Genomic DNA, 66,422 nt, shown 5'->3' with positions numbered 1-66,422 from the left:
TGGCTCTCCTAGCTGGACAGACACTTGACAAGTTCTCCCAAACCCCTCCCTGGCCTTCACCCAGCCAAGGTTCTGGGGCTGCTGCCAGCTCTCCGACAGGCACCAAGACTAGTGTGAGGTCGGGGGCACTTGGGCACCGTGAGGGGTGGGGGAGACTTGCCTTCATCCTGGGGCTTCTGGAACTTCAGCGAAGGCAATACGAGACCCACCCTGTCCACACACTCTCCCTCCACACCAGGGCCCCCCCATCTCTCCTGGTGTCCCGTAGGTGTCCCAGCTCAGCCTGTACAGCCCCCAGCTTGTCACCTGTCCAGAACTGCTCCTCACCTGGGCCCTCACCCGGGCCCCTCCCCCAGGCCAGGAGCCGTCCCTGCTGTCAGCTGTCACTCTTCCCGCCACTCAGCCTCCCGCCTCAGTGTTCCGAAGCCCTGTCACTTGCCCCGCCCCCCCACCTCCATGTGGTGACCCTCTGGCCCTTCAGAGAACCTGGACAGGAGCCCACGACCCCAGCGCCCGGCCAGCTCGCTGCTGCACGCCGGCAGGACTTGAGAAGTGTCCGGGCCGGCCTGCTTCCCTGAAATCTGAGCTCCTCAACCTCGAACTTTCTCAGTCACTGTCCACCTGTCCCCTAACAGGCAGAAAGACCCTCCTGTCAACCCCTCTCGCAGGTCCAGGCCAGCAACACGTGGTCTCCCCAGTAGGAACCGGTCCTCTTGCCCACGTGCTGAGGGCCATGGCCTGCACAACCTCGCCTGGTCTGCCCAGGCTTTCTTAGTGCCAGCTCAGGGGTGAGTCAGGGTACGCCCACACCCTTGACTGAGGCCAATCCCACCCCCACTCAGGGAATTTCGGTGTCGGCGGCACAGACCCAGGCATCGACCACTGACCAAGAGAAAGAGGAGAGGCTGACTCCTAACCAGTGTGGCAGCACCACCCCCAGTGCAACGCCCAGTCAAAGACCAGAGCACTCTGTTGTCTCTGCAGGGACTGGGACAGGCTCAGCCCCTAAGGCTGGTGAGACGGCCAGACCCGCCAAGGGGACAGGCCACGGACCCTGGGGCTCAGCAAGACCCGCGCAGAAGCCTGGGGCAGAGCCTGAGAACATCCCTAGAAAGGGGGGACGGGGAGACCCCCGCACTGCCCTGTCCCTGCGCAAAGACGCCCAGGATGCACAGGGGCTCCGGCAGGCGGCGGCGGGCACGGGGACGGGAGACACTCCTCCCCTCCCTGACGGGCACGCACGTAGGCCCTACTCAAAACCTGAAGCTAAAAGAAAACGGAGGAGCCTCTCAGCCACTCCACAGGACGGGGCCCCTGCTCCCCTGCCCCAGCAGCACTCTCCAGGGCAGGTAAGGAAGCCTCATTGCCCCGAGGCCCCGGAGGAAGGTCTGGCCCTCCCGCTACCCTCTGCAGGGGTGCGACCCGGGCCGTCACAACTGTGTGCCCACTGTTCTGTCCCTGCGACCGAGAGCCTGGCACTTGGCTCCCCAAAAGTGGAAAATGAACCCATGAGCCCCTAAAACCATGAGCTCGCTCTTCCCAGGTGTCCCAGTGGGCACCCTCTGCTGGCCGGGCTGCAGGTAGGGCAGACTCTGGAGCCAAACCCGGGCACTCTGCTGGGAGGTGGGTGTAGGGCTCCACCTGTGCCTTCAAGGCCTCGTTGGCTGAGGTCTCCTTGCCACCGGGGACCTTGCGGGAAGGACCAACTTCTTCACCTGCCACAGGGGAAGGTCTACTTTCCCGAAAAACTCAAGGACTTTTGGGTCTCCGGTGGGCAGGTGCTGGGTAGAAGCGGGAGATACCCACAGACAACATCTCAGGTAAACGTCCCTCCCGTAGAACGTGAAGCAGGGTGCCTGGGGGCTTGTCCGGCTTGGGCCCCCCAACAAGCGCTGTGTGCAGGACAAGGTGCCAGTGGTGCCCTGGGACCCCGGGAGGAGACGGAAGCAGCAGGCGGTGGGGGATAGGGTGCAGCCGGGAGGCCAGGGGCTGGTGGCATGGAGACTTGAGATACGGACTCGCTCAGACAAGGCTGAGGCATCCGCGGCGGGGTGGGGGCACAGGAGGGGGGCAGGGTGGGAGAAAGAGCACCAGGGAAGGCCCCCCAGGACGAGTAGTGCTTCAGAGGAGGCCACAAGTTGGGGGGTGGGGGGTTGTCAGAATGGGGGAGGGGTCAAGGCAAGCCTCGGGCCCCAAGAAAGGAGGGGTGCCCGCTTTCCCGCCCCTCCTCCCCCACTGCCATCTGCCCCACCAGCTGGAACAGGGTTCCTCTGCCTGCGCCCTCCCCCCGGTGCCCCGAGAACTGGGCGTACCCCCACCTCACAGACAGAAGTGCGGCTCAGAGGGGACGGAGAGCTTGGTCAAGATCAAATAGCAAAACCCAAGTCCGAGCGTGTCCTGTACACACGGTGAGGATTTCGGGGTCTCGGGGTCTTACCTCTTCCAGGTCTGTTTCCTCGGTGTCAAGTGGGCAGAATAAGACCTCCAGCCGGGCTGAGGTCCCCAGTCCCCCGGGCCTGCAGCTTCCCTGGGCCCACACTAGAGGCCTCCAGAGCCAGACCGCTCCAGATGGGGCACCCATCTCCTTCGTGAGGCTGCCAAATCCCTAGTTCACCTCCAATGAGGACACCCGAGGACTAGAGACCCGTCTCGGCCCTGGACCCGAAACACAGGGGACCTTAATGCGGCAGGGCGATGGGAGTCTGGCGGTGGAGACGAACGTGGTGCCGGGACCCCCCGGGCTCACCTGTCGCGAACGCCCAGGCGCCTCCTCTCCAGGACACCGAGCAATGGAGCCCACGTAGTAGCTACTGGTTTCGCAAACGGACACGTCCTCGTATCAGCAAAGGGCGAAAGGCTGTTTCTCTTAAACTCATCACCGTTCCTCCTAAAAAATCGAATTGAATTATGAATAAAGAGCACGAGCCAAACAGAGTCCGATTTCAAGTCCCAAGGCAAAGGCCAACCCAAGGCGCCACAGGGAGGAGGGACGGTGAACCCCGACTGCCCTGGCCTCACTCACACGCCGCGGGCCCCGCCCCCGCGTGGAAGCACGAAGGGCGTGAGCACCAAGTGCTGGGAAAGCAGAGTCGTCTGTCCGTTTGCTCACAGCCTGCTGCACGCCTTGAAAATCCAGGGTCAGGGACCACGCAGAGCTCAGGGGAGAACAAGTATCTTTTCCCTGCGCGGGTTCAGCGCCGACGGTGGCCGCCTCGTCACCCCCACTCCCTCTGCACCTCGCGGCCGCCCCTGCCCCTGCGTTTCTGGAATTCACGCCCACACTCAGCAGCCTCCCAGCCCCTAAGGCGTCCCTCCGTAACCTTGGCTTTGCTGGGAGATGCGTCCAGACCACACCATGCAAGAGGGCTGTGGGGGGCGGGCAAGGAGCGCCTGCCCGCCAGGAGCAGCCCCCCCCCACCAGCAGAGCCCCCCCGCCACTGGAAGCCCTCCACGTATGAGCACAGCCCCCAAGCCCGGGCGAGAAGAACAGAACTTGAACCTTTCTGTCCCCATCCACTCCAGACCCGTCTCTCCAGGCGGCAGAAGCCTGATGTCTTGGTCTTTTCCCTCCCAGGGCTGCGTGCAGTGAGGGACAGCTGGCGGACCCACAGCCTCACCCCGGCCCATCTGGTCGTCGCCCAGTGCCAGGACCCACGGCTGTGCCCTCGCTCGGGTCACGGGGGCCTGGCCCTGACCCTGCTCCCAGGCCCACCGCAGCACGGAGGCCCGCGGCTGTCTGCAGCCCCCAGCCCAGACCTCCGCCAGCGGGTATCGCTCAAAGGTCCTGCCACTCGGGAGCCTCTCTCTGGGACCCACCCTCGGCTCCTGCCAGCCCGCGGCCTTCTCAGCCCCGGCATCTCCGCCTAGTCGGAGGCAGCGCCTCTCTCCCCTCCACGTGTTGAAGTGGTGCGACGGGCCTGTCTGCAGACTCACTCCCGCCGACTCGGAGAGGCCCGTGGCGGGGGCTCCGGGAAACACGAAGGCCAGTGACCCATGGGCTCCCTCGGTTGTCCGCCGTCCTGAGCCGCAGACCCCCCAGCCATCCTGCTTCAGTGGAGGCCAGCTGGGGATGGGGGGGGGACTTCTGGAAAGAATGGCATGAAGAAAATGGAAAACAGGGGCACCTGGGTGGCTCCGTGGGTTAAAGCCTCTGCCTTCGGCTCAGGTCATGATCTCAGGGTCCTGGGATCGAGCCCCGCATCGGGCTCTCTGCTCAGCGGGAAGCCTGCTTCCTCCTCTCTCTCTCTGCCTGCCTCTCTGCCTGCTTGTGATCTCTGTCTGTCAAATAAATAAATAAAATCTTAAAAAAAAAAAAAAAAAGAAAAGAAAATGGAAAACATCAGCTCGCCACATGGAAAATGGCCACTTTGGTTTAAAGAAAAGGAAGAAGTCTCGATTACAAGCACCAAAACTGCACGTTACCTAGCTTCGACGCGGGGGAGTACAAGGCCCACGGGGGAAACGAGCTGGAACGGGGCGCAATCCGGGCCCGTGGGACGGGAGGAGCGTCGCGCTGGTGCCGGGGACCCCCTCACACAGGCGGGGCAGCTCAGCCCCAGCGGCAGGCCCAGACGGTGACCGTCGCTGCCAAGCAGCCTTCCGGAACCGGACAAACGGACCCCAGCATTCACCTGTAAGAACAAGTCGCAAGAAGCGAGGAGGGGACTCGCCCCACCAGAGGAGCAAGGCGCCCGGTGGGCCCACGCACCGCGGCCAGAACATCCCGGCTCGTGCTATGACCCAGGCGGCACCTGGAGTCACGGGGGACAGGCGGGCGCGTTCGAGATCGGCGCTGAGAAACACCGGCCGCGTATTTCGGAGAAGTCCTGACTCCTGCCACGTGGTAAGCACACTCCGGGACCTTCGGGATCGGAGGGAAGGAGCCCAATCCGGAACAAAGAGCGGAATAGGAAGACCGTTTTCCTAAGATAAGCGCCCAGGAGCCTGTCCTCAGATCTGAAAGCCAGAAGCAATAAAGATCGATTAGACTCAGCCACACGGAACCCGAGGGCATACCTGGGTGTGCAGGAAAATGCCCCAAAATGAAGGTCCTTGGAAAACACAGACCACAGGCAGATGCTACCCCACTCACAAAAGGGTCTCACACTTCAGTAAGAAAAGACAAAAGCCACAGTGGAAAAGCGGACCAAGGCAATTACGAGGAAACACTCACAAGTCAGGACAAACGTTCCGTCTCACTAACAAGCTCTCCAGGGGAATCAGGATGAGAGTCTAGTGTTCGTCTCCCAGGCGGACAGGAAGCTCCCGGGGGATCGCACGGGGCAGGGTGGGAAGAGCCTCCCTTCGAGGAGAAGGGCATCTTCCAAGGAGACCTTTTCCTGGCTCAGCCGCATGCTCCCGGAATCCCCGGCGATGGGGAGTCCCTCGACCCCATAAGGACGCGAGGCCGAGGGCACTCCCAGCCTGGCCGATCAGAGACTGAGAGCAGCCCCTCTGCCCACAGGGGAGGGGTGGTTAAGAAGGGGTCGGCTCATTCGGAGGGACACTAAGCAGACCCCAAAAACAAAAGGTCTGCGTAGATCCTGAAGGACAACCTTGGTGGAGTCTTTAGAAAAATAATCAAGGGGCACATGGGTTTACCAGCACCTGCCCTCTGGCCCCAGCATGCCACACGGACGGTGGGGTTTGACCCTGCAAGGACAGCTCACCCTGGGGGACAGGGCTCGCTCGCTCTCAAGCGTGAGAACCCAGACTTAGACGGGGCCGCCGGAAGCGGAGAGCAAAGAGGTCCGAGCGGGCTCTCTGGGCCACGCTGCCCTCAAGCCTCCATCTGCCTGGAATCGCACCGCTCTCTCAAAGAGCTGGAAGGAGCTCCCCACTTTCTGTGTTTTAAATACTTCCCTCAGATAATAAAGTCAGCACAAAGATTGACCTGGAAGTGGGTTTGAACCCAGTGCCCACGGGATGGCCCTTGTCCTCCGGGAACCTCCGGGGCCCCCACGGTGTCCTGTCCTCGCTGGCACCAGCGTTCAGCCTCTGGGTCTTCAAGGCGCTCTTTGCACTTGCCCTACGTGACAGTGCCCGGTCCCTACACACCGCAGACACCAAGCCCCCGTGGTGGGCAGCACATGGTGCGGAAGTTTGGACGCGGTGGGAACCGGGTGCATCGTAGAGCAATGTTACAACAGAGCAGGAGACACGTCCCTGGCCGGTCCCACCAGCAGGAAGTGGACATGGTCTCCAGCGACCCCTCTTCCATCTGGCTCACCCCGGACATCAGATTCCTCTCCCCCGCTCACACGCGGGAGCCCTGGGAGGAACGCCACTGCCAGCTCTTAGTGAAACCACGGTTCTTGCCACGGGGTCCCGGCCTGGGAGTGACCACGGCCTGGGTCAGCCACGAAGGACAAGGAAGAACCGACGGAAGGCCGGACCCTGCAGTGGCTGCTGACCTCACATGGCGAGCCCGGGCCCCAGGGTGACCCACGTGGCCAGAAGTGTGGGAGACTGGGCTGAACCCAGCGGTGCAGAGACCCACAGCTACGGCAGGTCCCTAAGAATTACCTGTCGGTACCCCCTGCCTCTTCCCTCCCAAAGCCCCCGTCCCTCTGCACCACTCCACAGGGGCTGCCTCAGCCCCCACTCAGGGGCTGGCCTTCACGACCCTGTCCGCAAGGTGCCCTTGGTGGAGGCAGGGGTGTCTGGCTAAGAGGCAGAGTCCGGGCACGAGCGCGATCCCGACAGCGCTCTGGGGAGCGGTGCCCGAGTCCGGTCGCCCCAAGGCTCCACGAGAGAGCAAGCGAGAAGAAGAGTGAGGTGTCCCTGTGTGTGCGAGGTGCTGAGGGCCAGGGATAGTGTGCGAGCAGACGTGAGTGTGTGGGGGCTGGAGCACACCAGTCCAGGCGCTGGGGGGGCAGCACTGTTTCGGCGTGCACACCTGTGGACGTCTGCGGGGCACGTGTGCACGCAGGTGTACACGTCTAGCGTGCCCGTCTGCACATCTGGCTGTCCACATGCACATATGAACACTGACAAGGCCTTATCCTCGCGTACCGGCCCCGAGATTCTGCCCACTCCAACCTCCCCTTCCATCTGCTGTCAGGCCCCAGGCCCCCCAGCAGCCCCCGTGCCCCGCAGACCCCCAGTCTCAATGCTCCACAATCTCCGCCCTCGGCCTGCACACCCTCGGAGCCCCTCGCTGCTCTGCCGGCCTCATCCCGACACCCAGGCTCAGACCCAGGTCTCTGGACCACAAGTGAGTTTATTTCTCCGCGGAAGATGCCCACACAGCCGGGCTGTTGGGCTGGGCCTGGCTCTGCCTGGCTTCCCCTAGGAGACCTGGGGGTCCCAGCCCCCAGACCAGCCCCCCCCACCGGGGGCCTCCTTCAGACACCGGGTTTCCTGGAGCCGTCCTGCTGGCCGGAGCTCAGAGCTGGTGGAGAGAGGGAGGCTTCCCTGTGCAGGGAGGGGTGAGGCCAGGCTCTGGGGAGGAAGCTGGGGGGCCTGCAGCGGTGGGAGCTTAGGGCCCAGCCCCCAGGACGGTGGGCCCCAGGCTGAGCAGGAGCCCCCCCGCCAGGGCCCAGGGGCTGCCCCCCACCCCCGGCCCTCCATTGCACAGGTCTCCCCCACAACAGTCCACGTCCACTTTTAAGATCCCAGAGTTAATGAAGCCCATCAGATAGTCTGAGAAGAAGTGTCGCTTCACGAAGTCACAAGACGAGGCGCACATCTTGTTGACAGAGTGGTCTTTCCGGCCTGGGGGAGAGGTAGGGCGCCTGGGACCGGAGCCACACCCCACCCTCTCCGCCTCACCACCGGCCCGGATCGCCACCCCAGCCGGCAGAGCTGAGTCCCCCACCCGCCCACACCGTCTCCACATACGGAGAGGGCCACACAGGGCCCAGGGCTGGAGAGGCACCTGCCGGGCCTCACACTGGGCAGCACCCTGCCCACAGCCCTGTGCCCTCAGCCAAGGACAGAGGGGCTCAGAGGACACCAACCGCTCCCCGCCCAAGCCCTGGGCCTGACTCACTGCTGCTGGGGTCGGTGATCCGCACGCTGGCGCACACTGTGTCTGATGGCTGACACTGCTTTGGGGTGCAGTGGCTCGAGTTGGTGGTCAGGGTGCAGTCCTGGCACCACAGGCCGTGAGCTGGGCAGGGCACAGGGACGCAAATGACCAGAGGACCTGGGGGGGCGGGGGTCAAGCCCGCTGCCCTTCTGCCCCAACCCACCCGAGGCTGGCACTGCTGAGAGAACCAGGCCGCGGTAGGAGGCCGAGCGCCCCCTGCCAGGAGCGAGAAGGCCACGCTGGCCCCTGGAGGTCAGGCCCTGGGAGAACCTCTGTGCCTTCCTGGCAGTTGGGGGGGGGGGGTCCCCGCACTGGAACTCTGGCAGCCCTGGGCACCCTCCGTGGCCCGTTCGCAGCTGTGCCCACACTCCAGCCACAAAACCCCCGCACCTCTGGGCTCTCCTGCACACTCCTACCCCATTCCCACACCTCCCCTCGGGCTTCAGTTGGGTCCAAGGAAGGAAGGACCACACGGACTAGATGCGAGGCCAGGTGGGGCTCTGCGGGGGGTTGATGGGGCGCGAGAACCCCGCCCCCTGCACCGGGCCAGGGGCGTCTGGGCGCGACTAGCTGCAGCGGGCTTCCGGGCGGGGATGGGGGGGGGGGCGAAATCGCTCGGTGTCCTCAGAAGCTGGGAGGGCCCCACGTGGCTGGGGCTGGAGCTGGGGCTGGAGCTGGAGCACCAAGAGTGAAGGCGACAGGCGCGAGGGCCCGGAGAGGGCGTGGATGTGACGGGCACCGTCGGAGGATGGCGGCCCCGCAGCCCGGCTCTCTCCGGAGCCGCCTCGGGCTCTTCCGGCGACCTGGCCCAGCCCCGCGGGCCGCCCCCAGACTCACCGGGCGCAGAGCACAGCAGGCCGGCGAGCAGCACCAGGCCGAGACTGTTCAGGGCCGCAGGCGGCATGCTCCCGGCTGGCCTCGGGAAGGCGCGGGGGTTGTGGGCTGAGGTCCTCCGGGGCGCGGGCCTGGCAAGGAGAAGCCTCGGTCAGGAGCCCCAGCCTCCTGCCGAACCCGAAGCCCCCTCCCCTTTTCCGGGACGGGAGGGCAACCTCTCCCTCCCCCCTCCCGCCTCGGAATCACCGGCCCGGGAAGGGGGGCCGGGGTAAGGGGTCGTTCGCGAGCTCGAAAAGCCCCACCCCCAGCCCATCCCCCAGAGCGTCCACCATCGCAGCATTCCCCCAGGGAGAATAGGTCCGCCGTCTCGGGCAGGGGGACCGCTCGAAACGCCCCAACCCGCTCCTGGCACCTGTGGGGTGGGGGTTGCGGGGGGGAGCGCGTCTTCTCCTCCCTGGGGAGCGGTAGGTGTGTCCGGAGAGAAAAGGGCAAGACAAGGTGCGAGCGGGCGGTACCTGCCGATGGGGGAGGGGCGCGCGCTACGTCCCCACCTCCACCCCTGGGCTGGGGGCCCGGGAACCCCGCGCCGAGTCCCCTCCCGCCGCCTCCCGCGCGCGTCCGGGTGCTCACCGCAGGTCGGGGCGTGGAGCGCGGGCCTCGGGTCGGGGGCGCACTCACATCCCTGGGGGGTCGGCGCTCCGGGGCTCTGGGAGGCACGGGGAGCGGTGCCCTTCGGTCTCCCTGCGGACCAGAACCCGGGCGCAGCCTTGTCTTTCGGGGAACGCAGCCGCAGACGCGGACCCCGCGCGAGGGGCGGAGCAGAGCCGGGGCGGGGGCGCGCGGGGGGCGGGGGCGGCGGGAGAAGCGCGGGCGGGGCGCGGGGGGCTCCGGGGGCCGCGGCGGGTCGCGCCCCTCGACAGCCAACGACGGGCCCGCGCTTCCGCCCCCTCCGTGCCGACTCCCGCCGCGGCCGCCCCGCGCAGCCCTCCCCGGCGTGGGCAAGATCGCTTCCCCGCTGCTTGGCCGAGATCCCCTCGGAATCTCTCGGAAGGACGTTTACTGCGAAAGGAAGCGAGCGAAGCGCACAAAGACGCAGAGAGGGGAGGAGGTAACAGCCACGGTGATCGCGCAGGGCCCGTCCGCGGGCTCCCGTGCTCGGAGCGTCCCCTCCCCAGCCCCGCCGTCCCGGCTCCCGGGTCCGGCGCTTTGAGGCTGCGCTCCCCCCATCCGCCGCGACCCGGAGCACCCGCGACGCCCCCGCTGGCCACCACTGCCCCCAGGCCTGCGGCTCCAACCACGCCCGCCCCCCGCCCGAGGGCGGAGGCCCGAGTGCTGGTCCCGGCGTTCAAGGCCGTGGGATGCCCGCTCGGCCCGTTTCTCAGCTTTGTCCCTCGCGTTCCGGCCCCACGAAGCTTCCGAGTGTTGTGCCTTTGCACTTGCGGTCTGTCCCCGAGCCTGGAATCATCTCTGCTGAGCACGTGCTGGGGGCCCTTCCTCTGCCCTCCTTCATTTGGCCAAAAAATAGTCACCGAGTGGCCCCTGTTGGCGGGTCGCTGCCCCGGGCCTGGCACCACAAAGGAGAAGATTCACTCAGCCTCGCGTCTGACAAAGGATCATCACTGAGACGCCCTCGTGAGATGATCCAGTCACCGTGGGCGCTGACCAGGCGCTTGCTATGAGCTCTGCTCCCGGCACCTGCGACGTTAGAGACCCCCCCCCCACCCGCGGGGAAGGACTCTCCACATCCTCACCTTATAATGAGGAAGCGCGAGCACAGAGACCTTGAGTTCCCTGCCCAAGGTCACACGGTGACAGGTGACACAGCCAGTGCTGGAACCCAAGCAGTGTGGTGGCAGGACCCTACACCTCCGTGCTCAGGTCTCCGGAGGCCTGAAGGCAAAGGAGACAGACAGGCAGACCCAGCCCCCATACTAGGGCTACCACAGAGCCATCCCACTGAATGGACTCCACAGAGTCTGTTCAAATAGGAACTCAAAGTCAAAACTCAGCAAACATCCAAAGAACACAAGCCTGCAATGACACAACAGAAACCATGAAGAGCGACCGATTTAAATCTCCACAAACTTTCTAAACTGGAAGTGGTAGCTATAGGATATAAAATTAACCTGTCTCGAGGGTTTAAGATATATTTAAAGGAAAGAAAACTGACCAGGCTTCGCTGTGAAAAACAGGAGAGCCTCTGAAAATGAAAAACTCACCACAGAAATTAAAAGGTCATCAGAAACGTTGAAATATGTTTGCCAAATACACATAAAAGTCGTTTCAAAACACGTGGCATGGTTTCACTTCTGTGAGACGCCCAGAATGGAAAAGCCGAAAAAGAGGGAACGGAGATTCATGGGTGCCTCGGCCTGGGAGGAAGAAGGAGTGCGGAGTTTCCGCCAAGGTCAAGGGGTTTCCTTGTAAGTGATGAAATGTTTTTTAAAAAGATAGTGACAGGGACACCTGGGTGGCTCAGTGGGTTAAGCCTCTGCCTTCAGCTCAGGTCATGATCTCAGGGTCTGGGATTGAGCCCCGCATCGGGCTCTCTGCTCAGCGGGGAGTCTGCTTCCTCCTCTCTCTCTGCCTGCCTCTCTGCCTACTTGCGATCTCTCTCTGTCAAATAAATAAATAAAATCTTAAAAAAGAAAACTTAGTGATGATAGTTACACAACACTGAATGTACTTGAACCCACTGGATTAGAAACTTTAAAAGGGTGAACTTCAAAGTACGGGAGTTGCATCTCGGTCAAGCTGTTGACACAACTGAAGAAGGAGTTTGTGAACTGGAATTTGAGTCTCCAGAAATGATCGAGAATGTGTGCAAGGGGTTCCGAGATAGAAGACAGGAGAGGTTGGGGCACACAATGGGCCCCGTGCTGAGCACTGAGGGAAGTCGCGTGGGTGCTGTCCTGAGCGGGGTAGGGGGAGCTGTTGGAGATGCTCTCTCTCCCACTCCCCCTCCCGCTCACACTCTCTCTTGAAAAAAAAAAAAGCTGATGAAAGATAAGCGTTTACAGGGAAACATAATGTGTACTACATGGTATCAATAAACAGAAAATCCACGCCTTGTGCAGCATCCAAAGCCGTGGACTGCCGAAGACGAAAGAAGATGCTTCAGTAGCCGGCCAGAAAGGGACCTGAGCTCCGCAGATACAGTTGCTCGCGCCGAGGCGGGGCCTGAGGACCCAGGAAACGTGCTCAGACGAAGAGGAACGGTCAGCTAAGAACTTCAAGCACAGTTTCCCCAAAATCAGTGCAAAATAAAATTTTCAGATCATTAAAACTTTAGACAAATATATTTTTTCAGATAAAATTTTGGAGACGTTGAGAGAGGTTAGGACTAGCAGGCACTTTTTTTTTTTAAGATTTTATTTATTTATTTGACAGATCACAAGTAGGCAGAGATAGAGATAGAGATAGAGGGAAAGTGTAAGGTTTTGCAGCTGAGGTAAACACAACACCAGGCAAGGTAGGCGCAAGGCAAGATTTATTAAAGGCGTCTCCGGTGAAGTTTCAGGGCTCAGGAGAAGGGGAGCCAGGAGCCCGGAGGAGGTGAGTGAGAGAGGTCACAGCAGGACGTCGGGGTGGGGGGGGGGTCTTTCATTGGACCAAGTAGGGCAGGGCTCACATCCATATTTGGTGATCGGAAGGTATGGGGTGAGAGCTCCTGATACTCCTGTTTCCTGCAAAGGTATCAGGTTACCTATGGAGATGTGACCTGGGGTACACCCTTTTGGCGGGAGAGTCTAGAGTTAAGGAAGGGGTGGTGGGGACTGGAAGATGCTGGGGTCTCGTTTCTATTGTTCCTCCTCCACTCCTAGAGCTGCGGACCCAACAGGAAGCAGGCTCCCTGCTGCACGGAGAGCCTGATGTGGGACTTGATACCAGGACCCTGGGATCGTGACCTGAGCCGAAGGCAGAGGCTTAACCCGCTGAGCCCCCCAGACACCCCATAGCAGGCACTTTCAAAAAGGTGTACTTCAGGAGGGAAGAACTAGACACGAGAAGGGACTGTGGGAAGAACCTGGCTTTCGAGGAGAGGGAGACCGCCGTTAGCATTGCCGTCCAGGATGGCGGGAACGTGGGACCCCTGAGGTCTGAGCTGCCGACGTGGAATGGGGGGGTGACTGAGTCAGAGGGTCCCCGACCCTCGCAGCGCGTGAGAGGAGCCCTGCTCACCATGAACTTGCGACTGTTCGAGCGTTAAGGGTGCAGGGAAGGTTTTGACGACACCGGCAGAAGGCAGAAGGCGCAGCACTCGTGTGGGACCCCCCCACCCCGCCCCGAGCATGTGTCCGTGTGTCCAGCCCTGCCCAGTGAAGGCAGGCATGCCTGGGCAAACAGCAAGGTGGCTCTGGAGTGATGTGAGCGGTTCTGAGAGCAATCTGGGGCGGGGACAAGGCCTCTGTGAAGGGGACATTGAGCCAAGGCCCGAAGATGAGGCTGCCTGGAGCTCCACGTCCCAGAGCTGGGGGTCGGCAGGGGCGGGAGCGTTTGGGAGAGGAGCCAAGCAAGGAGGAGGAGGGCAGAGCAGGAAGAGGGAGGGGGAGGAGGAGAAAGAGGGGAAGGGGAAGGAGGGGGGAGGGGGGAGAGATGCAGGCGGAGGGGGTGGGGAAGATGGAGGAGGAGAGGGAGGGAGAGGGAAAGGGGGAGAGAAGGGGAGGGTGTAGGAAGGCCCCAGGAAGTTTCCAGGCTGGTTGTGCCCAGACCCCATCACCCTCCTCGGAACTGACACACGCATTTCAGATTCACACTGCCTTCTCCGTGGGACTGGGGCGGGCGGCGGACGGATGTGTCTGGGTGTCTGCCGCAAGGCCAGCCTCCGTCCCCTTCTGGTCAGCTGGATTCCAGGTGCCCCGCCCAGTCATGGGGTGCTTGCAGGGGGCACTTGATGGGGTCCCTGCCAACCACAGTCAGTCCACTCCAGGAATATGATTCTCAGCCAAATCTCTGTCCAGAGATGAACAAGGTCCCTGCCAGGCCTGGGGCGGGAAGGCCAGCCCCAACATCTGGAAATGTGGCATGGTGGGTGGACTGGCAGAGCCCCTGGGCCGGTGCCCGCACTAGGCTGGGCTTCATGGAGCACTCCCCCTGGGTCTGGGCTGGACTTAGCCATCTTATTCTAGCAAAGAGAGGGGGGCAGAGGGACAGAGGGACAAGATGTCACTCTGAGACAAGGTTATAAAAAGACAGAGGCTTCTGAGGCAGGCTCCCTCCCACTCCCAGACCGTGCATACTGGGGAAGCCAGCTGCCCCGCGGCAGGAGTGAGGTCTGCCCACGACCACACAAGGGCAGGAGTGAGGTCTTCCGAGAACCACACAAGGGAGCTTCAGTGCTGACTGCCCCACCCAGCCCCCGCCCTGTCAGATGAGATCACAGCCCTGGACGACGGCGGACAGCAACCTCCTGAGGGGCCCCAGTGAGGCCATGCCTGGAATTCTGGTCCCCAGACACCGGGAGAGCATAAACCATACTGTCTGAAGCCCCTAAATTTGGGGTAATTTGTTATGCAGTAAGAGAGAGCGCAAGTGGGTCAAGTCTGACTTGGGCATGCTGTGAGGGAACAGATGTCAGGTGTTTGAAGAGTGAAGTCCGCCAAGCCCTGGGGAGGCGGCTCTGGGCCCACTCCGAGGAGACGGCACTCTCCCCTCTCCTGCTTGGTGGGCTTGGTTGCCAGGGGGATGGAGATTCCTAACCCAGTTTCCAAGCTGCTCTGCCTCATCCCAAGCACGTGGGTCAGTTTTACCCTATCGGGATTTTTGCAAACAAAGAATAACAATCAGTCATGATTAGCAGAAGAAAGGGCTTTCTGTAAAGCAGTGGGAGCAGGAGTCCCTGTGTGTCCTGGGCCCTTGCAGTCTGGACAGCTCCTGCACCGAGCTGCTGACCACTGGGCTTGCTCTCCGTCATGTCATCCCAGGCTGCCTTGGCCCAGAGACCCAGATCCTGGTGAGGGAGCACGGGGATCTCACCCTGCCCGGGCTGGGGGGTGGGCCCTCTGCACCCAGAGCAACTATATGGCAGCCCCAATCCCATGCTATGCTCAGGGCCCAGGATGATGGGCGGAGGGGGCCCTCCTCACTGCAGAGGCCAAGCTCAGGTGGTCAGAACCAGGGACAGCGTCAAAAGCCCTTGCACTTGGCCAGAGCATCTTGAGTCTCTAAGCCCACAGAAGCAGAGGACAGACCTCTCTAAGGACAGGCCAGGAGCGGGCTGAGGTTGGGGTCCTGCCTGAGACCCGCTCCCAGAGCTTCCTGCCTTGTGTTTTGGCCACACTGTCAGAGCCCCTCCAAGCCATCCCAGACTGGCTACGAGGAGTTTGTCCCCAAAGACTGCCCTGCCTCCGAGAGAGGCCAGCCTCTCCACCAGGGCGGACTGTCACTCACGTGTCAAACACTCCCTGAAGGGCTGCCGACTCAGGGAGGGAGGAAGTTTCTGATCCCCAGGATTTGCCCTCCCAGAAGAGTGGGTGCAAGGTGTGTGCTGGGCCAAAGTGTGGCCCCAACAAGATGGCCAAGTCCTGACCCCAGAAGGTGACCTTGTTTGGAGATGAGGTTAAGCATCTGGAGATGAGGTCATCCTGCATCTGGCGTGGGCCCCACACCCACCATCTGGCACCCTTAGCCAGAAGGGAGAGAGATGAGGCACAAACCTCCCGGGGGAAGGTCTCTTGGCAGCGGAGACCTACCCTGGGGGGAGGAGTGTGGCCGCAGGCCACGCCCCCCTGGAGCCACCGGACTCGGAAGGAGCCAGAAGGAGGAGGAGTCTGCGATTTGCGGCAGGAAACAAACACAGGGTGTCCCAGCACCGGGAGAGGGGACGCTGCTCCCCAGCCCTGGCCAGCTGCCGGTGTGCGAGAAGCCGGAAGGCCTCCTGGGCTCTGAGCACCCAGGGACCCCTCCTGGGCCCAGGACATACAACAGAGGGACGCTCCGCTCCGACTCACGGTCCCACTCAGGCGCGTCTGCGGAGGGGCGGGGCCGAGGGCGGAGGGGCGGGGGCCGATAGCGGGGGCGGGGCCGAGGGCGGGGGCGGGGCCGAGGGCGGAGGGGCGGGGCCGAGGGCGGAGGGGCGGGGCCGGGGGCGGAGGAGCGGACAGTGGAGCCTTGGCTAGGAGAGGAGCAGGGGGAGGCCGGGAAGAGGAAGGAGCTCCGCGCAGACCCAGTAGGACCTGGGCAGGAGGGAGGGCCCCAAGTTCGGCTACAGCTCACCCTCACCCAGGACACACCCCGAGGGCAAGACCCCATCACATCAGCACTGCTGGCTTAACTCCAGTCTTCCGCGAAACCAGCCCCCACCTCAGCATCCAAGGGAGAGGGAGGGGCGGCTCTCAGATACCCTCCGTCCTCCTCCCCCCTCGGGGGCTCAGGCTGCCCCCGCCCCGCCCCAGTTGTACCCCCCCTGACTTTCCCACTGGGCCCAACAGGCCTGACCTTTTCCTGCGGCTCCAGCGCCCCCACTCCCACCCCAGGAGCCTGGGGCTGAGCTTCCCTTCACCCTTCCCGAACCCCCAGCAGGGACGCGGCGGCCCCTCCCAGCTGGGTTGGGAGCCAAGGGGGAGTCCTGGGAAGAGAACCGTGTCCCCTCCTTTCCACTCCCCTGCGCACCCAGCACAAGGGCACAGGTTGTGAGGCCTGTGGGGTGTCTCTGGCCGTGAAGGGGGGGTGGACACCTGATGGTAGGGATTCCTGTTTCCTGAAGGCGGTGGCCCAGGGGTATCTCCTGCCTCACGTGGGGGCGTGAGATGCCTGGGTGACCCCCAGGAGACCCCTGACAAACACACCCATCTACGAATGAAAATACATGTGAGCACACGCACGTGAATGCGAAGACCCACGTGCACAGGTACACGCCCACACGCTAACACGCGAGTGTGCAAGCCCACACGCAACCACACGAGTACAAACAGGCAAACACACATATGCAGACATACACGTGCTCACACACATGCGCGCTCACACGCACAGAGTCCAACGTCTTTGGGAAGAGCCCCCTGTGTGGGAGGGCCCGAGGGTGGCCCCACCTGAGAGAGAGAGACCGGAGGGCAGGGGTCCAGGCCCAGCGAGGACACCAAGCCAGGTCCCCCCACCTGCAGGGCCAGCAGCATTCCGGGACTTCTCTGTCCGTCTGCCGTCCTCCCAGGCCCCACCTGGTCTGGGCCCAACCGCCCCTCACCTGGACCCCACCGGAGCCTCACGGGGGCTCCTCACACCCACTCCCCCCCACCCCGGCCCATTCTCCAGAAGAGGCCAGAGCGGCTTCAGCAAACATCCCTGTTTAAACGTTTCAGGGGCTCCCAATAGTTCTCAAAATGAAGTCCAGAGTCTCCTGCAGGGCCCACAGGGATGCAGGTCTCCCCCACACCCAGCCCCAATCATTCAGCTCCTTCCAGTTCCTTGTACTTGTCAAACTCCTCCTGCCTCAGGACATTTGCACCTGAGGCTGGAACCACTTTACCCCTTCTCCTGCACCTGGCCAACTCCTACTCAGCTCTGAGGTCCCATCTTAAATGTCACTTCGCCTGGGAAGTCCTCCCGCACTGCTCCTAAAGCTTCGTGTTCTCACAGCACTTACACGGGTTTGTTTTCTGTAGAACCCCTCACCACACCACCATATTAAACAGTTGCTTGGGGGGCACATGGGGGACTCAGCCATTAAGCCTCTACCTTCAGCTCAGGTCACAATCTCTGGGGTCCTGAGATTGAGCCCCGAGTCGGGCTCCCTGCTGAGCAGGAAGCCTGGTTCTCCCTCTCCCCCTCCCCTGGCCGGTGTTCCCTCTCTCGCCGTGTGTCTCCATCAAACAAATAAATAAAATCTTTAAAAAAATAAAAACAAAGAGCCGCTTGCAGACTTGCTGGCTGGGCGCGGTCCCCAACCCTCCCACCGCTGAGTGTGTCTGCCATGTGCACGCTGTGCTCCCCACACCCGGCCGTCCGGGCTCAGACCCTCATCGCCGAGTGAGGTGTGTGTGCCTCTGCCAAGAACTGCGACACAGCGGCCAGTGCTCACGAAGCACGGCTGGGAGACATGCTGGCGTCCAGAACAGAGGAGGTCTGAGATGTTTCATCCAGTAGCCTTTAGTTATCTAGACGGACTCCTCCCCAGCCTTGGTCGGCTCTGTCACGCCCAGCCCAGCCTCGCCGTCTCTCACTCACACCACCTGAGGGTCTCTCCTTGACTAAGCTCAAAAGCCACCTCCTCCAGGAAGCCCTCCCTGGTAGATCCCCACCAACTCTTCCCACCCAATGAGGAGCCCTTAACTCAGTCTTCTCCCCTTTCCTATCTCCACCTACCCCCATTTCTCGGTCCCCAGTTCCCAGCTCAAAGTCCCACACAGCAGCTTCCAGAGAACATTATGTATTTATCTGCCGCCATGCTCCCAAACCACACCTGAGCTTCTGGACAGCAAGGCCCCTTGCTCCTCATCCAGCCCTCTCCCTGGGTAACCCGTGGTTCAGTGCTCGCTGAGGGCTGTCTGCTGGGGCCAGAGCTCAGGGCTCAGGGGCATCTAGGAGACGCCTCTGCTTCCCGCACTCAGGTCCCAGGCCCCAGGGAGGGGACATGTGGATGTCTGCATTGACTCTGGGATCAGGCTCCAGCCCAGCAGCCAAGCCTGGACCGGCGCCCAGCACACCCCCTCTGGGGTTCCCACCCCGGTTTCAGCCTGGAACCCAACTCATGCCACGGAGGGTGAGCCTCTCAGCTTTTCCTATGGGCAAACACCCCAGGTCATAGGGCGGTCCGCCCCACAGGACCCTCTTGGGCTGTCCTGTGCACCCTTCCCCCCGTTAAGCGGTCTGTTCTTACATGTGTCCATGGCCAGCCCAGGAGACCCTGGACCCCTTGCTCAGTGGCCAACATGACCAAGCATCAGACCCAGGAAAATGCACTAAATCCCGGGATGGCCCCCAAATAAAGGATATACCAACCCGCCAAGCACTAGCAGCCCACATCGATAAGGACACGACCCAAACCACACCCTGACCGGGACTGACACCCTGACCAAGGCAAAAATAGAAACAAACCCAGAGTGCTCTGCTCATGTGTGCCGTGACCTGACGTCTGCTCCAAGTAAAGCCTCGCGCAAGCCAGGGCAGTCGTTTCAGCAGCAGTGAGAGAGGTGAGCACGCCGGCAGCGAGCAGGCCGTCCCCTGCCTCCTCTCCCCTCTACACCGGGGTTCCCGGGGCCGGTCTCCCTCGCAAACAACCGCAGGTAAAAATACTGGGGCCCCTCAGAGCACGGCGGGCAGGGCTCCCACCGCGGCGGGAAAGCGAAGGTCGCAGCGAGGAGAGTCCAGTGAACGTGCGGTCTCCCCGCAGCGATCCACGTCGTGTCTACACCGCGGTCTGGCCCAGGAAGCCTGCATCAGCGTCAGGTCTAAAACAGCATCCACGCGCCTCGTTACGGAAGTTCCTCCTTGCCGTGAAATGTTCCCGTCACCGGAGCTGTCAGCCAGTCCATCTTTCTGCCCGAAGCCCGCGGCGGCTAAATCATCCGCAGGGGTGGGGTGCGGGGGAGTCTGGCCAGTTCTGAAAACAGGACATCAGTGAAGTTGGCCACTGGGACTGCCCCTTCCTCTCACGGAACGGTCTCTCCGCAGCCTGTGACGCTGACGGCATCTCACCCACAGAACTGCCTCCAAAGCCGGCGTCCGTCCTCGCAAACCTGGCTGCCACCGTGCCGACTCGGGCCATGGAAGGTTCTAGATCGTCTGTTGTCTTTCCCCGTCTTCACAGCCTCTGTGTTCACGCTCCGGGAAGCACGTTCTCCGCTCCTCCCCGCGCAGCACCTCCTCAGCCGTGAGTTCGAGCCAGAGATCGCGGCAGTGCGGTCCCGCGTCCCGGCTCCGCTTGGGGCTCTGGTTCTCCTGCCGCTGGCCCCACATCTGTGGGGACACCCTCTGCGGACGTCCTGAGCCCCTCCACCATCCACAGGGGTGATCCCCTTCCTCCAAACTCCTGTCTCTGTTCACATTTTGGCCTCTTGCCATGGACCACAAATTCTTTTTTTTTTTTAATTTTATTTATTTATTTGACAGACAGAGATCACAAGTAGGCAGAGAGAGAGGAGGAAGCAGGCTCCCTGCTGAGCAGAGAGCCCGATGTGGGGCTCGATCTCAGGACCCTGAGATCATGACCTGAGCCGAAGGCAGAGGCTTTAACCCATCGAGCCACCCAGGTGCCCATGAACCACAAATTCTTCACGACATCTAGGATGATGCGTCTGTTGGGGCCGATTTAATGTTAAAGCCTGTTTAACTCTTAGGGCTGCTGAGCCAGAGCGACTCCATGTTGCCCAGGTAGCCATGTTGCTGGTTACATCCACAGACTTCATTCCGGGAATAAACACCCCCGTAGTTCCTGGTGTGGCTCCGGCTATCGATTCCAGGAGTAAACGCTTTAACAACAGAAGCCACGTACCTGGGGTCTATGGTTACGCCCTATAAAACCAGCTTGTGAGATCAGGACAGGATCGCTCTCTTCGGAGGCGGCCCTGGCTGGTCAGTCGGACTTCTAATGCCTGGCATAGAATAAGGCTTTGCATTACTTTCATTTTGTCTCAGTCTCGTTCCTTTGATAACGGACCCCATCTGCGTCCTTTCCAGAAGGTTTTCAGCTGGCTTCGCCCAGCTCCATCGGAGGACTCCCTACCCATGGCCGCTATCACCGTCTTAAATAAGACGACTTGACCGTGGACGCTACTCCTTGATCTCCTGGCCACAGATCCGCCTAAACCTCCGCGGCCGTCCCCATCAGAGCTCCTGGTGACCAGGTACACTGCCGGTGAGCGGTCCTATTTCAAAACGAATCTTTTCTTCCGGGCAGGAGGTCTCAAGAGTGCGCTTAAAACATTCAGTGAGTCCTGCTGTAAGCAGACAGCAGTCGCGCAGCCTCTCCCGCTCCGTTGATAGAGCTCAGGCAGAAAGATTCCACATGATTCCGCAGGGCCTAGGACTTCCAGAATGGCCCGTGGGCACCGGCCTCATCTTACCCTCACCAGCTGCGGGAGCCCCTAACAAGGGGTCAGCCTGTCCTTTGAGGCTTTAAAGCCAGCCACCGACTTCTCTCCAGCTGCCGATGTCCTAGATGGCGTCTCCTCCCCGTACAAGGGACACCTGTTCAGCTACACGGGACACCTGTTGCTTGGCGCAGCGCCTTCGTGAGTGACCTGAGCTCGATCTTCTGGAGAACCACGGCGGCTCTGACGTCGGCACTGCCCTTCGGTCCTGCACGGGGACGGTCTGGAGACGACCCCTTCCCTGCAGCCTCAGGGACCGCTGCCGGCTTCCGGCTGCTCTCCCGAGGCCTCCTCACCTCTCCCAGCCGACCCGGAACTGAAGAGCGCGCAGGCCTTGCTCTGGGTGAGGCTCGGGCTCCAGAGAAAGCGGTTCCCGCTGGGATCTTCTATCCAGACCAGAACCACGCTCTCCACGTCGGCAAGAAGGCCGTTTCGCTTTCTTACCAGCCGGGTATCCCGGAGAAGCTCGCGTGATTTCCTTCCAGAACTTCTCCTTGCGTTCACGATGTGGCTGTGGGTGCAGGAGGCCTCGCCTTCCGCCTGTCTGGGTCCCCATCGGCCTTCTCACGACGCTTGATCGTTTCTAGCTTTCCGATTTAAAGTGGGATGTGGGACTTTTCCTTTCACCTCAACAGAGGGGTGCCTGTGGGGTTATTAACTGCCGAATCTCCGTGTTGTTGTGTCAGGGAACAGGGCTATCCGAGGAGAGGGCGAGAGAGATGCGGGGCTGGCCGGTCGCGGAGCGGCCGCACAGAGACCGTGTTTACGAAGTTCTCCAGCTCCTGTGGGCACGGTTTGTGTTGCCCCAAAACAATCACAGTAGTGACATCAAAGATCGCTGGTCACCATAACAAATCACAAACAATTAAAATGTTTGAAATACTGCAAGAATTGTTGAAGCACGACACAGAAGCGTGAAGTGAGCCAGCGCTGTTGGAGAAGCGGTGCGGACAGACTTGCGCGTGTGGTGGCCACAAATGCTCAGTGGTACAACACGCAGTGTCCGAAAAGCCCGAGACAACGGGGGAGCCCGCAGGTGTTTCTCGTTACAAATCACGACATCTCAGTGTTCGACCACGGTGACCGCTTGGAAATGTTCATGATGAAACATCTACATGGGGGGAGGGGCCAGACCCTGTCCCCATGCGTCTCCTTGACTGTCTGACAATTAAAAAAAAAAAAAAAGTTGGGACGCCTGGGTGGCTCAGTTGGTTGAGCAGCTGCCTTCAGCCCAGGTCATGATCCCAGCGTCCTGGGATCGAGTCCCACATCGGGCTCCTTGCTTGGCAGGGAGCCTGCTTCTCCCTCTGCCTCTGCCTGCCACTCTGTCTGCCTGTGCTCACTCTCGCTCGCGCTCTCTCTGACAAATAAATAAATAAATAAAATCTTCTTTAAAAAAAAGTTACCCAAACTTCTGTCACTAATTGAATGTGTCTTCTTTTTTTATTTTATTTTATTTATTGGAGAGACAACATGGGCGGGGACAGCGCGTAAGAACTTGTACCAGGCCGGTAGATGGTGTTTGATCACGTGTCAGTCCTCGCCCTGCTGCCCACGCAGCGGACACAAGGACGTGTCTACGCCGGAACAGGTGTGAAGAATAAGCAGAGCAAGCTTCTTCATAAATGCCCAAACCGGAACCAATGCCAACGCCACCCCATGAGATGAGGCTCCGTCTCCAGGATTCCCACATCGTGTAAATCTACACGGCAGCAAAAACGCGTGTGGACAGACCTCCACTCCACGGGGCCCGGGGGACAGTTGTCGCAAGCACTGTGGCCGGATGGAAGTAGTCGGATACAAAGCAGCTGAAACTCTGGGTGCCGTTGACGCGAGGTCTCACAACAGACAAAGTGAGTGTAGTGTTAGAAGTCCGAACTGTGGTCACCTTCAGGGGATGGACACAGACTGAAAGGAACCCAAGGGAGTCTTCTGGGTTTCTAGAATGCTCTGCATCTTGAACGATACGAGTTTTTACTACATATGTATGTGTGTACATGCTTCCTCGATCTGTACACTCAGTGTGCTATTTGCACACGCAGTTGTATGTAAATTCTATCTCCGCCTTTTTCGTGAAACAAAAAGACACGTGCTAGAGTGTTCAGAGCCAAACACTGGGAACTGCCCACAGCTCGTTGGCTGGGCGATGGATAAAACAACTGTGGGGTGTGTTCCCAGGACACAATACTGCGCAGCACTGAAGGAAACCGGTGACATCTAACCTCCGCAGTGCAAATGGACCTCAGGGGCCCAGCAGGAGTCAGAGGGTCCGGACAGGAAAGAGCACCGACAGGCTGACTCTAATGACATAAACAGGTTTCAGATTAAACCTTAGTTTATCTACCAAGACCTTGCATCTTGCACAGCTTCTCCGAGCTCCCCTCCCGGTGCTGGATGGGGCGATGCCTGATAAAGTCAGCTAGATCTTCCAATTCACTCCATCAAGTTTTGTTTTTTAATGCTTAAAAATAAAACCGCCGGTTATTTTTCCAGCAAAAGTGGGTTCATTAGGGAGCAGCAGAGATGGGCACCGTGAGACAAGCAGATAGTCACCTCCGTAGAACAGAAGAGAGGCTCTTTTTTTTTTTTTAAGATTTTATTTATTTATTTGACAGAGAGAGACACAGCGAGAGAGGGAACACAAGCAGGGGGAGTAGGAGAGGGAGAAGCAGGCTTCCCACCAAGCAGGGAGCCCAATGCGGGGCTCTATCCTGGGACCGGGGTTGTAGCCAAAAGCAGACGCTTAATGACTGAGCTGTGGGGTGTCGAAGGGAGGCTCTTTTGTAGAAGGGCAGGGGTGCGAGGAAGAGCGGTTGCAAACTGAGAGCTCATTGGAGTGAAGTGGGAGCTGGAAGTCTAGGGCTTCCCATGGCTGAGCACTGGTGTCTCTCACCAGCCGGGGAGGAGGACACTGGGCTTCCTACCTAGTCTGGTGGTAGTAGCAGCCTGCAAGGTGCGGCTCTCCCTGTCGGGCCTGCAGCGGAGGAGTGGTTGGGGTGAGAGCCGCCCCTGCTGGCCTCCAGACTCCAGTTCAGCGAGGCCCCTTTTACTCATGTCCCTGTGTCTGAAGATCTGCCACCATACCCGCCAGGCATCCCCGTGGGACCTCTCCAGGACGCGGGTCCCCTGCTCTGATGCTCGAGAGGCGCCCTGCTGACAGGAGGACATCCGGCCGGTGAAGCCTGGGGCGGGGCCCAGCCCATAACCCGGCGAGGGGGGCCCGCTCACCCTTGGGCTTCCCCGCTGCCATGCTGGACTGAGGGACCCTCCCCCAAGTGTGGACCCCCATGTCGAGCTCGGCCATCGGTGTCCTTCTGTCCAGACGCCCAGGGCTTACACACGCGCACGCGCACACGCACTCCTTCCCCTGCAGTGGGGTGGACAGTGCCGGAGGCAAACTTGAGTGGAAGTTGGTACTTCGGAGACCTGCGGAAAGCAGCGCGCATGCTCGCGGCCGCTTGGACCGCGTCTTCTTCCGATTCGGGACACAAAGAGACCCTTCGTTCCTTTACACGGCTGCGGGGCACCCCTGCAAGATTCCAATGCGACCCAGTAAATGACAGCACCGTGTGCCGGCCCTGCGTGGCTTTTCCCAAGGGAGCCCCAGTGTAAGGCACCGGCGCCCCAGACTCCTGGCGGGCCGACCAAGGAACCCCTCGGCAGGGGCACGGGGTGGGGAAGGGTCTCTGGGAGGCAGCGCCCCAGGCAGAGGGTGCGGCGGGGTCTGCGGGGTGCGGGGCCGGGCGGGAGCAGCGGCCTCCGGACGCTCTGACCTGCGCGTACACGTGGGAGCCCGAGTTAGTGGCAGTTTAATGAGACACGCGGGTGCAGAACTGCAGACGGAGAGGGACCGATGCGACACAGCCGCGCCGCCCGTGCCAGCAAGCCCCCTCCTGAGTGCGCGTCCGCGGGACGGGAAGGCAGGGACTTGAAGAGACACTCGGGGTCACCGCGGCCAGAGCGCCCGGTCCCTGCACCCGTCCACCCGCCAGCGGAGAAGCAGCGCAGAAGGGAACGCCATGGAGATGTGTCACGTGGAGGAACACATGGAGATGTGTCACACGCGTGTCACACGTGCGTGCGCCCCAAGGCTTGTGTGAAGTAAGCCAGTCACAAGAGGACACGCCGGTGTTTCACTTCTGCGAGGTCCCCAGTGCTGGGTTCAGAGACAGCAGGTGGGACGGCGGTGCCAGGGACTGGGGGAGGGGAGCTAGTGTTTCAGGGCAAGATGGAAAGTTCTGGAGGTGGATGGTGGGGAAGGCGGCACAACCAAGGCGCTGACCCTGCAGGGGGGGGGGGCTTGGAGGGGCCAGAGACCAGGGACCCTGGGTCACCCTCCACTGTGGGGCTTCCGCGGAAAGGGAGGCTGAGACTTTCCAGGGTTGATGTGGATGGAACCAACGGTGCCCAAGGACTAGGGAAAATGAAGGCCACAGGTGCCCGGGGGGGCGGGGGGAGGGGGGGAGGCAGGCTGACTGACCGAAAGCACGAGGCGCGCCTCAAGCCCGGAGGGACGAATGGATGAGCTCCTGAGACCCTGAGCTTCCTCACAGGCTCCTGGTGTGATGGGGGGTGCAGGGCACGTGCCCTCCAGCACCACTCGGAGCTCCCAGCGGCCAGCCCCGCCCCACTGTCTGCTAGTTTCTCAGTGCTGGGTTGCAGGGGAGAACGGGGCTTGTGTCCCCTGGCAAACCCCGGAACAGCCTGGGCAGGAGAGCAGCGTGGAGAGAGAGAATCCGGGGAGACTCCTCAGGGCCCCCTGCCCACTGGGGTGACAGGGTCCAGACTCTGCTGTAAGAGGGAAGCCCCTTCCTCCGCTCCCAGAGACTGAGTGTCGGCTGCAGAGAGGATGGGGGAGAGCCCGACCCGGGGGACGCATGCGAGGACCAGCGCAGCTACAGCCCACCTCTGTCCCCCCAAACCCCATCCCCCTAGGCCTGTGGGCTGCAGGTGGGGACAGACACCCTTCCTGTCCCCACAGACACCAGACCTTTGCCCCTCAGTCAGAGACACCACTCACCTTTCCCCAGGTCTGGATCTGATCCGACTGGGTGGCCGCAGAAGCCCACATGGGGAGGATGAGGGGGCATAGAATAGGGACTCCGGGCTCGGGCCAGAGCAGCACGGCTCCCCAGGGAAAGCAGCGCCCTGCCCCACCCCCACCACGTCCTCCTCGGCCAGAACAACAGCAAATCTGGATGGTTGGGATGTCCTGTCCACGGCTGGCATGAGGTCTGAGCCCACGTCTGCTCCTGCCAGGAAAAACAAGGTGACCCACTAGGTTCACCCACTAGGAGGGAGGCCACGGGAACTGCAGACCAGCCATGTCCACAGGGCCACCCACTGGAGCCAGCCGGGCCCAACCGGGCAGCACAGGCAAGATCGGATCCTTGCTGTGCAGGGGGTCTGCGGGCCGGGAGTGGGTGGCCCTGGGGCTGCCTCTGGACATGGGTATGGCCAAGGGGGAAGGGCTCCAAGCCCAGGGCGCAGGCCATGTAGCATGCAAGCTCTAACGTGGCACTCAGCTGCCCGTGGGGCCGCCAGCCCTGAGCCCGGCCCTGGGTCTAAGGGAACCAAGTGGCTGTGCTGGGGTCGTAGGAGGCGCCCCTGTCCTCGAAGCCTGGGGTCAGGAAGCCGCCACTAAGGCATGTGTTTGAACCAGAACATCTGAAAAGGCCTGGGTGGGCAGAGGGGTGGGTGCACCCTCCCCCAACCCAAGGGCTGGGGGTCCTGTGGATGCCAGGGGTCTGCCATCAGGGGGTTGGGGCAGGAGGCTGAGCTCCCTCAGCCTCGACAGGCCTCTAGCACACACGTTGGCCCCCAGCCCGGGGCTGGCTGGGCAGCGGCTTCTGCAGGGGCAGGCCTGGACGTCTCCCTCCCTGGACGGGGCAGAGGGCACAGCGAGCGCCCTCCATGGAGGGGAAGGGCAGCCAGCAGGGCTGAAGCTGGGCGGTGGCTCCCAGTCAGTAAGGCAGGGCTCTAACTCCACTGCTCCCCGGGGCTGCCCAGGAGCTGCGGTGTTGCAAGCACTGAAATGAACAGGAGGTTACCATCCTCGGAGGCTTCTCACAGGCAGCTCTGGCTGGGCCTGTGGGGGTGGGGGGCACAGCTGGCAGGGGGACCCCTGCTCCCTAATAGTTCTGCGCCCCCACCCAGGGCCCTCCTGGGAGCAGCTCTGGGCCTGCTGGCAAGTAGGGTCCAGGAATGAAGAGGGTGGGCCCAGGGCCGTGTGCACCCGGCAGATGGACCCTTGCTGGAACGTGACTTTGGCCCTGGTGTGGGGAAGTCCTGGGGACAGCCTCTCCCGGAAAATGAGGGGGCTCCGGGGGAGGCAAGGGCGCATGGCTCCCTAGGAATTGAGGCGGGACAACACCTCTTGCTGGCTGAGGCTTCAGAGAAGGGTCGTGGCAGCCAGCCCTGCAGGGACCGAGGCCAGGTGCTGTCCTCAGCACTGGCAGGCATTGGCTCCCGCTGGCCAAGACGTCCTATGAGGACCCTGAGGCCCAGAGGCCCAAGTGGAGCTGGTCCCAGATGCAGAGGGGGAAAAGGAGCCAGGCCCCAGGCCCAGCTGATCTCACCCCCGAGCCACCTCTCACCTCCTCTCCAGGTGGCCCCAGAGAATGTTCGAGGCACCTGCTGACAGTCAGGGAGGTGACTCCAGGCACCAAGGCACGCACATAGCTGGCAGGCGTGCGGCCCGGGCTCCAGGTCAAATCCAACTCCCTGCCCCTGTCCCCACTTTCCCACTGCCCCCCAGGAGGGGGAAGGGGCTCTCAGTGTCCCTTCAGGTCTGCGGCCCGCAGAGGAGGAGGGGTGCCCCCAGAGAAAGAGCGGGGGGCTGCCAAGGTTGCTAGAGGGTAGGAGGAACCCAGAAGGTAGGGCCCAGAGGCTCGGTCACAGGAGGCTTCCCCAGCCTTCCGCAAGCACTGCCCCCAGCGTGGGGCCAGGTTCGCCAGCTGCATCGCTCACGCCAGCAGGCCGGGCCAGCGCGGGGCTGCGCAGGTGGACAAGACGCCCCCCACCGTGACTTCCTGTCCCCCCAGGCCCCTGAAGTCGGGGGGGAAATTGCTGTCCCTGGCCTGACGCCTGGCACCGGGGCCGGGTGAGGCCCATTGTTTGAGGCTGGAGCCGGGGCGGGGGGGGCCAGGGCTCAGGGGCCTCCAGGAAGCCCCCGAATGCCCTCTGTCCCACTTCCCACAGACTGTGAGCCTGAGCAGGAGCCCTCGAGAGCAGACCGGCAGCCCCCGGCGGGATGAAGGCGCTCTCGGCTCTCCTGCTGGCCCTCCTGCTGTGCGGGCAGCCAGGTACGGGGCCAGGGGACACCCCTGCGGCGAGAAGGGTTGGCACGGTCTGGGCCCACAGGGACCCTCAGGACACCCAGCCTGAGGGCAGGACATGGCACGGGGAGCGCGGGGGTCAGGCTGGAGTCTGAGGCTAGAGGGATGTTGACGTGGGCTGTCCTGGGCTCCCAAGGTCCCCAAACCTGTCCCTCCCTAGCTCCAGACCCCACCTCTTTGAATTGCAAGCTTCAGGGTTACCTCTGCTGTCCCGGCCTCAGTGTCCTCTTCTGTCACACAAGCGGACCGTCCTGAGGGTTTACTGGGGCGGGAGGGGCAGTGGCTGCAGGGCCCCACGGCAGCGGCTGGTGCAGGGAAGCGAGCAGGGCCAGCAGCCGGGGGCCCGCAGCAAGGACGGAGTGGGAAGGAAGAGGGCGGAGGAGTGACGGAGGACAGATGGGGGGACCCCGCCCTGGACCTTGAGCATGTGCGCTCTGTGCCTGGGAGCGGGCTCACAGGCATCCTTGTGTGGCCAGGCACGGGGCGGGCGCAGGACGAGGAGGAGGACGACCAGGACATCGGGCAGGACGGCTACGACGATGAGGAGGAGGACGAGGAGGAGGCCAGTGTGGCTGCAGGCGGCGGGGACAGAGGTGACCGTCCACCCCTCCTGAGGGCGCAGGCACTCTCACTTCCTGGGGGCTCCGCTGACCGCCAGGCTTGGTGCAGGACTGGCAGGATGTGGGTCGACAAGCAAAGCCTTCCAGGGGGCAGGGGAAGGCACGGGAAGGGCCCTGACCCTCGGCAGCCCCTTGCCTCTCACCCTGGCTGAGACCCTCGACGGCCACCTAGAGTGGGGAGCCTGAATAGGAGGTCGCTAGGCAGAGAGGGACGCAGTGGAGTCCCTGCCTGGAGAGACCAGCGAGTGTGCAGGCCCTGGGCACGGAGTCCAGCTCAGCCAGACAGGACGGTTTGGGGCTGGTGGGGAGAGGTGGGACGGGGCAGCCCTGGCCAGCTCTGAGGCGGGGTGTGGGCAGGCTGGGCAGGGGCTTTGAGAGGCATCTGCTGGGAACAAAGCACTGGCCTGCAGGGAGAGACGCAGGGCTGCAGGGGGAGGAACTGGGCCTGCAGGGGGGACTCTGGGCCTGCAGGGGAGGCTTTGGCCTGCAGGGGGAGGGGCTGCGCCTGCAAGGGGGTTGGAACTGGGCTGCAGGGTGGGCTCTGGGCTGCAGGGGGAGGCCCTTGGCTTGAGCCCGCCTTGCCTCCCAGCGCTGCTGCAGTGCTACTCCTGCCAGTCCCTGCGCAAAGGGGAAGGCTGCGAGCAAGTTCAGATCTGTGCCCACAGCCACAGCTTCTGCAAAACCCTCATCTCCCACGGAAACACGGGTAAGCGGGCCCCAGGGTGGCCAGGGCGGGGGGAGCCCCAGCTTGCATGCAGAAAGGCGCACGCCCCTGCCCCAGCCTCTCCAGCCTGACGAAGACTTTCTCCGCCACCCCTCCCCACTCCCAGAGTCAGGACCTCTGACCACTTACTCCGTATGGTGTACAGACACGTGTCACCCCTTCACCAAGACACTGGAGGGGACCCTGATGACTGTGACCTGCTGCCGGTCTGCCCTCTGCAACCTCCTGCCCTGGCAGGACCCCCCGGGCAGCGGGGCCAGCAGCGCCCGGGGCCGCCGCACGGTGGTGGCCATCGCCCTGCTGCTCGGCCTCCTCTCCGGCCTCCAGGCCATGGGGTCCTGAACAGGTCGTCCCACCTGCACCCCAGCTCCCACTCTGGATGGCCAGCACTTTGTCCAGTGCCCGACCCACCTGCCCCTCCTCCCAGCCCCGGTTTGGCGAATAAACTCGGAGCATCGTACTGGTCCAGCCAGCACTGGCGCTCCCCAGCCCCGTCTGCATTTCCTCTTTCCTGTCTGTCTGGCGTCTCTGGCCTCCTCCTCTCCCCACTGCCTGTGCCAGCATGGGGACCCCAGGTCCAGGGCTCCGCTGCTCACATGGCGGGTCCACACGGCCTGGGTAGAGAACACACGCATCCTAGGCCGGGGGAGAAGGCCGTGCCCTCTCCCCACTGTCCCATCACAGAAACGCCTCCACCCATGACTGTGACCTGGGTCCTGAGAAGAGAAGTGGGCAGTGGGAGAGGCTAGGGAAGGGAACCCCAGGGTGCCCAGCTCCTGTCCTGGCCAGGCTTACCCCCTTGGCTGCTGGGGGCTCTCAGCCTTCCTGACTGGTGGCAACACAGAGTCCTGGGAGAGAAGGGAGGAGGCCTGGGTCCAGGCCTCAGTTTCCCCATCAGAGCAGCATGGAGCAAGGCTTAGAAGACCCCTCAATCCCCAGTAGCTCAACAGCCCCTGTGTAGAGAAGCCCAGAGTCCTACCCTGCCTGCCAAGTAACTCCGGCAGGCGGAGTAGCCTCCCATTTTCTGCTTCCTTCTTTTCCTTATTAAAGAAAACCTCAAGGCCTAGCTGGGGGGCAGATCCCTGGGGTAGAGGAGACAGGTCTTTCTTCTCCTTCCTCCTCCCTGCTGGCTCGAGTGATGCCTGGCGCTCAGCAGCCACTTTGCACCATGAGGCAGCACACTGAGGCCGGCAGGGCAGCATGGATCCAGGAAGGGCGCGGAGATCACTGGCGAACAGGAGCCTCAGCCCCACACTGCCTACCTCGGGACCCCGTCTCTGGGCGGGAAATGGCTGTGGGGTTAAAGAGAGTCATTTCTCCGTCATCGCCTCATCACACACTGTCACACACACGTGCTCCTGGGGGTGCACACACTGTCATGTTACGCCCACCGGTGTACGCACTCGTGGCCGCACACGCTCACCCACACAGCCCCTCCCAGGGCAGCAGATAAAAGCAGAGCTCGGGGGTCACTCCGTCTGGGTTAAAATGTTAGCTAAGCCCACGCCCCAGCTCCATGACCCGTATGAACGCCAGGCCGCACCTGCTCCGTGACCCAGACGAACCCCTGCTCCTGCCGCCCCCGCCCCAGCTGGGTTTCCCTGTCTGCTGCGTGGCAAGGGGGGGGCCTCCTGGAAGGACCAGCCTCAGGGAAGGCCGACAGCGCTATGGGGAAGAGCCCCAGGCCTGAGCCAGTGGTTGGGAGGGGCCGGAGGAGGACCGAGTCCAGTCTGACGCACCAGGGCCGGTCAGGAGGGGACGGTCACCATCAGAAGGAACTGCCGGAATCAGGAGGTGGCCCCGGGGGACGACTCCCTCTCATCCGGCGTGGGCAGCCCCTCCCCACACAGCGGGCCCGCGGCAGCGTCGCTCTCTCCATCCAGCTCCACCGCTGCCTCCGCCGCTCAGGACGGCCTGGCACGTGGCCACACGCGGCGGCTCACACCAGCTCCAACCGGTCACCTGTGGTCCTGAGGCTCGGGCTCCGACGGGAAGGGCGACGTTCCCTCCCGAGCCTGGGACCCTGCGTTTCCCGTCAGCCTGACGGGGTCAAGGGAGGCGCGGTTTCTGGGTGTGTCTGGGAGGGGCTTTCCAGAAGACATTAGCATTGGAGCGCCAAGATGGTCCCTGCCAATGTGGGGGCCTCACCCCGTCCCTGAGCCCCAGTGGAACAAAAAGGCAGAAAGGGCAAACTGGCCCTTCTGGAACTGGACGTCCGCCCTCTCCTGCCCTCAGACCTGGGCCTCCTGGTTCTCAGTTCTCAGACTCCAGCCACTCCCCCCAGGGGCCCCCCTAGGGCTCCAGCTTGCGGGGCCGTGGGGACCTCTCGGTCTCCACAGCCACGTGAGCCAGGCCCTGTGATGGCTCTCACAGACACGACCGGGCGTCCGCCGCGCCTCTGGAACTGTCCCCTCACCCCCGTCTGCCTCAAATCTGCCTCCTCCTCCCTCTTACCAGGGTCTTTGTGGTGACATGGGGCCACCACCCAATGGAGATTCAACCCCACCACATCACCCCTTCGCCACATGAGGCCACACACTCCGAGCCGCAGGGACCCGGACGTGGACGTCAGCCGGTCCTTATGGAGCAGCGCCCACCATCCGACCTCAAAGCCCCCAGCCTTGGACCCGAGGAGGGTGAAGCCCAGGTCCAGGGCCCAGCAGAAGGGCAAACTGGCCACAGGGGCCACAGCCCAGAAGTCAGGCGTAGCTCTCAGCCCCCGCATGGCCTCTAGCAATGCTCCCGCCGTCCAGACACCGTCAGACGCCCTCGCCTTTCCCACTCCTAGATTCAGGCTCCTAGAGAGCTGGGATTTTTAAGATTGAATCTGTGATGGGCAGGTGGGGGAGGGGGAGAAAGACAAACCACCGGACGGACAGCCTCCCCCACGCTGCCCCTGCGTGCATGGCCTCCCTGTGCCTGGAGGCTGCTGTCACCCTCGGCCTGAGGCGGCAGAGTCGCCTGGGCTCATGTGCCTCAAGGCAGGCCGTACCCCAAGTCACACATAGTCTTCCCTCCACCAGATACGCCAGTGCCCACAGCACTGTGCGTGGCGCCCCATGCCCCCGCTGGTCGTCGCGGATTCCAACTCATGGGACAAATTCTAACCCCACCTCCTTCCCCCGAGCTCTGACCAGCTGGGGACAAGGCACACAGAGACATGGGGCTCTAATGCTCCCCCAAGGAACATGCAGCTGAGTATGGGGGCCCCAGGCTGGGGGGTGAGGGTGGGGAGTGTGCCGGGGGCAGGCAGACCCTAGGGGCTGCAGGAGAGACAGCGGCAGAGCTGGAGGGCTGCTAGGACCGAAAGGTACTGTCGCACGGTCCTGGAGGCCAGAAGGCTAAGGTCAAGGTGTCAGCGGTATTGGTTGCTCCCGGGGCTCTCTCGTGGGTGTGTAGGCGGCCATCCTGCCCCCGCGTCCTCATGGGGTCATCCCTCAGTGCGTGTCTACGTCCTGGTCTCTTCTTGTAAGGGCATCGGTCAGTGGGGATCAGGGCCCCCAGTGACCTCCCCTACCCTCATGACCTCCACAAAGACCCATCTCCAAGCACGGTCACCCTCTGAACTCCTGAGAAGGACCCAGCATGTGGATTCTGGGGACACGACGCAGGCCATAACCAGGGGCTGAGACAGAGCTCTGTGCAGCAGGCAGAGTGGCGTCAGCCCAGGCTGAGCTTAGGGAGGTGTTTCCAGGATGGGAGAGATGGGGCTTGGTGACAGCCTGGCCCGGGGGGACCCGCAGACACATGGGGGTGCTGAAGCACGTGCCCAAAAAACCAAGAATTCAAGGGCCCCTGCCTGTGGCCCTTCTGAGTGCATCCGGTAGCTCCTGCTGGCTTCCTCAGTCCTCTGTCCGTCGGTCCGTCCGGGTGCTCAGTGACCTGTCAGGGCTATTTGTGACGCCTGTGTCCCCCATGCGTTTGCAGCAGCACCAGCCGGCTGGCCCAGGAGCACTGGGTTCTGCCCACAGACCTCTGTAAATGGAGACGGGCTTCTCCCTCCCTGTCCCACAGAACCGGCAGTTCCTGTGGGGATTCGGCTCGGGCCGGCCTCAGGAGGTTGTAGTGGGTGACAGCAGGCACTTGGCTGAGGTCCCTTCTTCTAGACTGAAAGCCCGGGCAGGAGGCTTCCAAGATCCAGGCTCGCCCACAGACAAGGAAGGACGTGTCCATCCCAGAGGTCACTAGCATAGGACAGGGAGAGCCCGCGGCTGGGAAAGCAGCCTCTGGGGCTTGGTCAGACTTCAGCGGTCCTCACCCCAGGGCACCTGCAGGTACACAAATGCCCAGAAGGTGCTTCTCAAGAGCCCTAATGCTGGTAGCTTCTGGAGCTGGTGGCCGTGTGGCTCCCTGGCCTTTGTCAGTGTGCGTGGGAGCTGCTGAGATGACAAGGAGCCCCCGGGCTGACCTGCTGGCCAGGCCTCAAGTCTGAATGGGCCACTTCCCAGCTGCGTGACCTTGGCCAGCCACGCGGCCTCTCTGTGCACGGTCCCCTGGCCCACAGAGCCAGAGGAGAGCAGAACCCGTCTCCTAGGATCCGTGTGGAGGCTGACTCAGGTGCTGGCCACCAGGCGCTGGTGCTCCTGTGCCAGGGGTGATGCTGGTGGTCTCCGCTCTGACCCCTGGAGCTGTTCTGGGGGGGAAGGGGAGTCCAGGCTCTGTCACCCTGTATCCCCTTCCCCGTACTGGGTCCGCCCACTCACCCCTTCCCTTCTGCTCCCCCACAACTGACCCCCGACATGGAGAGGACAAACAAGCCCACTGGGCTGAGGAACCCCTTCCCAAGCTCTCTCTCCACTCACACCTTGGAACCAGCCCCTGGGGCCACCTAAAAGCCCTGTGTGCCCCCCCCCAGTCCTGGCCCTGGGAGCAAGCTCAGCAAGAAGGCTCTGCTCCCTCTTCTGGGCCCTCAGGGCTGCCGGCCCGAACAAGGGATCCGGAGAGAGGGCGCACGCAGACAGTCCCTGGGCACACCAGCCCGGCAGCCTCCATCCTCCCCACAGCACCGGGCTCCTCCCCTCTCCTGCCCACCCAAGCCCCCCCCCACCCCCGGTTCAGCTGCCATTGTCCACTCACCGCCCCCCCACCCTGGGGTGGTCTCAGGACATCCTTTCTCCCAAAACAGGAAGCAGGTGGCCACGTGCATTTCCTGTTCTTGTTCTCTCTGCGAGAACCAAGGATGATGCATTGACCCAAAAGAGAGGCTCCTGACAATGGAGCTTGCTAAACACTGGCCCTCTGGTGACTGCTGGGTTTGCAGAAGCTGATGGACCCAGGGCCCCACCTGGAACCTTCCAGATGGAGAGGAGTCATGGGCTCCCACCCGTGCTGGTGAGGGGTCCCATGTGGTTTGGCCTCAGAGGAGGCTCCAGGCAGAGGTGTGTCCTGCCTGAGGGTGCACCAGGGAGGGCACCAGGCTCCGGGGCGGGGCTGCTGGAGGTGGAGGGATGGCTGGTGCCTGGCCACAGGGTCTCAGAGAATGGGGGGCAAGGGGCAGGAACGGAGAAACAGGGGAAAGCCTCTCCATGGCTCCCCCTCCCCCGACATCCTCGTTCCTCCCCGAAAGAGCTTGAGCTGAGCTGTGGGTGTGAAAGTGTCTGTGCGGGAACTCAGCTCTCGTCCCACTACAGAGGACAGAGGACAGAGGACGCCGGCCCGGGGCCCGATCCCAGGAGCCCTGACCTGGGAGCATCCGTCGACAAGCAAGCCTTGAAGGCCGTGGCCACAGGAACGCCTTCTGCGCCCCCGCAGCGTGCCGTCCACACGGTCACACAACCCTACAGTCGCCCAGAGAAGCCACGCCGGTGCCGCGCAGCCTCTGGGCCCAGGCGGACCTGACAGAGAACTGACGCTGGAGGGGAGCAGGGGCCTGACCTAGGGCTCGGGCTCCCCAGGCCTGCTGCCACCCGCGCGACCCCCAGTCGTTCACCTCCTACAGCCGGCCTGGAGGGCGCCTGCGTGGCACTGACGCTTGGTCTCAGCTCGGGTCTTGATCTCAGGTTGTGAGTTCAGGCCCCGGGGTGGGCTTCGTGCTGGGTGTGGAGCCTCGTTAAAAAGAAACATATATAGAGACATATGAGGCCCGTCAGCAGACGAACACGGGGAAGGAGCGTACTTCCCACCCGCCTGTCACTAACCGCAGGCTCGAGGGGCCAGGGGTGTGATGCATAATCGAGGATCCGCTCACGGGCAAGGAATTGGTGCTTCTAGGAATGGGAAACCTGACACCTGACGCTTAGGTCCTCACTCAGCACCAGGCATCTGAGGCCTCACTGAGCCCCTGCGAGCGCCCCCACTCCTGTGCTCTGGAGCAGTGGTTCTGGCCCCTGGCCGCCCAGAAGAGTCATCAAGGGGCACTTTTAAATCCTACCAATGTTAGGTGTCCACTCCCCCCCACCGCTCGCCACCGGGAAACCGAACATTGATTTGACTGGCCAGGCTGTGACCTTTGCTTTACCCCTGCAGCCCGGAGCCCCGCTCTGCTCGCCCTCCGGGCCTGCCTCTGCCTGATAAACACACAAATAAGGAGATATCAGAGTATGTCAGAGCCTGGAATGTGCTAGAAAAAAAATCACAGGGCCCGGCCCAGGAGTCCGAGGTAGTGGAAGAGACCAGCTGTGGCGTCACGGAGACCACTCCCTCCCTAAATGCAGGTGGCACCTGGGACTTGCTTCGAAACCACAGTATGGCAGAAGTGACAGGACGTCAGGCCTGAGGTTACAGTATACTGGTGACGTCACTCCCACAGTAAGGCTACACTCTATGAGACTCCATCTGTGCAGACCCGGGACAGAGGCTCTCTTGCTGGCCCTAAAGAAACAAACAGCTGCGCTGGGAACTGCCCGTGGAGGGGGCAACACCACAGGGAATGGCTGAGGGCCACTAGGACCCACGGCCAGCCTCTAGCCAGCGCCCAATGAGAAGCAGGCCCTCCCTGCCACAGCCCCCAGGAAAGGCGTCCTGACAGTAAGCAGGGGAGTGTGGAAGAGGCTCCTTCCCCAGGTGAGCCTCCGGCTGAGAACGCAGCCAGCTGGCACCCAGCTGCAGCCTGCAGCACCCGCACTGGACCTCAGCCAGCTGGCACCCAGCTGCAGCCTGCAGCACCCGCACTGGACGGCGGCTTGTCGGGGCACCAGGATACGCGCCCGCAGGAACCCTACTAGCAGACAAGTGCGGCTGTAAGCGGCTAAGTTTGTGGGAAGCAGGAAAGGGGCACAGAGGGCGGCCGGGTGGGCTCCACGGAGGCTGAGCTCCCAGGACAGCCCAGGCAGAGCGAGCACCAGCGCCCCGAACACCCGCTGTGCGCGAGGAGCACCGTCTGGGGCTGGAGAGGAGGGAGGGGGGCGCAGGGGCGAGGGAGGGGGCAAGAGCGGAGGGGGGTGGGGAACCGGGAAAGAAAGAGTGCGCAGGGGTGAAGGAAGGAGGACAGGCCGAAGGAGGGGATGTAGGGGCGAGGGCGCAGGGGGTAGGGAGAGGAGGATGCAGCGAGGGAGGGGGCGCAGCGGCGAGGGAGGGGAGGACGAGGCGAGGGAGGTCGGTGCGAGGAAGGCAGGGTCCTGGAGCCCGGGCAGAGGTGAGGGGCGGGCCGGGGCGGGGCATGGGTGGGGCCGGGGCGGGGCCTTGCGGAAATGGAAAAGCGGGGACGAGCCGGGCGGGGCCGCGCGCGGTACCACTGAGAGGCCCGGGGCCCCTCCTCCTAGAGCGGCGCCGGAAGGGGCGGGTCCTTCCGGCGGGCTCGGCGGCCCCGCTGCTCGGCTCGGCGGGCGGCCGGGCGCTGGCGCGGGAGGCGGGTGCGGCGGGGCCGGCCGGGGCGGACGTCGGTCCCGGGGCCCCCGACCTGCAGCCGGGGATTCGCCGGTTCCCTCCGGCGTCGCTCGGGCCCGCCCCCCGGCCCAGGGCCGCGGCCTCTCCTCCTCCGGCTCCCGGGCGCCGCGGGGACAAGGCGAGGAGCCGCTCGGAGCGGATCGAGGTGACGCGGCGCCCCGAGGCCGTTGGCGGGGCCGCGCCGTGCTGCCCGCGGGGCCCTCTCCGCGGCCGGCCCCGCTCGCGGCTGCTGCAGGCGGACCCGGCGGGCTGGCGGGGCGCGAGCGTGTCTCGGGGTCCCGAGCCGAGCCCCGGGCTTCCGACGGCGGGGTTTGCGGGGACCCGGGCCGCGGGGGCTCCCCGCAGCCTCAGGAGGCCTGGCCGGAGGGGAGGGCGCTGCCCCGGCGGTGCCCCGCGCGCCGCACCGCAGCCCTGGGGCCGGGTGGCCGGAGCGCCGCGGCGGCTGCGAGGTGCGGGCCTGGCCCTGGGGCGACGCGGTTCGCGGCTGGTGCGGCGCCCGGTGCGCGCCGTCGTGCGGCCCCTGCCGACGAGCTGGGCGGCGGGGACGAGCCCCGAGGGCGGTTCCCGAGCGCGGCGTGCGGGCTGCGGCCTCGGAGCCGGTCCCCCAGGAGCCCGGAGCGCAGAGGAGCCCCGCGCGGGCGCTGCAGTGGGTGGGTCCGGGGTTCAGGGCGCTTTCCCGGCGGCTCCTGGTGTTGCGGTTTCGCGCCGACGCTGCTCCGCGCACTCGCCTCCCCGGGCCGCCCTCAGCCCCACGAGCTGCCCTCGCCCTCGGGTCAGGCTCCGCCCGGGTGCTGAGAGCGGCTCCTCGCAGAACCTGCCTGGCTGGCTGCGTCCGTGGAGCCTGGCACTCTCCTCCTGGGGTCTTGAGTTCAAGCCCCCACGTTGGGCATAGAGATTACTTAAAAAATTTTTATTTAAAAAGCTACAGTGTCGTCATACACACGAATTGGACAGACGCACAGATGAAAGTGTTCAGGTAGATAAATGAGATGGAAAACACGATTCAAAGAAAAATACACCACTGGGTCATTACCACCTAGGACATCACATTTTGGGGTGAGACAGCCTGTCAGGGATACGGTAGCCGCCACAGGCCACGAGATACCTTTACAGAGACAGAAGAGGGAACTCCGCAAAGGAACTAGGGGCTGTGACGCTCCTACAAACACGGGGGGGGGGGGGGGGGCTGTTGGATCCCATGTGAGTTTGTGGTGGGATTGGGTGCCGTTAGATGGAGCTAGGGATCAGGTGTTCACAGTGTACGCAAGATCTAGGTGTTTAAGGAGTGGGCTCTGGTTCAGGGCCCCAGGGAGGACTGGAGCCTGGTCAGTGAACAGGGAATGGGGGCGGCATTTGGTGGAGTCAGGGAGGCGTCTCCGAGAAGGGCCCATTCAGAGCTCCAAAGTGAGGGGCCCTCCCCATGCACACCTACCCTTGGCCTGTGTCTGGAATCAACCAAGCACGGAGGCAGGAAGGACTGGGTATGTTTGAGGAGCCTAAAGAAAGCTAGATGGTGGAGGGGGTGAGGAGGGGGCCCAGTCAGGCAGGTCTAGGGCTCGTAAGTATGAGGGAAGCCACTGGGATTTGGGACAGATGTGTAGGGGTTTTGCCGGCTGCTGTATGGAGATGGACCATGGGAGGAGGGCTGGGGTGCCCCTGGGGAGCCAGCCCCACATCTGATCCATCTCAGACTCCAGGCCCTAGGTGACCGGAGGATAGCTTCCAAAGGGGCCCTTGTGGGTCCCACACGCGGAGAGCACATTGTCTGGTCCCAAATACAGGCAGTGGAGAAGGAGGGAGACAATGGGGAAAGAAACCAACATGGGGACCACACCATTACTGGTCCCTGGTTCATGTCAGAGCCCACGGACACAGGCCTGGAGACCCCATCCGCTGGGAGAGGGTTAGAGCAAGTGTTGTGTTTGAAAGGGAAACCAGCGAGCAGAGAAAGGGCCAAGTTTCTGGGTGCCCCCATCTGTCCTTTAGCCTCTCTGCACTGCAGGGGCCCGCAGCTGTGGTCCTCGCGCACACCCGTGTGATCTAACCTTCACGGTCTGGCTTCTCCGGCAGCACAAGGATTGGTGGCGTCCTCTCTCCAGTGCAGACCCTGCCCCAGAGCCCAGAGCACTCATCACTAGCTCAGGAGGATCAAGAGCTGTGACTAAAGCAAGAGCTTTTGGAAGAAGTGGGGCGTCTGTACCCTGGCCTTTCTCCTCAGCCCATCCTGGCTTCTAGTGGCCCTTCCTCTCCCGGGAACAAAGGAAGATGGAAAAGCCCAGGGGCAAAAAGAAGGCACAGACCCCAAAAGAAGAAGGAGATTTGCTAAAGGACGCTCCCAAAGAAGAGACAGCTTCTGGGGAGAAAAGGGTCAACCAGAGGTCGGCGTCAGCCAGGAAGGCCAGCCTGAGCCCTGGAGACGAGGAGCAGGTGTTTGACGCCTTCGATGCTTCGTTTCAAGACGACTTTGAGGGGGTTCCTGTGTTCGTGCCTTTTCAGAGAAAGCAGCCCTTCAAGTGTGGCGAGTGTGGCCGCGTCTTCAAGCACAAGACAGACCACCTTCGCCACCAGAGGGTTCACACGGGAGAAAAGCCCTTCAGGTGTGAGGAGTGTGGGAAGACGTTCCGGCACAGCTCCGACGTCCCCAAGCACCAGAGAATCCACACCGGAGAAAAGCCCTTTAAATGCAGCGACTGTGGGAAGGCCTTCAACTGTGGTTCCAACCTCCTAAAACATCAGAAGACACACACCGGAGAGAAGCCGTTCGAGTGCAAGGAATGTGGGAAAACCTTTGCCTACAGCTCGTGTCTCATTCGCCATCGGAAGCGTCACCCCCGGAAGAAGCCCTGAGCGAGGGCAGCTGCGCCGTGTTGGTGCCGATGGGAGCCGTGCCTCCCGCAGCGCCTGCGCGATGCCGCGGGCTCCGGGAGCACAGCGCGCCTGTGCCTGGGCGTCCCCGTCGCCGTCTGGAAAATCAAGCCAGTGGGGGAAGCAGGTGCTTGAGTGTGCTAAAGACCTGGACCTATACACCACGACAACGTGGGAGGGGCTTGTGGCCCCAGAGACGCTGGGGACACGAGCAGCCGCCTGGGACTCTGGAGATGGCTGCTTGCGAGTGGCCCAGCACCTTCCACGGCGGCCTCTGTCCATGGCGTCCGCTGTGGCTTCAGCCCTCTCAGCTCTTTTGAAGACTTGACTGCAGATCCCCGACCTGCCGGGTCCTCCCTGTGCAGCCTGGCGGGAGAGGGGTGGCCCTGAGCTGGAGCTGTGCTCTGCGGTCGCGCCCCCAGCACCGCACCAGACGCCGGCCGGCCCCACTCAGCCGGCCGTGGGGACAGCGGTTCGTGCTCCGGCTTCCCTCCTCGGGCTGCAGCAGCCCCACCCCCACCCGACCCCTTGTGCGTCCCCCTGGCCCAGGTGAGCGGCCTCACTCACCCAGGCGGGTCCCTCAGGACCTGTGCCGCCACCGTGGGAGATTCCTGCCCCGGACACGTGGTAGACGTCCCGAGGATGTGCGGGCAGCTTCCAGCCGGCCCCATCTGCCACGGGGCTCTTCGGTTGTGAGGCCGTGCGCCCTGCCCCCCCGGAGGGCAGCTCTCCAGGTTAGTTTCACTTCTTCCTGCCTGGCCCCCAAGTTCCATCTTATCCCCGGGTGAGGCCACATGCTGTGCCCACCTTGGTTTCCCCCTGGGAGTGGCCTGGAGGAGGCTCCATGTTCTCCGAGTGGCCCGGTGTGTCCCAGAGTTTCCGACAGTGTAAGGGGAGCCAGGTGACCGCCAACCGGCAGGTAATGGGCTTTCACTAGGAAAATGTTGATGCCACACTTGCAGCTGTTGGGACCCTCAGAATGGCCTCACTCTTTGGGGTTCCATCCTGCAAGGAGGCCCTGAATGAGGGGGAGACCTGTTTCTCCATCAGGAGGTCACAGACGCCAGAGGGCAGGTGCTCCCGGCGGAGATGCTTCTCCAGGCTGGTAGGTGTTTGCTCCCCTTCTTCCTAGAAGCCGCAGTGTTTCGACGCCGGAGCTGGCACCCCGCCCGGCCCCAGCGCAGCCCTCCCAGCTGACTCCGCTCGCCCCAGGCCTGGCAGGGGATCCAGGGACACACCGTGTATGGTCCTCGATGGGCAAGACAGCCGCAGAGGCCGTCACAGGGACATTAGCAAACTTCGTGTGCACACTGTCCACTGGGGGGCAGAGCTGCATCAGTTTCCCGGGGCCTGCTTGGATCGCGGCCATCCACCTGTCCTTGCTGGGAAGGACTAAGGTTTTCCCAGGGGTATGTGGTCATGATGTCTGCGATTTACTCTCAGACGTTCAGCAGAGAATACAGGACCTGCGTTCACTCGGAGCGCGACGAGGCAGATGGCGCGCACTGGTCGTTCCCGCACCTGGAGCAGGTCGGCAGACGTCTTCTGTGAAGGGTCAGATAGCGACCGTTCCTGGCCCTGCAGCCCTAAGGCGTCTGTCCCCGCTCAACTCCACTGCGGCATGTGACCGCAGCCCCGACAGCACAAGGGAACGCGTGTGGCCGAGTTCCGCAGAAGCTGTATGTGCACAGACCGGCAGCCACCAGGCTGGGTGTTGTCGGGGAGGGGCGTGCGAGAGTCGCCCGTCCGGGCGCACGTCTTCCCAGACCCACTGCTGGGGGGAAGCCAGGGGCCCCAGGCAGAAGGAGACCCTGGGAGGCCGCGGAGGGGCCCAGAGCGGCGAGCCCTGCTGCTCGTCTTGGGGTGCCGGAGCGCAGGGTGCGATGCCCGGCAGCGGCCACCCCCACGGCACGCACGTCCAGGGCTGTCCATGTCCTCCTCAGCGTGTCGGTTTGTCTTGTCTACGGCCTAAGACACGCCAGGTCGCGTGTGTCTGTAGGATCTGTATCCCAGGTCGCCACTGGTTTCTGTTCGGAGGGCGGCGAGCGTGGTCTGTGCCGCTGCCTGGAGGTGGGGGAGGGAGGGCTGACTGTCTCCTGACGGGCACGTGGGCTGTTTCTGGCTTCGGGCATTATAAATAATACTGAGATAAATATGTTTCTGCATTTAGGGCTGACAGGATGGGTGCCCAGACACGGAATGACAGGTGGAGATGGTGGCGGCAGGCACCCTGCTCTGCGCCCTGCAGGGTGGGCGTCCCGGCGGCACAGTCGGCGGCTGGCCCGGCCTCTCCATCAGCAGCCAGGTGGGTTTTCGTCATGGCCAGGTTGTCAGAAGAGAAAGATACATGCTCTGACCCCATGGCTCCGATTTCTAGAGAGGGAGTGCGTGGGGAAGAGCCTGGGCTCTTGGACTCCAGCCAGTGCCTTGGCAACGTGAGACCAAGGGCATGTCCCTTAACCTCCTAATGCTGCCTCAGTTTCCTGTGGCGTGACGTGGGCATCCACACAGGGCTTACCCCGACCCAGCGAGTCGCGTGAAGTCGCAGGTGCAGGGCCGGCTCCCCGCAAGTGTTTCAGGAGTGTCCGCTCGGGGTGAGCCTGGCTGATGCGGTGGGTGGTGAGGTCTAGCCCCGCGTTGGATGTGGGCGTCTTGCCGTGGGGTTGTGTTCGTAGGGAGGCGGACATTTGCCCGTGTGCATGGGAGGCGGGCCATGCACACCCACAGCCCTCAGCGCCTCTCCCAGGAAGGCTGCCGGTGACTTCAACTGCACTGGCCCACAAGAGAGCCACAGAAAAATACATTTTAAAAAATAAGACTTGGAAATTTGTTTTTCCAGTACAGTTGAGTCATGAGAAAAGTCACAAAATCAATCTCAAAGCAGCAAGCGGCCTTTTCTGCCTCCTGTCTCTCTGGAAGTTTTGAGGGGCTTTCTATTGTTCTAGTGAAACTCCTCTCCTAAGAAAAAGAAAACTCTCAACAATCTGACCCAAATTAAAAAAAAAAAAAAAAAAAACGACAAAATCTATAAAACGTGCAGACCTCCCTGACACTGAAGAGAGGACTCGCCCGGCTTCTCTGGGAGCCACAGAAGCTGCATGGGGTCGTGTCACCCCAAGCACTTCCGTCCCGACAGCAGACAAGCTAGAAATCAGAAGCTGAGGCTCCGGCTTCGGAAGTTACAAAAACGAGAATGGAACAAACGCATTGTGGCACGGAGGAAATCGCAAGGAGCAGAGAGCGGCATAACCCATGGGCACGGAGGCCGTTGAGGGCAGGAGACAGTGGATGCTGGTTGTTTACCAGGACCGTTCAGGCTGGCACTGGCCAGCAGCAGCGTCCAAGAACAGAGCAGGAGCCACCAAACCGTCAGGAATGCAAAGGGGACGTGACAGCAGGGACACCAGGGATCGGGGAAGCCCAAGCTCGGGGCCAGGGAACGGGAGCACAGTCGAGGAAGGGAGACTGGTGCGGAGCAAGCGGCCAGAGACCCCGTGCCTGCCACGCGGGGTGTGTCCGGAGTCTTGAGTCTTCCTCGAAGAATGCAAGTCCAGATGGCATACAGGGGGTCAGGAACCCATTCTGGTCCTCTAGGGACTCAAAGGTTGAAAAGAGGAAACCCCTTGCCTTACTTTATGAGCTGGGACAGCCCGGATGTCTGCTCACGGCCGCAGAGGCCGGCACGGCGCGGACAGACCCGGTCCCAAAGGGCAGGAGCGCAGCTCATAGTACAGCCAGGTGAGGTCTCCTTCAGAAAAGGCAAAAGTAGCTCAAAACGGATGTGATCTCTCCCCTCAACCGATGGGGGAGGGGCCTGTTATCACAGAGTTAAGTCTCTGCCAAAACCCACCATCCGTTCGTGATTCGGATGCCTTCATAAATAAGGAGCATCGCAGCGTTGTCTAAACCCATACGGAACCTCTCCCGGCACCCGGAACGGTACTGTGGCCCGGGCTCCCGTGCGGCCCACGTCCCCTCTGAGGGCAGAACATAAGGGGGCTGCCTTCACGGCTCCCCCTGCGCCCGGAGCCAGGCCAGGAGGAAAGGACACACTAGGATTACAGTAGAAACCCCCAAGTGTGGTCGTCAGCAAGTGACCTACCGTCTACACAGAATCCACACACCGTCCCCGCGTACTGGACTGAAGGGCTGAGCAGGCTCTTGGTGAGAAGGTCAGCATTGGGACTCCCAGAGGACCCCGGTGCGAAGAAGGGGAGCAGGGTTCCTCCGGCGCCGGGGGGTGCGGTGCTGTAGCAGGCAGTAGCGGTGGCCTCTGGAGGACACAGTTCGAGTGTCCCTCACCAGACAAGCGTGGTAATGCCGCCAGACGCGGGCTCAGCTGTCAGCCGCCAGGGAAATAAGCGCAGACCCCTGGGTCGCAGGAGTGGGAGCCTCGGAAGCCCAGGGCAGAGTGCCAGAGGCCGGCGGGGACACCGCCGTGCGGCCTGCACTCACAGGAGGGGCCGAGGCCGTGCCTCCCCCACACCGCCCGGCAGGAGATGTTCCCCTTTAACAGGTGCAGGGTTCTGCTGGGAATGATGAAAAGGCTTTGAGCGTAGGGCATAAGGTCGTGATGCACACAGTTGAGTCAGTAAACACCTGCGTCTTTCCTGCCGCGAGAACAGTCCGTGGAGTCTGCGGTCCTGGTAGCAGCGGTCAGTCCACTTTAGCAACAAAACCGCATTTCATAGCAAGTTAGAGACGCGCCCTACCGTACTAGCCCAGAAGTCTCGCTCGTTAAAATCCCGTAGGGAACCTCTGTGAACGCGCAGTAACGTCGCTAGTGCGTTAGAAAATTGGAAATAACCCCAGCGTGTCCCTGCAGGGGAGTGGGGCGGCGGGCGGGCGGCAGTGCGGGGCTCCCGACCCGCCGGGACCGGGAGCGGGGCTCTGAGCTGCTCTCGAATCCCATCATACCCACGACGTTTCCGAGGTTTACGTGGGTTTGAAATGTTAGTTTCTAACTTCCTTAACTTCTTTGAGACCTGATGCTCCCCCTCGCTGCCCCGTTCTGTTGCTGTCCAGGCTGGGGGGCGTGGGTCAAGACCTGGCCACAAGCATGGGCCAGTCTGGCTCCTGCGCCAGGAGTGGAGTGGGGGTGGGGCACAGCCAGGTCATAATTGCATTTCTTTGTTTAAAAGGTAATTCGTGTCCCTTTCTGGCTGTGAGAGCAGATCACCCTGGTCAGGAAGCTCCTGATGCGTAAGAGTGACCCGTCCAGCCGGACAGGCCAGCCCTGAGCCCCGGGAGGCGGTGAGGAGGGCGCGGGGCAAGCGGAGAGGCCCTAACCCAGACGTCCTCTCCGTCTGGGGGCGCGGGGGCGGGGCTGGGCTGGAAATCTCTGGGCGGAGGGGGTGGTGCTGGTGGGCAGGTGACCCCCAGCAGGTGGGTGGGGTGGTGCGACAGGTGAGCGGCGCCTCCTGTCCCCTCGCAGAGCCCCGTGAAGGCAGCGAACACCCCGAGGGCCCTTCACCGGTTCCCCAGCCTCTCCGAAGGCCACAAAATTCACACCCGTGGCCCGCTGCACCCAGGAAGACAGTGCAGACACCACCCGCCTTCTAGGGAAGCGCTGCAGGCAGAAACCCCACAGGCAACGTCAGGAACTTCCCCAGCATCCTGGGACGGTCCCAGAGAAATGCCTTTTCCCAATGGAAAACCTTCAGGGACCCCCGGCTGAGCGTGGTTCTCAAAGCCCGATGCCCGGGACCACTTAGGGCCGCGCCCACAGAGCACCTCAGCGCCTGGCCCAGCCTGGAGGGCGCGGGACAGACACCAGGCCGGGGGCCACGGAGGACACCTGCGGATGACCCAGGGAGGTGATGTGGATCATCCTTCATGCTGGCGTCCTGTGAGCCGGGCCGGCGTGTCCCCGCGGGGCCCCTGCCAAGCCCGATCTGAGGGAAGGTGGCTGCCAGCGCTGTGGCAGAGTGGGCAGCGGTGGGGCTTTGCTTCCTCCTCTGCCTGCCAGTTGGGGGGTTGTCCTGTGACCAGGCCCACTGCGGTCCTGAGGAGGCTGTAGGCACCGGGGTGCTTCCTGGCCTTGATTTGCAGCGGCTTCTGTGTCCATCCCCAGTCTGGACACCAAGTGTGCTCGTCCTTTCCCTGCAAGTGAGCGAGGCCCCAAGACACACCGCGGACAACGCAGGTCCGGACACAGCCCGGAGACCTCGGCTTCGGGGAGCTGACCCCCAGGCTCCCGAGTCCTGGTGCTCGCAGCAGAAGCTTGTGGCACAGAGGACACTTGGACATTTGCTCTGGAGCAGGATCGGCGAGGACAGGGTTCTCAGCCACGACGGAGGGGTAAAAGGGGTGTCCCCAAGGCCCAGGGAAGCAGTGTTGGACCAGAAAGGAAATGGACTGAAGACCAGTTCAGGCTGGGACCAGCCACGTAGATGAGGGGCAGACTCCGGTCTCTCGCCCAAGGACACAGCTCTGCTCTGGGTGGGGCCCGTGCCTCCTGGGACCTCTGTGCACTGAGCATAGAGTTGGTGGTCTCCTGGTGTCCCAAACTCCAGGCTGCCCGTTCCACAAACTACAGGGTCCTCCCCCTGACCAGAGTCCTGCCAGGATCCAGACAGGGCCAGGGGGCCCTGGGGACACTGCTGCTGGGCTTGCCTGCCGTCTCCATAGGTGTGGGCTTCCCAGGCCTGCAGCCTGAGCCCCCCCCCCGGTGCCTCCTGCCTGGTGCCCACGTGGATGCCAGCACCGAGATCCACACGAGCTCTCTGTCACACTATGTGGGCCCCGAGTCCCTGCAGCCACCCTGTGGCCGTCTGGTTCTAACACGTGCGCGTGTCCTGGTGAGCTCCGGCAGCGTCCTGGGATCGGCTTCACACCGCCAGCAGAGCGCGTCCACTGGGCTCTTGGCGCGCAGCTGTGGGTCCCACGCGGCCGAAAATGGGACTTTCCCAGCAGTGCCCTCTGACGGGCTCCGGCTCCCATCCCTTCACGTCCTTCAGGCCCCAGAGCGCGAGCACGTGCGCATCTGGGGACGCTTTCCATTTCGGTTTGTCCGAGTTCTGTGGCTTACGCTCCCTGGAGCGCTGCCTCCATCCCGACCGGCATTGCACTGGTTCTGGTACCTTCCAGCCACCCTTCTCCCCAGCACACGTCCTGTCCTGCTGCTTGTGCATAATCTGTTTCCCCCGTAATAAACTCTGTTCTGACCCGTTCGCTGGGTCCCACTCATCTCCCTGCAGTTTAGGGGTGCAGTCGGGACTCCCCAGGGCCTGCAGAGCCAGAGACCCAACTGGTCACTTCTTCCAGGTCTCTTGGGGGCTGCCTCACATGAACCAGACTCGTAAGAGACTGACAACCAGAGATGGAGTCTGCTGGCTCAAGATGGGAGTGAGCCCTCGGGGGACAAAATACTATGTCCCTCCAGGGACATGGGCCTCCTGGCCCCAGATGCTGGGGAACTAGGGGTTTTTTGGCGGCTGATGCCTGTACTCATAACGCTGGAGGGGGTCTGGGAGGCCCTCTGCCTGCTTCCTCTACTGCAGAGCCTGGGTCGGCGCGCCCTGCCACACTGTTGTTCTCTTCTCCTGAGGCCACTCCTGCCCCCCAGAAGGGGACGTGGTAATGTCTGGAGATATTTTGTGTTTGTCACAACTGAAGGGAGGTGCTACCGGCGTCTGCTGGGTGGGAGCGAGGAAGCGGCTCAGTGTCCTGCAGAGCGCCGATGTCCAGTGGCTGAGGACCTGGCTAAGGATGGAACTCCAGGTCAGACCCAGAGTCAGGGACCGGTGGGGAGACACACAGGCAAGACAGAGAAGAGCAGAGCTGTTGGCTAGGGGAGGGCCAGGCAGCTCTCTACAGAACCCCACACACTTGGTAGGAGGTCTGTGGAGGCTGAGGAGCCTGGCTACTGGGCAGCTGGGGCTGTGGCCCCCTGAAAGTGGGGCAGAGGCAGGCGGGACACCTGACTGGCTGGGAGTCTCCACACCAGTAATTACCCACCCCCACCTCCCCAACCTCGTAGGAAACAGGAGGGCGCTCCACCCCACTGAAGCTAACCCAGCAGGGCCACACACAGGCCAGCAAGGAGACGGTGAGGGACAGACTGAGAAGGGGAACTGGGAGCCCCCAGCTACCTCTGTGTATCATGGGCCGCGTGTCCAAGACAGAACTCGGCTTGTGCACTGCCCTGTCTCGAAGCAGGCTTTCAAGTCAAACTCCAGCCTGAACCCCAAGTCATCATGCCCCACATCCCAGCAAGCAGCAGGTGCTGTTAGTTTGGTCCCCAACACGGGCCCTACCCAGCCCACTCTCGACCTACATCATCTGTCCCTTCCTGCCTCCCCGCTGTCCCAAACTGCTGTTAAAATGCACAGCCGAGGGGCGCCTGGGTGGCTCAGTGGGTTAAGCCACTGCCTTCAGCTCAGGTCATGATCTCAGGGCCCTGGGATCGAGTCCCGCATCAGGCTCTCTGCTCAGCAGGGAGCCTGCTTCCTCCTCTCTGCCTGCTTCTCTGCCTACTTGTGATCTCTCTCTGTCAAATGAATAAATAAAAATTAAAAAAAAAATGCACAGCCGATCTCACGCCCCAGCTCAGGACCCTCCGTGGCTCCCGGTGCACTTAAAACCCAGGCTCCTAATGGTGCCTTCAAGACTGCTTGTCCACCTTGTTTCATTCCCCCTTGGCTCACCACACTCCCAGCTTGCCTGGTTGCTGCAAAACCCTTGGCAACACTCATGCCTCAGGACCTTGGCACATGCTCTTTCTTCTGCTTTGAATACTCTTCTCTCTAGCCTTTGTGTGACTAGCTTGCCCCACACTCCTCCTCCCTTCCTCTGGTGTCACTGCCTTCGTGAGCCGTCCTTGGATCACTAGGCTCTTGGAAGCTTCCTCCAAGTTCTTACCCGGGCTGTGGTGCCGGTGTGTTTGCGGACGTGTGGTGTGCTCTCTCCCACGTGCTGGAATGGCAGTTCCATTGAGTCAGGGAGCTAGCCTGTTCCCAACATACCCCTGCTCCTTGCCCAGGGCCTGGCATGAGGTCAGGCAGAGGCGAGCAGCAGGAGGTTCTTCGAGAACCTGCAGGGCTGGGAGCCTGAGGTGCGGGCAAGGGAGGCAGCTGTGGCAGGAGGCTGCCCTGTCAGCAGGTTTTAACCCTCCAGGGGTCAGCGGCTCGGGGCTGCCGCTGCCTGTTTGCCAGCGCTCACCCCGTCTCCCCACACCGAGTCCTTCACTTGTCCCTGATGCCCCAGCTTCTCTGCCGCCTGGCACTCGCCTGGGACCTGGGACCAGATGCCGGGATTCTTGGGTTTGGGCTCGCTCCCTGCGTCCTGGGCATCCCCGCAGCCTGGAGCTCCCTGGCTGGTCCTCCCTGGCTGTCCTCGTGCTGTCCACCCGCCCGGCCGAAGGGCCAGCGTCCATCCCGCCGGGTGAGTTCGCGGAGCCCTGCCGGCTGTCCGCTTTCCTGCAAGGCCGGACGCCTGCTCCCCTCTCTGCGACCGCAGAAGCGACGGGGCGCGCGTGCAGGAGGCGCTCCGCGGTGAGGGGTCGGGAGAGCCTGCGGCCGCGCCTCCGCGCGCCCGGGAGCTCGGGAACACTTGGCGCGCCGCGGCCCGGAGGGCGGTTGAGACACCCCGTAAAAGAAGAGAATCTGGCGGCGACTGACGGCGGCCAGCGGGACCCCGCGAGGGCGGCCGCGCGGCACGGACCGCGCCGTGGGCGCAGCGGCTTCTGGAGAACTCGGGCCTGCCCGCCACGCCCCCGCCACGCCCCCGCCACGCCCCCGCCACGGAGGCGGTGTCCTCCGGCGCCCAGAGCGTCCCGGAAGTGCGCGCGGGCGGGCCGGGGCGGGGCATGGGCGCACTTCCGGCCGGCGCGCGGGCGGCCGCCTCCGGCTCGGAAGGTGAGTGGGCGCCGGGCGGCGGCGGCGGCGGCGGCGGTGGCGGCTGTCGGGGTTCCCGGCCGGTCCGCGCTCGCGCGTCGTCCCCGCGGGCCCCGCCCCGGCCGCACCCCGCGGCGCCGTGACCTCGGCCCGGGCCCGGCCTGGGGGCGCGGGTGGGCGCCCCGCCGCCCCGGGGCGCAGAGGAGGCCTCCGCGGGGTGCGGGCCGCAGCGGGCGCACCGGCCCCCGGCGAGCGCGGGCGTCCGTGTGCGGGGCGCCTCCCCACGCGCCGGGCACCGCGGGGACGCAGCCGGCTTGGTGCCCACTGTGCAGGTGGGACGCGGAGAAAGAGAGGTCCTCGGCCGGGCAGCCTGCGCCCTGCCGCCCAGCGCCCCGAGATCGGGCCCTTCCCCGCGGGGCTCAGGCTCCGGGCCAGGAGGAGAGAGGGCGGGAAGGCCTGCTCCTGGCCGGGGCGTGTCTGTCCCTCCGCCCGCCCCCGCCTGCAGCCGTGTGGGGTGCAGTCTGCGGCCGGAGCCCGTGCCGGCGGCCGGGTGGGCGCCACCCCCGCGCGGACAGCCAGGGCGGGGAGCGTGCCCCTTCCCTGAGAAGTCCTGGGAAGCGGACCGAGTAACTTGAGCTGGACGTAGGAGGTGGAGGGCCCGCGCCCAGACGTCCTGACTGCGGATCACCCTGCGTCCACCTGGGTCCACTTCCCTGAGAGTCCGCGACCCTTCCTGTCATTAGGGGGTGCGGTGTGCGGAGATGGCCCAGGCGCTGGCCAGGAGCCCCGCGGCGGCTGCCTCCCCACGTCCTTGAAGCAGACACTGTTAGCGGCCCTTGGTTAGTGCCCTGTAACCCGTGTCCTCGCCACACCCCAGTAAGGAGCCCCCCTTCCCCACGGTGCGGAAGGAAACCCTTCTCCCCCGGCACACACCATTCTTGCAAACCAAATTAAAGCAGGTACCTTGAACCTTAGAGGAGGCGCAGAGCCCTGTGGGCTGCCCGTGTGGTCTCCAGCGGCAGCCTCCGGGGCTCTGCAGGGTCTGCGGGGTCGGAGGTCGGCGGTGCTCCCCTCAGGAACTGTCTTGAGATTTAATCTGGAACGTTCATGCTCCAGCAGGCGGAGTGCGCCTTCTCACCCTTCTCCGGGCGGCAGCGCCCAGCAGCGCTGCGGGCCGTTTTTCGGGGAGAGCCCACTTGCTTTAAGCTCTGGGCTGGGACAGCGTTCCAGACCGGTGCTGGATGAGGCTTGGGCTGGGTCCCTGCAGGTGTGCTGGTGCTGTCCACGTGATGTGATGTGGCGGAGTAAACATATCAGGGGCCCAGCTGATCTCACCCCCGGCCCCACGTGGCCTCTCTGGCATCCTTGTTCCTGTCCACGCCCCATGAAGGAGCCCCTGGCTCCCTTGCGGCTCACGGGCAGCTGGCATTGCCCCGCCGTCCACTCGTCCCTCTGACCCCCCTTATCCTGCCATGGTTTTCATTTCCCCAGGTCCCAGGTGTGCATACCTTCAGCAGGCCTTGGGGAAGATGGCGACCCTGGGGGACAGTCAGGAGCCCCCTCGTGTCCCGTCCCCGGTCAATCTTGCGTCACCAGGGACACCTGGAACCTGCCAGCGCGAGGCCCAGCTTCTCCACGGTCATGAACACGGTACTCACCCTGCGCTGCACTCCCTCCGCCTCCCTGCACCGTCCGCCCGCCCCGCGCCACTGGCACTGCCTGCTGGAAACAAGGCAGCTCACCGGGTGCTGGGGTTCCTGCACCCTCGCACTTGGGTCAGGCCAGGGGCATCCGTGGCGGAGGCCAGAAACCGAGCCCTGTGAGCGATGGCTCCCCGGAGTCCCCTGGGACTGGGTTTGGGGGACTGGGGAAGAGCGGCCTCAGGTGTAGGGTCCTGTGTCCTGCCCTCTCCCTTTATGAGCTAATGTTCCTACCCCAAGAAAATAGCACCCAGAGTTCTGGGCAGGCCAGTTTGGGTTGGGGGCCCTCCAGGACCTGCAGGGATGGAGCTGCCGGCCTGTCCCCCCTCCTGGCAGGGTCTCAGGATGTCAGAGGCGTGGAAGTAGCCAGTGATTGGTGGGGGCCAGGGGCGGAGAGGATGTCCAAGCCCATGGCGTGGGGTGCCCCTGTGTCTTACTCGCACTCAGCCATCAGGAAGCCACAGGGGCTCTGCCCGTGCCCCACGTGCCACAGGAGGCCTGGCCTCACTTCTCACAGCTGAGGACACCATGAACTGATGACCGCCAGGTCAAGGGCTTGGGCGTGTCTCATCCCACTCTTGGCATTACAGGAAGTGACGTGATGACGGCGGAGATGCGCCAGCTCTGTGCCAAGGACTCCGTGCGGGCTGTGTTGGAGCCCAGTGACCGCCCTCTCCAGGGCATTAGCAGATGAGGACAGTGAGGCCCACAGGGGTCACACAGGGCTAGGGAACGTGGGATTCACCCCCAGCTCAGTCCAGGATCGGAACGGGAGCGGTTCCTAACCTGCGCTGCGCCTGGCGCGGGGATGGCCGGCCCCCGGCCTCCTGCCCGTCCCAGGGGTGGCCAGGCTGGCGCTGGGGGCAGAGCTGGGTGCTTTCAGGCCTGTCCCCCACGCAGTCAGCATTACGGGGCCCGCTCTTTCCCTCCAGTTTCTCACATCCCCCCTCACAACAGCCTGGCAAGGTAGGACCTGCTGTACCCGTGTTGCTGACTCGGACATGGAAACCCAGATGTGAGCCAGTGGAGGCTGGTAGGACTCAGAACACATCATTGGGACTCAAGCCCACCTCCCCACACTGGGCCCAGCAGGCTGGGGCTCGGGGCTCGTGTCTGCTAATAGGCAGGACGTAGGACCAGGGAGGGACTGTCCTGGAAGACATGCTGACCAAGCCAGTCTTGCTGGATGCGAAGACTGGTGCCGGGGATGCAAGTCCTCCCGCCCCGGCAGACTGGGGCTGCCCCCGATCCAGCAAGAGCCTGGGGGCTGGGCCGCACTCCCGGAGTCACAGCCAAGTGCCCTCAGGTGCCCAGGGGTCTTGCCCAGCGAGAAGGGGTGTGGACAGCAGCTTCAGCACTCCCTGTGCTGTTCCGAAATGGGCGGGGCGGGGGGGTTGTTGCCGGCCAGGAAAACAACCAAGACTGACCCTAAAGGAAGAGAGGCATGGGGCCTCTGGCAGGCTGTGAAGGAAGAGGTGTGGCTGGAGGGTGGGGGAGCCCAGGGAGGTCCAAGGGGCCAGCAGGAGGAGAGCAGCCGGACAGAGAGAGCCGGGCCGCACGATCAAGCTGCGGTCCGGGGCAGAGACTGCCGCTCGCCGTCTCTGGGCCTCATTTCCCTTGCCGGTGGGTTCCTCAGTGCCGTGTGGTCCACCCATGCCCTCAGAGGAAAGACCCCAGCATCTCAGGAACCTGCCCAGGGCCCTCCAGCCAGTGAGACCAGGACTTCCGGAGCCCCAGCCTCCCTGCTCCCAGACCAGAGTGGGTGGTGCAGGCCGGAAAGAGCACTGGGGGTGGGGCCTGCCCTGGGAAACCTGGTGTCCCCATGCCCGCACCAGGGCTGGATCCCACAGTCTCCCACATCACCTGACGCAAGAGCCAGTTTCCGAACTCCGGCTGGACACAGTGCTGGAGGCGTGGGAGGGGCAGAGGACTTCCTTGAGTGGGGAGCCATTTGTCCTTTGGGTGGGGCGGGCACTTCTCCCCGAGCCTCCAGATCAGGGAGCTGGGCAGGTGGGGTGTGGGACAGGACAGAGACATTGGGAGCCAGGGTGCTGTGGGGCTGGCCAAGGGGCCTGGCATGAAGCTATGTCCGCCAGAGCCCAAGCTTCCAGAATGAGTTCTGGAAAGCATGGTCTGGAGCCCTGGGGCAGGAGGGGCAGCCAATGGGCAGCGGCAGGTGACGGAGAAGGATGCGCCTCCCCCCCACCCCACCGTACCACAGCCTGGAGGTGGGGAGGGACCTTGTGGCCAGGGCAGCGCCCTCTGCCCCCAAGCAGGGGCAGGCTTTCCAGATAGGGTTCCCCGCCTTGGCACTGAGACCTGAACTCTGGCTGTTCCCCTACCCCAACTCCCTTCTCCCTGTGTCCACGTCCAAGTGTGGACTAACTGCCATTTTACAAACAAGGAGTGCCCCTTCCAGCCGGAAAAGTGTGCCCCGCCCTCTTGGCCCCAGAATTCCTTCGTGTCCACAGGAGCCCCAGGCCTGGGGCCTCCACAGAGGCAGAGCACTGTGTCACAGCACCCCCCCCCCCCACGGCCCGGAGGTGCCCAGGGCCTTCGGAGGTGGTGGTGAGCGACTTGGGGGCTGGGAGAGGGCAACGTGTGAAGGCTGCAGCCCAGAAAGGCCCATGTTCCCAGGACTGCCCCACACTCCGGAGCAGCCAAGCAGTGCCAGAGGGCCCTCGCTCTCAGGGAAGGAGTGTCTCATGGCTGCGCCTGTCTCCCCCTGTGGCTCTTGGGGAGCATCAGCCCCGTGGGCCCCCCAGGAGGGCAAGGAGCAGGTGGCATTCTACAGGCAGCTGAGCGAGGCCTGGGCTAGGTTGCAGAGGAGGGGGAGATGAGCCCCCGTCCCCCTTTGCCCCCAGACTCCCCTGGCTGCAGCCCGGAGACCCTCTCCCAGCCACTGCCCGAGGAGGAGCCGTCCGGCCTGGATCTCCAAGATGTGGAGGAGGTCCAGATCGGCAGAGACACCTGCTGGCCAGGTGAGTGAGCAGAACCCCTGTCCGGCCCTGCCCGAGTGCACGTCCCATGGCTGCCGCGTGCCGGGCTCTCCACAGCACCCCTGCATCGGGCACGACCACTGCCAGGACACCAGCTCATTTGTCCCTGCCTCAGTGCTTGTTTCTGTCCTGGAGATGACCCCTACCCGGTTCAGTCCCAGTCTGTCACTGACCTTTCCCCAGGCTGTGAGTGCAGCCCAGACCCCTTCCCTGAGCCCCAGAGCTGTGACCAGCCAGCATCCGCTGCTCAGTGGCACTCTGCAGCCAGAGAGTCTTCTGGGTCCCTTACCCATCGTGTGGTGCCCTGGGCCTCCACTAGTCCCCTAGTTCAGCTCTGGTCCCCACCCCCTTCCCTACAGCCTGGCTGGGGCAGCACTCCTCCCACCCCTAGCCACACGCGGCCCTCACGCCACCCCATGGAAGCCCTGGGAGCAGACCCTCCCCACCACAGTGTTAGGAGCAGCGGGCCAGGCCAGGAGACGGTGGCTACCCAGACTCCATCCTGTTCCCGGCGGTGCCCTGAAGTGGCCCCATCCCTGCCGGGAGCCCGGGCGGCCCCTTTTGGAGCAGGGGGCGTGGTCCAGGCGGGTCCGCTGTCACCCCGGGCTCCAGCAGCTAGAGCGGCAGAGCCGGGGTGCGGCGGAGGGAGAGGCGGATGCCCGAGGGGGTGCCATCTGCCCCTCCCCATCTCTTTTCAGACTCAGAGGCAGAGCCGGAGCAGGCCCCGTCGTCCCCCGACCCCCACCACCCTGAAGCCGGGGCGGACCAGGCCGGGGGGGCACTGAGGACCCTTTCCCGTAGACCCCGGTGTGGGGGCCGCTTTGGGCAGGAGTCCAGCTTGGAGCGGCCTACGGGCCAGCCGCCGGGAACCGCGCCCTGCTCCCAGAAGAGGGGCCCATGGCGCATGACGCTGCTGTCGCAGGGAGCCCCTGGGGCGGCGGGGGAGCCCGAGCGGCCCGGCGATCTGGAGGGCAGCCGGGGGTCGGGGCCCGGGGTCCGGCAGGGCGGCCCGCGGGGCGGGAAGCCGCACCGCTGCGAGGCCTGTGGCAAGAGCTTCAAGTACCGGTCGCTGCTGCTCAAGCACCAGCGCATCCACACGGGCGAGAAGCCGTACGCGTGCCACGAGTGCGGGAAGCGCTTCCGCGGCTGGTCGGGCTTCATCCAGCACCACCGCATCCACACGGGCGAGAAGCCGTACGAGTGCGGCCAGTGCGGCCGCGCCTTCAGCCACAGCTCGCACTTCACGCAGCACCTGCGGATCCACAACGGCGAGAAGCCCTACAAGTGCGGCGAGTGCGGCCAGGCCTTCAGCCAGAGCTCCAACCTCGTGCGGCACCAGCGGCTGCACACGGGCGAGAAGCCGTACGCCTGCAGCCAGTGCGGCAAGGCCTTCATCTGGAGCTCGGTGCTCATCGAACACCAGCGCATCCACACCGGCGAGAAGCCCTACGAGTGCGCCGAGTGCGGGAAGGCCTTCCGCGGCCGCTCCCACTTCTTCCGCCACCTGCGGACCCACACGGGCGAGAAGCCCTTCGCCTGCGGCGCCTGCGGCAAGGCCTTCGGCCAGAGCTCTCAGCTCATCCAGCACCAGAGGGTGCACTACCGGGAGTAGCGGGCGGGCGGCTGCGGCGGGAGGGGCCCGGGTGCGCGGAGGTTGCAGAGAGAGGGCTCCCGCTGCCCGCTCTTCCCGAGCCGCGTCGCTATCCCCGCACGCCCAGCGGCCCAAATAAATTCTTTTTAACTGATGGAAGTAGGAGTTGCTGCTGCCTGTGTCCGGAGAGGTGTGGCTGGAGTTTGGTCTCTGGGGGCCCTGCCAGGAGGCCTCCTGACTTAACCTGGACCCATAGCTGGGTGTTTTCAGGTGCAGAGAGCCCAAGTGGGGCAGGCGAGGTCAAGTGGTGGCTGCCCAAGGCAAGGGCCTTCCTGTCCCTTACCTTAAGCCGTGTGCAAAGTGGCCCAGGCTTCACAGCTTCCTCCAGCCCCCAGAAGAGGTGGGGTTCTGGGGGTGGGGATGGGATGTTTGCCCTCTGGTAGGCATACACCTCTGCGGCTGTGGCCCGGCCTTGGCTTTGGCCTTCCTCAGACCTGGCCTGCAGCTCTGACTTCAGCCTGAGGTACAGGAGAGAGATCAGCGAGGTGGAGAAGCCTGCATGTTCCCTGCCCCACCTGCTTCCTCCTGAACACTTCAGGGACCCAACCCCACACTGAGGAGCTGTTCAGCCCCTCCCGTGGCTACAACTCCGAGCTGGGCCTCCCCAGTTCCAAGCCCAAGGGCCTCTGGCTGGACTGCTTTACTTCTCTGGGCCACGCTCCCAAGGTTCCATGGCCACCAAGCACTTTGGACTCCTCGCCGTGTGCCCCCACTCAGGGCCAGAGCAGGTGTAGGGGAGAAGAGTCAAAGTCAGGGTCAGGCAGTTTCTGAACCCCAGCTTTGAGGCTCCAGACACCTTATGAGTCACCTTTGCTGGCCTGAAATAGAAAAAGCCGCCTTCTCCCCCCGGTACGGCAAGGGTCATGTGGGACCTCGGCGTTCCGACAGCCCTGCACGCACAGCCCCCAGGGCTTCACAGGGAGCGGGGGTGACAGACTGTGCACTGGAAGGGTCAGCCCACCACCTCTGTGCCCAGGCTGCACTCGGATGCTGGCACCGCGACCAGACCTGGTAGGCGGCCACCGAGAGTGGAACCTGGAGATCTTCCACACCGCCCTAGACTGTCCCTAGACGCCAGTGCCCCATGCACCTCTTACAAGGACTGGGTGGGATGGGGCCTGCACAGGTCAGACTGGACCTTTTTGTTCTATTCAGCCCTTCAACTGATTGAATGCGGCCCACCCACATAGGAGAGGGCGCCCCTTTCAGCCTGCTAACTGAAATGTTCATCTCCAGAAACAGCTTCACAGACAAACCAGAATAATGTCTGACCAAATGTCTAAGCGCCCCATGGCTCGGTCAAGTTGACACATACAATTCACCACCACAAGCAAGGATAAGAATTGTCCTTAAGGCATAGGGTCAGCCTAATTCCTGCTGCTCCAGAAGGGCTCTCGCCGTGACAGAGTGGAGCCGAAGGCAGCCCCAGACCCGCCTCCTTCTAAAGGGGCGAGGAGTCTTCTGAAGCTCAGGCAGCTTGGAAACATCCGGACCTGCGCGGCGAAGCTTTGCACGCCGGAAAAACCGGCCGCAGGTTGGAGAGCGGCGGAGAGGACGGCCCCGCGGGGCCGCGGGGTGGGAGGCGCGGCAGAAGGAGCGCGTCCCTCCCTCCCCCGGCGCCGCCCGCTGCGTCTGGCGCCCCTAGCGGCAGAGCCTGGCACGGCCGCACCGGCCGGAGAAGCGGCGTTCGCGGGGCCTGGCGGGGGGTGGGGAGGGGGACGGCGGGGGTACGGGAGGCCAGCGGGGAGCGCGGGTGGAGGTGTCTGGAGCCACTAGCATCTGAGTGTTATTCACAAGAGAAATGCTAAAGGCCGCAGTTTAGTCCGTGCTCAGGTGGCCTCAAGCGACACTTTGCGGGAAATCCTCACCCACGTGCAACCCCCCCCCCCACGCTGTTCCTGGGTCTCAGACGCGCGGCCACAGGGGCAGACCGGCGCCCAGTCGGGGCTGGAACCCGCAGTGCGCTCGAGAGACGAGGTGGATGTGCTGGCCGGGGAGGGCACGGGCTGGAGCGCGGCTTGCTGGAGCCTTTTGGGGCGGTGGGGCGAAGACCCGAGGACCGTCATGAACGCGCCAGCGGCCAGCGCGAGCTCAGGCTAGGGTCAACATCAGAGATTCACACCGGAAAGGAGCCAGTGAGCGGACCAGACATGGCGAAGCCTTTGGTTGGGGGGGGGCAGTCGGTGCGGGATCAGAGTTGACGTGCAGAGACACCCTCTGAATGTGGCGAATGTGGAGAAGCGCGCTGGCTGATCGCGGAGTCAGGGAGGGGACCGTGGATGCCGGGCTCAGGGACAGGCCGCAGTCGTCTGCGCTGGAGGGAACCGTGTCGCTGTCACCATGCGGGATACGACCTTCACCCAACACCTGGCGTCTGAGAAATACTAACTAGCCAGAGGACCTGCCGCACCCCTGCAGCGGGCTGCCACCATGAAACCTTCCAGCAAAAACCCCATGCCCCAAACACCAGCACCATCACGAGGGAAGCAGCAGGAGGTGACACTCTCCTTCCCTCGTGTTCCACCGACACCACAGCCGGGGCCCTCGAGGCGAAGGGCTGTGTGCCGCACCCCCACGCTGAGCCCAGCTTGCCTTGGTTGCAGGAAGCCAGAGCTGTCTCCTGCCGCTGCTGCGGGCCCCACCGAGACGCCCAAGAGAGGGAGGCTTCTCTGCAGTCTGTTCGACAGTGCACACATTTCAGGCGCTCTCCCCAGCCTCGCCCTCCCTGTTGTTCAGGCTGTACCTCCGCCTTGGGGTAGCTCCATACACCCCTGTCTTGGCCTTGGAGGTCTCATGCTGCGTTCAGCTAATTCTTCTCAGGCACCAGCCTCCCCCAAGACCCCTTGCCTTCTTTTCCTGAATCTTATTTCACGGGGTGTGAGCATCCAGTGAGAGGCATCCGGTTACACTGGCCTGGGAACGTGCTGGAAAACAGCTCGCCAGGCCTGGGGTAAAGCAGGGAATCTGGGTTTGCTCCCAACACCCCCAGGGACAGTGACAGCGCTCCAGCTTGGGACCCTCTGGTCTCATGCGCCCTCAAAGGAGGAGCACCTGTGCGGGCAGGTGGGGCTCAGACCCCGCCTGGCCCGGCCGCTGGGACTGCCCGGCACACAGCCCGGCCAGCCGTCCCGGCCGGGGGCTCCGTTCTAAGCACCCGACTCCCTCGGCTGGCCGCAGGGCTCTAGGACTGGCCTTAGCGGTGCACGCGGTGCCCTCGCCCCAGTCCCAGTCCAGGCTGCAGCGGTGCCGGCCTCGCCGGGCCTTGCCCGCGGCCCTTCCTGCCCGGACCACTCCAAACCCCGCAGACCCGGGGGTCTCCACTCAGACGCTGGCCTCCCGAAGCCCCTCCTACGGCCTTCCGGGCCCTACACGCCAGGTGCCCCCGCTCATCGCCTCCGCGACCGCTGCGGGGAGGCTCCGGCGCCCCGGCAGCCCGGCACCTCGGACAGCTCCCGGCTCGCGCGCCCGCCTCAGTCTCTCGGGCGCCCCCGCGCGGGTCCCCCGGGCAGGTCTCCGAGCTTCCCGGGGCGCCCGGAAGTGCCGGCGGCGCGGGGCGGGACTTCCTGTGGGCGCGGCGCGCGCCTGCGGTTCCGCGGGCCCGGGTCGAGGCCGCCTCCTGCCTTGCGTCCTGTGGCCGCCGGGCCCCGCCGGGGCCAGGGCTGCTGGAGCTGCGGGAGGGAGCCGAGGAGGGGCGGCGGCGCGGGCGTCCCCGCTCCGGGGCCCCCTGACTGCTGCTTCGCCGCGGCCCCGGCGTGACGCGCGCGTCCCCACGGCTCGGGCTTGCGGGGCGGTGCCGGCGACCCGGGGCCCTCGTCGCCCTTCCGGGGGGTCCCCGCGCCCCCGACGACGGCAGGAAGCCGAGGCTGCGAGGAGACTTACCCAGCCCCGGCGCGAACCCGGCGCGGGGCTCGCGGGAAGCCGGGCGGGGCCCCCGACGGAGAGTCGCGGTCCGCGCCGCACGGGGACCTCCGAGGGGACAGCTGCCCACGTGTGCCCGCGGACTCCCGGCCCTTTCCTGGGTCTCAGGCAGGGGATGTCCTCTGTCCAGACCCGCCCGCGCCGGCCTGGAAGGCGGGTGCTGTGACCCCGGCCCAGGGCCTCCCGGCCGGCTGCCCCGGGGAGCACCCCCGGCTCGCCACCAGCCCGCAGAGGGTCGGCGGTGAGCCACACCTGGAACAGAAGGAGGGACCTGCAGGCACAAGGGGCAGATCGCTTCCCTGGACCGCGACCCACTCGTCCGCCCAGCAGCACCCTCCGCCGGCCCCGCCTGGGAGAGGGCACCAAGCGATGGAGCAGGAGGCCTTTCACGTCTCTGAAAGGCCTGGACACTGTCCACGGTCCCTGCCCTCCAAGGGCCCTCAAGCGTCTTTAAAATCCTTGGGAGTGTGTTCGTGGATTCGGGTTTTCCCTCGCGGGCCTCTCCTGAGCCTGAGCCTGTCCATGGTGTCGCCGCGGGGCGGCCTCACGTTTCCTGGCCCCTGAACTCGGAGAGCTTGCCCAAGCTGCACGGCCGCTGTGGGACACGGGAGACGGAATTTTCCTGACGCGGAGTGGTTAGCGTTTCTAATTTCTTTATCAGCGTGTAATTTAACATACTTAAAACTCCCCACCTTCAGTGGCCTGTCCCTGTGGGGGCCTGGCCTCGGATCGTGCTCACCTGAGCTCGCGGCGCCGCTCGCGCGCACCCTCAGACCCGCCCCCTGGGCAGCGACCTGCGGCTCCGGGTCAGCGTCCTGCCCGCAGAGGCTCCAGCCAGACCTCTCAGAGGTGGGGCCTCCCAGGCTGGGCCGCAGGGCTCTCCTCACGGCTCGCCATTCTGCATGATCTTGATCTCCATGCTTTTGGCGGTTTGAGGGAAGAAGTCAGTAAAAAGCAGTTATCTTTGGCCGGAAGTTCTGGTTTATTTTTCGGAAAGGTAAGCAGATCCTACATATTTTCGGCGACTTTGCTCTGTCGCAAGAACACCAGGCCAGCCTGAGGCACACGAAACACAAGCTGCAGGGGCATCTTTCCAGTCCGACACAGGGCGCGGAGACCCTCCTGCGGGGACCCCCGGGCAGCCGGCCAGCGCCCCGAGCAGGCTCAGTGCAGTGGTGCAAGCCGGCGCTCTGTCCCGCCTCCCCGCTGCCGTGAGACAACGCTACACCAGCCAACTTGCCGCTTGCAGGCTCTCCTCCCCCTCCCCCTGGAGGAACCACAGTCCCAGCTCCTGAGCCTCTCAGGCGAGGCCCATCCAGGAGGAGGCCACACCCCCAGGGGGTTAAGCTGCACTCCTCACGTGTGGGAGTGAGGACGGTCCAGGGGCACACTGCCAGCCCTTTCCCGTGTCCCCGTCGCAGCTCTCCTGCCACCCGGCCCTGGGCCCTTCTCAGCCTGCCTCTGGCCTGGCCTCCCCCCCTGCTCCCAACACACCCCTTCCTATCCGGAGCATCTGTCCTTGCTGCCTTTTAATCCCTCACCCAGGCTCTAAGAAGACACAAGTTTCCACGCTGTGGCTTGGAGTCTGATACTTGCATGTGCCCCACAAGGAGGAGCAGATTCTGCTGGAAATCCTGGCGGAGACAGACCCCCGGGGTGTGTGTGAGAGGAGAGAGGGTGGGCAGAGCTCCCAGGGCCTCCCCACTGGGCCAAAGACCTGCTGGGTCCTGCAGAAGCCATGGGGTGCCCTGGGGCTGGTGGAGCTGCCCCCAAGGAAGAGGGAGCCATGACATGAGCCTGGAGGCAAAGGCAGCGTTACCTGAGCCTGGTGACCCACCAGAAACTAGACAGGTGGGAGACGCCGTAGCTGTGGCCCGGGCTGGAGGGGGCACTCAGAATCCAGTAGGTGTGGGGAGATCCTGTGGGCCAAGCCAGCAATTCCCCCGGCGGAGTTCTGCAAGGTCACCCGGCGCGGGGCCCTCGCGCTCCAGCCTTGGAAGCTTCCCGGCTGGGAGCAGCTTCCCGAGGGCGCTGGGGGCTGGAGGGGTTTGGGCCTCCGGCCGGACGCGGTGAAGCAGGGGCGCAGGCCCACGCGCGCGAAGCCTTGCGAGCCCAGGAGAACCTCGTGCACAGCTCGCCCTTCACGCCGCACCCGCGGCTCCACAGCTGCGAGCGGCCCCGAGCGCGCCCGGAGCGCGGACGCGCCTCCCGCCGCTGCCGGCCCCTGACCCAGCGCCGTCGGTCCGCGAAGCCCAGGGAGCCCGGCGGCCGCGCCAGACGCTGGGGTGCGCCCTCAAACCGGGCCGGGCTAGCCGGGCCCTACCGGCGGGAGACCCAGCGGCCTGCCGTGGACAGACTCGCGGGGAAGCGCAGGACCCGAGGGCGGCGCGGACCCCCCGCGGCAGCCCCGCGCCGAGCCCCGGACCGAAGCTCCCGCCCAGCTTTCCTGCGGCCGTCGGCGCCGACGGTCCTTCCACTGCCAAAGGGCTCTTACGAAGGGTCACTACGCAAATCGTCCGTCCTGTCCAGCCCCTCACATAGTTTGCGGGCTCCTGGTGCGGGTCCTTGCCGCGCGACACGGACTCGTCCGCTCCCTGGCAGCTCGCCCCGGGCCGTCGGGGGGCAGGTGCGAGGGGGCAGGGTCGCGCAGCCCTTCCGGTCTCAGGGCTGGGATCGCGGGCTCGGGCGGGGCGGGGCGGGGGGGGGGACCGTCCTGCAGCACCGAGGGGGCGGAGCCGGCGGCCTGGGGAGAGCCTGCGCCGGGGGCGGGGCCGGGGGGGCCGGCGGCGGGGCGGGGCGGGGGTCCGGCAGGTGGTGGGAGACGAGTCTGGGGAGCGGAGGCCGGACTTGTCGCTGGGAACGCCGCTTGTGGGAGGAGCCGCCCGCCACAATACTCGAGGTATTCCCTGGAATGCGGAGGGAAAACTGTCTCCTTCGAGATCATCCTTTTAAAATGTCTTAATTTTTACGTGTTTTTTATAGTTAGAAATAAGTAATGCAGTGTGTGGTGGGCGTTTGCGGATGCTGGCGGCCGGGAAAAGCCTCGGCACACGAGATGCGGAGGCTGGACGGGCAGGCTGCCCTTGGGGACTGTCGGACCGGAGAGGCTCCAGAGGAGGCCGGGGTCTGGCGGGAGGGACGGGGTGGGCTGCAGGGTCCTGACGAAGCTCTGGGCCGCGCAGCCTGTGATCTCCATTCTGCCCTCTTCACTGGGATTGTGAAACTTCTTTTGGGCCAGAAGAGTACCTATCCTGGGGTGGGGGTGGGGTTTCCAGACGGCCTGGGCTCATTCCCTCCTGGCCCCACTGCTGGCCACCAGCCAGGGCTGTCCTCCGTGGTCTTGGCCCTCATCTTTCTCCTCAGGTCACAGCAGGATGACACACCCTAGTCCCCATGAACCTGGCTGTGCCTACAGCTTGCAATAAAAGGGAAGCATGACGAGCCAGCAGGCTTTCTTCAGATTCTTTTCGCCCTCTGCTTAGTGACCAGCAGTGTTTTGTCAGCCTGGGCCCAGAATGAGGAAGACTGATGGAGCAGAGCCCGCCAGCTGGTCCCCAGCTGGTTTCCAGCCACAGAGACTGGGTGCTGGTGTCTCAGTACCAAAGCAGCCAGGATCATCCTGACTCGGTGAGGCTGTCACTTCCTTTACCCACGTGCCAGCTCCTTCCTCGGGAAACCCCCCCTTTCTCCTCTGCAAAGTAGTGTCTCTCTCTCAGGGACCTTACTACCAGAAGGGATAGTAAGGTGACACAGTGAGGGGCTACAGACAGGCTGTACCAGCAGAGAGACAGACCCCATGTACGGCAGGGTCTGCAGACCAGTCGGCGAGACTCTGGCCCTCACCCCCTCAGCACGAGCCTGGCCTGGCTGACACCTGCTCCAGGCACCTGCACCGTCTTGGGGGCCCAGGGCCTGGACCCTCAAAGTCAAGCGACCATGCCAAGGCACCAGTGTGAGCAACAGGAACTCCTTGGCAGCGTCTGGGGTGCCCCAGGCTCAGAAGGACTGGGGCCAGCCCACAGGGGCAAGCACTGCTCCAGCAACGCAGGGAATGCAGGTTTCCTGGCGGGGACCAGAACCTTGCTTGGCCCAAGTCTCCCTGTGCCCTTCCCACCTCTCATCCCTGCAGCGCCCCGTGTGGCCTCGGGCTCCAAAACGATCTAGGGGCACAGAGGGAGAGCAGTGCTCCTCAGAAGGCAAGGCATGCTCTTGAGGGAAGGGGTCCTTAAAAGAAGCAAGTATAGGTCCCTCAGATCCCCCCCCCCGCCCCCGAACCTGCTGGAAAAGAAAAATAACGCGCAGGCTGAAAGACCCGCGGATCCCCTTACCCAAGAATCCAACACTGCCACAGGATGCAATCAGCAAGAGGTTCTTTATTGTTACGCAGGCACCGGCGGGTGGTCAGCGCGCACCTGCGGGTGGTCAGCAGCTCCTGCTAGCTGAGCACACCGGGCTGGGGTGGTGCCGGGTTTTTATAGACAGGTACAAACAAGTTTTGGGTGGGGCACAACTGATTGGTGGACAGTTTGAACTTTTGAAAAAGGCATACTTGGTGTTAGTGGATTGGCCCTGGAAGACCCCCCTCGCGCGAAGAGAAAGGCGGGAAGGGGAAACAAAGAGGGGAAGTTTGACCTTATTACTCAGCAGAAAGACATCCTATCTATGTGACCGTGCAGCCCCCTTGCCTACGAGACCCTGCCCTGGCTATTAGGAGAGTGTATCTTGTTCAAACAGGAGTCAAGTGTCATGCCCTAAAAGCCAAGGCAAAAGAGCAGTTACATTGAATTCAACCCTGGGGGAAGGGTCTTTTCATTGCAAGGGGAGGAGGGGTACTTTTACACAACAAAAGAGCAGTTAATTACTTAACGACGAGGGGGGGGTCTTTCACAGGCCAGGATGTGGTCACCGCTCTAGCCAGCAAAGAGAAAGCCCTCTCCAGCCTCCTGGTTGTCAGAGCAGTTCTGGCAAGACAGGAAGTGGACCCCAACCCATTTTTATATAATAGAGGCAAAGTATTTTGTAGAAAATTTGGGAAACGGAGACAAACAGGTGTTACAGTAGTTCTGTGTGGCAGAAATGTACTCTTCAAATTTGTTTTTATCTACACAATTCCTTTTCTCCCAGACCTTTTTAGATTGTTTGCAAACACCAAGTGCTTCAGTCTCCTAATGCCTTTGTGTGTGCTTCCTACCCTCGGGTGTTCTACGGAGCCACAGGACAGTCCCTGCCCCCAGCTCTGCCTCTGCCCACTGCTGTCACTGCAGTGCATTCCCTCCCATCCAGTGGCCATATCCTGCCTCCGGCTGCCACCTGTCTTCACGGTTCCTACTGTCCTCAGCAACCCCGCCTTGCTCCTTGAGGATGGCTTACTAGTTGCAAAGGGAAAAGAGGAACTATACAGTGGGAAACCCAGACAACACTTGGACCATGTAATCAAAATGATCCCTAGTTAGTGACCAGCCGACAGATGCAGCGGACACCTCACTGCGGTCCCCCTCTGGCAGTGTAGGACCTGTGTTTGGTGAGGAGGAAAGGGAACGGGTCTGTGGACAGTGCCGGTGGAGCTTTCCAGGCTGGGAAGCAGAATGAGCAAAGGCTGAGAGAAAGGCAGGAGCAGGCTGGCAGGTCCGGGGAATGACAGCAGGTCCCATGGTTGGGAGATGGAGAGGCGGTGCTGGATGTGCTGGGGTGACGGGCCAGCGCCAGCCTGATGAAGGGGAGGGCCCGCTGGGCATAGCAGATGGCACAGAGTTCCTAGCTCCTGGAGAGCCAGCGCCCTCCATGGCTGCCACTGCTGGCCCAGCCCAGCTATGACAATCCCCCTTCTTGCCCGGCACCAGGGGCCACTCACTGCCTGTGCTTCTGTTTGGTGAGTGGGTTCAAGGACACAGAGTGGACACCACTGCAAGAGACTTTTGTAGAAGCCTGTAGAGAGGATCACTGTCAGGGAGCAGGTGAACGCTTCCAGGGGCCCTCCGTGCTCTGGGGTTTCCGTCTGAACGAGGGGGCTCAAGAGAGGCCAGAGAAGTCACTGACAGGAAAGCTCCTGGGCACGGAGA

At 63.4% G+C, this 66,422-nt stretch overlaps 4 protein-coding genes across 35 annotated transcripts in view; 3 read left to right on the top strand and 1 right to left on the bottom strand.

Moving 5' to 3' along the window:
• LY6H (lymphocyte antigen 6 family member H) overlaps positions 1-9,631 on the bottom strand; it is a 14,175-nt gene extending 4,544 nt beyond the window's left edge. For 4 of the 13 annotated variants that reach the window (XM_082720572.1, XM_082720573.1, XM_082720568.1 and 1 more), the window contains exons 1-5: positions 4,709-5,156; positions 4,423-4,631; positions 3,817-4,084; positions 2,747-2,887; positions 2,438-2,655 (exon numbers count right to left, since the gene is read on the bottom strand). In XM_082720572.1, the coding sequence (XP_082576698.1) occupies positions 2,876-2,887; positions 3,817-4,084; positions 4,423-4,631; positions 4,709-5,014 (795 nt within the window). In that variant the 5' untranslated portion in view covers positions 5,015-5,156 and the 3' untranslated portion in view covers positions 2,438-2,655; positions 2,747-2,875. The other 9 variants (XM_082720575.1, XM_082720571.1, XM_082720569.1 and 6 more) reach the window with 6 other exon arrangements.
• Positions 9,632-24,989: 15,358 nt separating this feature from the next.
• On the top strand, positions 24,990-30,058 carry GPIHBP1 (glycosylphosphatidylinositol anchored high density lipoprotein binding protein 1). 2 transcript variants are annotated; one of them, XM_082720601.1, is made up of 5 exons: positions 24,990-25,064; positions 28,090-28,193; positions 28,703-28,819; positions 29,436-29,552; positions 29,716-30,058. In XM_082720601.1, exons 2-5 carry the CDS (start codon positions 28,142-28,144, stop codon positions 29,910-29,912), a joined length of 483 nt encoding a protein of 160 aa, XP_082576727.1. In that variant the 5' UTR covers positions 24,990-25,064; positions 28,090-28,141; the 3' UTR covers positions 29,913-30,058. The 2 variants fall into 2 exon arrangements, with proteins under 2 accessions (XP_082576727.1, XP_082576726.1); XM_082720600.1 differs by having other exon boundaries at positions 25,047-25,064; positions 29,677-30,058.
• A 7,380-nt stretch (positions 30,059-37,438) lies between these two features.
• ZFP41 (ZFP41 zinc finger protein) lies at positions 37,439-47,431 on the top strand. Of its 17 annotated transcripts, none has more exons than XM_082719620.1 (6): positions 38,230-38,370; positions 39,465-40,993; positions 41,310-41,364; positions 42,430-42,564; positions 45,401-45,512; positions 45,694-47,431. In XM_082719620.1, exon 2 carries the CDS (start codon positions 39,660-39,662, stop codon positions 40,239-40,241), a length of 582 nt encoding a protein of 193 aa, XP_082575746.1. In that variant the 5' UTR covers positions 38,230-38,370; positions 39,465-39,659; the 3' UTR covers positions 40,242-40,993; positions 41,310-41,364; positions 42,430-42,564; positions 45,401-45,512; positions 45,694-47,431. The 17 variants fall into 17 exon arrangements, 16 of the variants coding, with proteins under 16 accessions (XP_082575741.1, XP_082575736.1, XP_082575746.1 ...); XM_082719608.1 differs by having other exon boundaries at positions 41,310-41,938; XM_082719609.1 differs by lacking the exon at positions 38,230-38,370 and adding an exon at positions 38,735-38,875.
• Positions 47,432-50,055: 2,624 nt separating this feature from the next.
• On the top strand, positions 50,056-56,544 carry GLI4 (GLI family zinc finger 4). 3 transcript variants are annotated; one of them, XM_082719350.1, is made up of 4 exons: positions 50,056-50,116; positions 51,587-51,745; positions 54,660-54,776; positions 55,493-56,544. In XM_082719350.1, exons 1-4 carry the CDS (start codon positions 50,068-50,070, stop codon positions 56,404-56,406), a joined length of 1,239 nt encoding a protein of 412 aa, XP_082575476.1. In that variant the 5' UTR covers positions 50,056-50,067; the 3' UTR covers positions 56,407-56,544. The 3 variants fall into 3 exon arrangements, with proteins under 3 accessions (XP_082575476.1, XP_082575477.1, XP_082575475.1); XM_082719351.1 differs by lacking the exon at positions 50,056-50,116 and adding an exon at positions 50,436-50,934; XM_082719349.1 differs by lacking the exons at positions 50,056-50,116; positions 51,587-51,745 and adding an exon at positions 52,674-53,418.
• The last annotated feature ends 9,878 nt before the right edge of the window (positions 56,545-66,422 follow it).

This window comes from Mustela nivalis (genome assembly GCF_964662115.1).
Source record: "Mustela nivalis genome assembly, chromosome: 2".
Taxonomy (NCBI): Eukaryota; Metazoa; Chordata; class Mammalia; order Carnivora; family Mustelidae; genus Mustela; species Mustela nivalis.
Note: the sequence above shows the minus strand (reverse complement) of the source record. Positions and strands in the feature narration are given on the sequence as shown.

Coding starts and splice junctions, on each gene's coding strand:
- GPIHBP1 (XM_082720600.1), top strand. CDS start 28,142: ATGAAGGCGCTCTCGGCTCTCCTGCTGGCCCTCCTGCTGTGCGGGCAG. Junction 28,194..28,702: donor CCTGCTGTGCGGGCAGCCAG/GTACGGGGCCAG, acceptor TTGTGTGGCCAG/GCACGGGGCGGGCGCAGGAC. Junction 29,553..29,676: donor CATCTCCCACGGAAACACGG/GTAAGCGGGCCC, acceptor CCCCACTCCCAG/AGTCAGGACCTCTGACCACT.
- ZFP41 (XM_082719615.1), top strand. CDS start 39,660: ATGGAAAAGCCCAGGGGCAAAAAGAAGGCACAGACCCCAAAAGAAGAA.
- GLI4 (XM_082719349.1), top strand. CDS start 53,172: ATGGGCGGGGCGGGGGGGTTGTTGCCGGCCAGGAAAACAACCAAGACT. Junction 53,419..54,659: donor GGGCCTCATTTCCCTTGCCG/GTGGGTTCCTCA, acceptor CTTTGCCCCCAG/ACTCCCCTGGCTGCAGCCCG. Junction 54,777..55,492: donor CAGAGACACCTGCTGGCCAG/GTGAGTGAGCAG, acceptor ATCTCTTTTCAG/ACTCAGAGGCAGAGCCGGAG.